General features: G+C 32.5%; 5 protein-coding genes across 6 annotated transcripts; 3 read left to right on the top strand and 2 right to left on the bottom strand.

Annotated features, from left to right (window-relative positions):
* Positions 1–7,754: 7,754 nt before the first annotated feature.
* On the top strand, positions 7,755–8,969 carry LOC108482313 (transcription factor ILI6-like). The gene is made up of 2 exons (XM_017785437.2): positions 7,755–8,197; positions 8,507–8,969. The coding sequence occupies exons 1-2, from the start codon at positions 8,072–8,074 to the stop codon at positions 8,654–8,656; spliced, it is 276 nt and encodes a 91-aa protein (XP_017640926.1). The 5' UTR covers positions 7,755–8,071; the 3' UTR covers positions 8,657–8,969.
* A 17,058-nt stretch (positions 8,970–26,027) lies between these two features.
* LOC108465929 (uncharacterized) lies at positions 26,028–28,479 on the bottom strand. The gene is made up of 2 exons (XM_017766307.2): positions 27,648–28,479; positions 26,028–26,853 (listed from the first exon to the last, which is right to left on the bottom strand). Exons 1-2 carry the CDS (start codon positions 28,394–28,396, stop codon positions 26,205–26,207), a joined length of 1,398 nt encoding a protein of 465 aa, XP_017621796.2. The 5' UTR covers positions 28,397–28,479; the 3' UTR covers positions 26,028–26,204.
* Positions 28,480–29,151: 672 nt separating this feature from the next.
* LOC108483494 (delta-1-pyrroline-5-carboxylate dehydrogenase 12A1, mitochondrial) lies at positions 29,152–34,323 on the top strand. Its single transcript, XM_017786934.2, has 16 exons — positions 29,152–29,563; positions 30,027–30,106; positions 30,225–30,328; positions 30,572–30,639; positions 30,711–30,768; positions 30,913–31,026; positions 31,199–31,282; positions 31,490–31,594; positions 31,700–31,813; positions 32,311–32,442; positions 32,539–32,628; positions 32,969–33,058; positions 33,197–33,406; positions 33,494–33,604; positions 33,683–33,762; positions 33,943–34,323. Exons 1-16 carry the CDS (start codon positions 29,478–29,480, stop codon positions 34,079–34,081), a joined length of 1,665 nt encoding a protein of 554 aa, XP_017642423.1. The 5' UTR covers positions 29,152–29,477; the 3' UTR covers positions 34,082–34,323.
* A 9,194-nt stretch (positions 34,324–43,517) lies between these two features.
* Positions 43,518–46,709, bottom strand: LOC108480945 (tRNase Z TRZ1). Of its 2 annotated transcripts, none has more exons than XM_017784094.2 (8): positions 46,338–46,709; positions 45,663–45,825; positions 45,492–45,562; positions 45,295–45,390; positions 44,750–44,863; positions 44,153–44,221; positions 43,956–44,030; positions 43,518–43,798 (listed from the first exon to the last, which is right to left on the bottom strand). In XM_017784094.2, exons 1-8 carry the CDS (start codon positions 46,575–46,577, stop codon positions 43,724–43,726), a joined length of 903 nt encoding a protein of 300 aa, XP_017639583.1. In that variant the 5' UTR covers positions 46,578–46,709; the 3' UTR covers positions 43,518–43,723. The 2 variants fall into 2 exon arrangements, with proteins under 2 accessions (XP_017639583.1, XP_052885871.1); XM_053029911.1 differs by having other exon boundaries at positions 44,153–44,235; positions 44,791–44,863.
* Positions 46,710–47,602: 893 nt separating this feature from the next.
* On the top strand, positions 47,603–48,046 carry LOC108481066 (protein MAIN-LIKE 2-like). Its single transcript, XM_017784241.1, has one exon. The coding sequence runs from the start codon at positions 47,603–47,605 to the stop codon at positions 48,044–48,046; it is 444 nt and encodes a 147-aa protein (XP_017639730.1).
* The last annotated feature ends 24,043 nt before the right edge of the window (positions 48,047–72,089 follow it).

The raw sequence follows: 72,089 nt of genomic DNA, 5'->3' as shown, positions 1-72,089 counted from the left end.
ATAAAGGAAAACACCCAAAAACCAATACTAAAAAAAAAAGTAAAAACGGCAGCAACAAGGGATTTTCGGCTGGGAAAGAAAAAGAAAGAAAAAAAATATAGAGAAAAGGGAAAAATTGCAGAGAAATTTCGGTAAATGGAAAAGACTAAAACCTTGATAACTTTACTATCCTAATCCTTTAATTTTCTCCATAAGCCTCTTCACTATCAGGCATTATAGTCCATCTTAAACTCCCACACGGCACAAACAACAAAATAAATCCCTTGCTCGGGCAGGGATTCAAACTCCAAACCTTCCTCCCTCCAACACACACCTTAACCACCAGACCAGCAGGCCCATTCTGATGTAGTCCTATTAGCATTTAAACTTAAGCCCACTGAACAAGAGTAAGGCTTTATTCACCAAAATACCAAAATTTGCCAAACCTAAGGCTTAAACTTGGGACTTCACACACACACCCAGAACCCATAACCACTGAAGCATATACAGATTTGTGTCATATTCAAGTAGAATCACAAACATAAATTTCAGGGCGTTACATCTTTCTTATCCTTCGTTGCCATTATTTTTCTGGTGGTTAGAAGTACCACTATTATGAACACCATGATAACGATTACTAGTATGTCCTCAACCACATCCCCCGTTATGTCCAGGACCATGACCACGACTACGAAAATGATCTCTATATTTTTCAGGACAATGACCATGGCCACATCCCCCGTTATGCAGAACCAGTAGGACAAATTCCATAGTTTTTCAAGAACAATTCATTATTTTGAATTCAACCACCAAAAGGCTTGAAATCAATTCAGAATACTTTTTAAAACATTTTTCATGGTATTGCTGTTGTATAAGCACATTAGTAGCATGAAAGATTGAAAAGGTTTTCTCTAACAAGTCCTAATCGGTTATGTTTTCTCCACATAATTTCAGTTGAGAACTAATTTTGAAAAGTTCTGAACTGTATTTACTTACAGTCTTTAATCTTACAACCGTAAATGCATCCAATCATAACGAGCTTTAGGGAGGATTACTGTTTTTTTATGGTCAAATCGTTCTTTTAGATTATTCTACAACTCAAGAGGGTCTTTCACAGTGAGATATTCTACTTTTAATCCTTCATGTAAATGATGACGGATGAAAATGATTGCTTTTGCCTTATCTTGGTTAGATGCTTCTTCATTTGCTAATATAATATTCCCTAGACCTTTATTATCTAGGTGAATTTTAGCATCTAACACCCCACATAATTTTTGCCTAAGATGTCTAGGGCCGCAAATTCAAGTTTGGCAAGATTTGACATTATAATCACTAAAAACCTAAAAAAACATTTGTAAAATAATAAACATTCTCATTAGTAAAACAATCCAATTATTTTTCAAATGTTTTAAATTATATATAGTTGCAATGACGTCGTTTTACAGGATTAAAATATATACATCATACTTTTATGAAAGAAACAACATGTATATATTACTATTTTAATTTCATCTAATACATAAATGCAAAATTAAGAAATCAATATGCATATACAAGAACATTTATAATGCAACAAAGAGAATATTAATATTAAGATAAATATATTACACCTTAACTAAATTAATAATTTAATCAAATGAATAAACAACTAAAATGTCTTTAAAATAATATTTGATAAACATAATTTTCCTAATGCATATTCTATAGAAACATAATTGTAATAATGTATTTAAGAATGAAAATAGGAAATAGTATAAAACAATTTGTGATATATAATCTAGGATTACGTTGAATCAAAAGAGAAAATAAAATTTGATTCTCACCAAGAACTTAAGTAAATCCTTGTTGATAACGTAGAATGAAACAAAGAGAATTATAGAATTAACAAGAAAGAAGAATAGAAAAATGAAAGGATGCTTCAACTTTCACTTGGGATGCAAATAAGCTTATGCATGCTTTCTATTTATAGGGCCTCAATCACCATAGGTTACAAACATATAATAAAGATAATTAAGGTACCTTATAAATTTTTAGGGATTACAAGAGTTACAAGAAAATGAATTGTTGGGGGTTATGGACATCCCTTTTTCAACAATTAGCTTAGTACCAATTAAAATAATAATTCATTTCTCCCCGGTGCCATTGTTGTTCGAATAAAATCCAATATACCCTTTTTGAAAAACAATTTCTTTAATACCCCATTTTTTATAAACAATTCTAACATACTAACACAAACACTCTCCAATTTTTATTGGTATCTTTTCTTAGATGTTATTTGTTCGAATAAAATCCAATATACCCTTTTTGAAAAACAATTTCTTTAATACCCCATTTTTTATAAACATTTCTAACATATTAACACAAACACTCTCCAATTTTTATTGGTATTTTTTCTTAGATGTTATTTGATTAAATATAGGGGTGTTCAAACTTCGGTTAAAATTAAATTAATAGACTTAATTGATCTAATTCGGTTTATCGGTCGGAGCTCAATTAATAATTTTTTAGAATTTTGGTTATCGATTAATTCAGTTTAAAATCGAGTAATTAATCAGACTTAATAATAATTATGATTATATGTTAATTATGTGCAAATTTCAAGATTTGCAGTGTTTTTAATTATGTAGTATTTTAAGACATAAAATTTCGGTTAATTCGGTTAACTTTCAAGACAAAAACATATATTTCAATTAATTTCAATGTATTTTTTTTAGATGTTTTATACTTGTTTTAACCAAAAGATGAAAACATATAAATTTCGGTTAACCGACCAAATTAATTGAAGTATTTCGGTTCGATTAACGGTTAAAGATTATATAGTTTGGTTCGGTTAATAACCAAATCAACCATTTGAACACCCCTAATCAAATATGTCTAACTATTGATGCTATTTACAAAGCTAAACTTAAATTTTAATTGGTATATAAATTTAATATTAATTAAATGATAATTAATATGCTTAAAATTTTATTCGTAATAACTTTATTTTACATAAATAAAATTAACCTAACTTTTTAACTAATAATTATAATTTAAAATTTAATTATAATTATTACTGTTTTTACTTGGAGTTCTAAAATAGTTCTATTTTAAATTTAGCAGAATTTTTTTATGTCATAATGTTTTGACTGATAATTGTAACTTCTATTTTACTTCAACTCTTTTACTAATAATTAATAATTCTAAACTAAATATTATAGTAACATAATTGAAAATAAAAGATATTCTCGTTGATTTAAAAGTTTTTCAAAGTCACGCTTTTACATATATTATAGATTATAGATGATTTAAAAATTAAATGAAGTTTTAGTTGAAATAGTAAATATATTGAAAACTACAGTGTATGAAGTTTGAACCACATCAAGTGTATTTTTTAGATTTCATATATTTAAAATGATAAAAAAATCTCCACAATAATATTTATTATAATTGACATGATAATAAATTTAACTCTCAATATTTACATTTTTGTCAATTTGGCTTCTATTTTTTAGCTAAATTTGACTATTAAATTTTTCAGAAAAAGTCAAATTAATTTTTAAAGAAAATGTTAATTAAAATATTAATTTCTTAATGATGTTGAGGTGACAACTTACGTGACAATTCAAGTATACTTCATGCTAATATGACAATATTTGTTTATATACTTATGGAAATATTCAAAAATAGTAAGAAGTACACGTGGATTGCCATACAGTTTGTCATGTTCAAAAATTTAACATTTTAATAAATATTTTCGTTAAATAAACAATTAGACTCTTTTAAAAGGTTGATGGTTGAATTTAATTTTTTAAAGGTTGAGAGTTAAATTTAACTCAAAAAAAATTAAATGTTTAAAAGAAAAAATAAACAATAAAAATTAAATTTATCATTATAGCTGGACTATTTTATTTTATTTTTTCAATAAATACTCAACTAAATTGAAATTCAATTGAAAATGAGTAATAAATATTAAGATATATATTAAGAGAGAAATAAAGAAATGAAGTGGCGTCGTGACAATGAGCACAGTCCTCACTTTGGATCAAGGTCATGTGCGCCGACTACAGATACCACCTCCTGCTATTTTTTATATTTAAAATTGTAATAAATGGATAGTTATTGAAGATGAAGGTTTGTATTTGGAAGTCACATCTTTATGTAAACTCATGGATTTTAATTCCTTGGAATAGATTCACCGCAAAATGCATGGAATTGGAACTTACATAATATAATTAAAACCAAAAGCCCCGGAACTGGGTCGGTGTAACTCTACCCTACGCCTTCCACTCGTGCCATGCTGCTTTCATTTCTTACACTTGACCAGTCAACAACCTTACCCCTTTTTTTCAATTCAATCTTCATCCCACTGTCTTTCATCCTCTTTTTCTAATTATATAATATAACCCTTACTATATGCTTTCACTTTTCTTTTAAAATTTTATAATTACAAATGAAACACAAATCCAAAATCTTAAAATTCCATCTACTCATTATGATTTATTTATGTATATATACATTATTACTAAAATACTAATGATTATTTTATTAAATAATTATTACTATTGTTTTGATGATTTTTTATCTTTTCATATTTTTATATTTTTTTTATCGAGATTGAACTTATGCTTGATGTATTTATAAACAATTTTTTTACCACTACATCAATAATAGATCTTGTAGTAATTTTTTTTTAAATTTATCTTTTAACATAAAATGTTTTCTTTCATCAAATTTGTGTACATACAGATTGATTTTATGTTACAAGTCAACTTAATGCTAATTCACAATTGATTATAATATCATGATAAATAATTTAATATTGTTAATTTGATGTATTTTTTGTTTAAATTATATTTTACTCACAATTTAATCTTTTTTATTTTAATATTATACTTATCTAATGTGTTATTATAATTAATTAATTTGAAATTATAAGTTTGATTATTTATTATATATTATTTTTAAAAATTCGAATTTTAGATAAAATTTCTAACATATATATGAAAAACAAATCCAAGAGGGTTTAACCTGATAGGTCTACTCTTAACTTCCTTCTTGGGATCCATGATCTTATATAATGTTATTAGCAAGTATTAAATGGAAATGGATACCCTATTTTATCCATCCATTGCACCTGCCTTCAAAACACTATAAAATAACATAAAATATTATTTTTTAAAATTACATAACCGTATTTAATGATTACTGTGACTAGCTTAATTATACACTTTTTGGAATTATATGATTATTTAAGTTTTTATTATATATTTTTATTTTTCAAGAGGTGACAAACGAAAATATATAGTAGTGAAAGTTTGAACAAAGAATACGACCACACTTATTTTTTTGATGGTAAGTCGCCACTCATGGATTTTTCCTTTTTTTTTAATTTTAGGATTAAGAAATTAAATTATTAGTAAGTTTATATTTTACTTATTAAACTTTAAAAATTATAAAGTGATTATTGAACTATATGAAAGTTTTCATTTAAGTCATTGAACTGTTAGAAAGTTTTTATTTAAGTTATTGGGTATTTAACTTTTTTAATAAAGTCCAGCCAGTGAGCTCTAAGTAACGATTCAACAATTGATACCATGGATTAATACCCATAAACAAGTAAAAAAAAAACTTAGATCTAAGTTGATTTGACGGTTAGTATCAGAGATTATAAAAGAAAGTTGTTTGGATTTTAGTTCAAAGATTCGTGACGTTCAAATTATTTTATGAAAAGAAAACTTAATTATAGAGGAGAAGGGGAAGAAAAGCTTTCGATTGGTATAGATGGTGTGAACAGAGAAGGCCATACATCAATTATTTTAATAGCCCGGTGACTTAGATGAAAACTTTTGAATAGTTTAATAACTATTTTGTAATTTTTTGAAGTCAAATGATGAAAACACGAACTTATTAATAATTTAGTAACCTTGTGTGTAGTTACCCTAAATCTTATGGTTTGTGTGTGAGTCATTTTAATTGTAAAGATACTTTCTTTCATCCACAACAATTTGCCTGTTAATAAGCTTTGTTTTTTTCTTTTAAACTGTAACAAGTACAAATACATGTTCGAATAATCACAAGTATTAAACTATTTCAAGTGGACAATCTAAGTAATCACAATGCAAAATCCAACCATTACATCATAAACAAATTAAGAAGTGATAAAATCCAAGCTAAAGTCAATTTACTAACTGGACTAAAACCCACCTATAGCAACCACATATGATGGGATTCGTAGACTTACACATTAAAATATATATTGACAATTTAAGTAGGATATTGGACATTTTCAAAGTATAGATATCACATTGGATATTTTATAAAAGTATAAGTACCAAATATTACATATTATCCCAAAATAAAATAAGAAAATATGCAAAATTTATGCCATTACTCATTAGATTAGTAAAATGAATAAGAATATAATAGAATGAAAAAATTGAAATTATTTTTGTAATTAGAATTTAATGAATGATAATAGAGAAGAAAATATACTAAATGCTAATTTGCTATCAAAATGATCAAGAAATTTTACAAATTTCGCCTCTAGAGTTTAAATTTGGAAATAAAGTTTAACCATATAAAATTTCTCTTTCAGATTTTAAGAATTTTAATTCTTGGTTTTCCAAACAATAGAAATTAAGTTTAGAATGTGAAAGTCTCCCAGCAAATAAAATTCATCCTTCAACTCCCTTATCTCAACATTAAGTTAATTTAACGGTGCTTTCTTATTTTATAATTCCAACGAAATTTGGTTGATGAGAATATAATTAAAAGAAAATTTATTTTATAACATTTAATATACATTAAAATATATTAATTAAAATAATCTGGAAGTTATATTTTCATGTTTGATTCATTAAATATTTTTGAAAATATAATACAAATTTATGAAATTATCATTCTTAAATAAAATATAATATTAATGTAATTTAATATTTTATAGTAATCTTTATTATTAACAAATATTTGCATTAAATATTTAATAATAATATTTTAATGGATAATTTTGAAATTACATTTTAATTAACAACAAAAATATTTCATATTTATTTTGCATGTAATATATAAATATATGTAAAAGCACTCACATATATACAATCAACATTTTATATAACAGTTTTATTTGTTTATAAAAATTTTAGATGTTATAAAGAGATAGTTGTTATACATCTATAACAATATCTAAAACACCTATAAAAACATTAATTAAAAAACTATAATTTATTAATAATATTGATAAGTGAGACTTAGATATCATCTTTAATAAAATTTACAAATGTAATTCTATTTATTAAATATTTTTTATTTAATAAAATATAAAATTTATATATTTTAATTAAAATTTATTATTTTAATTTCGCTTAGGAATAAAAACTAATTTCACTAAAATTTGATAATCATAAAAGAACTAACTTAATAAATGATGCACTTTATATAGATAAAAACATGATATAGAGGGTAGAAATAAAATATAAAACATAATGAAATGGTAGTTGTTATCTAGGGTTGATTGTATATATATATATATGTTTTCTGAATATAACCATGCATATAAAAACTTATATATATATATATTCTTAAAAATACTAAAATTTGTAAACGATGCATTTGATTTATTTATCAAAATTTTATAAAGGTAATTATGAATTGAAGTGTTAAATTCCAATTAATTAGTGTTGTGAAGTAAATTTAGTTGTAGTAAAAAGAAGACATGAAATTGCGTGTGGAGTCAGAGTCACTGTCAGAACACTGATTATAAGTTGAAGAGTTGAAGCAAATTGGGAAATAGACCCAAAGAAAGACAGTAAGGCGAATCCAAAGAGATTTAGATTCTTTTTTCCTTTCTTTGGGTTTTCTCTCTACAAAACCCTATTTAAAACAAGGCTGTCGCAATCTCCTTTCTCCCATGCAAATTGTCTCCCTCTCCACTACCTTTCACCTTTCTTGACTTTTTGAGTTTCGCTCTCTGTCTCTTCTTCCATAACTTGTCTCCTTCCCCACCATTTCTTTCTGTTCCTTAACATCTCTTCTTATTATTTATTCTTTTGCATTTGCAGTTGCACCCCCACTTTCATTTCATCACCCTTTCTAATATACTAATTAAGAAAACATGTCTAGCAGAAGGTCAAGATCAAGGCAATCAAGTGGTTCAAGAATAACTGATGATCAGATCTATGATCTTGTTTCCAAATTGCAGCAACTTCTCCCTGAGGTTCGAAACAGGCACTCTGATAAGGTATATATGTTTTACCCTATTTTCTTTTTTCTAAAATTCGGAGCTTCATTCACTTTCTTTGAAGAAGGTAATATTGAATTCAAATTTATAACCCTTTTTCTTGTACTCAAGCCTTAGGTTAGGACTTCTTTTGTATAAGAAAATTATTAAAATCGACATCTAATAAGTTTATTAAGATGAGTAAAAGAGAAAAAAACGTTGTTTTGGATTTAATTTATCGGTGCAGGAGATCGTTTATTTAAGAGCTAAAAGAAACATTATATAAAAAAACTTATATAATATTAACTGATATATAATGATTGTTGATAGGTATCAGCTGCAAAAGTGTTACAAGAGACTTGCAACTACATAAGAAGCTTGCATAGAGAAGTGGATGATATTAGTGAGAGATTATCGGAGTTACTAGCAACAACCGACAGTGCCCAAGCTGCCGTCATCCGTAGTTTGCTTATGCAATAGATGAGTTAAATTAGGGTTAATAGGGTGTTTTAAGTAATTTAATTTTTGTCTTATCCCTTCGCATTTCTGTCTAAGTTATCCTTTGTTTATTTTTAGAGTTGTTAAGTAGGTAGCTAAGAACCTAGTTGAAGTTCAATGACTACATAATCAAGGAATTAAATAATATATATTTGTAATAATAGATCACTGATCTTGATCCACTCATCAAGACTCTCTCAACGTGCAAACGTGATGAAGTCTCCCACTTCAAGGTATTATTAAACTCATTTTTACGACATATCCAAAGCATAATATATTTCTTAACATCACACTATACTCTTTTGGTCAATCCTTACAAGGACGAATTTGTTGAGAGAAACACTTTTACATTTTAAAAAATTTAGTTGATTTATTAGGGTGAACATTTAATTGAATCAAGTAAAAATAAATTTTTTTAGAATTGAGTTGAATCGAATTGGATGAAATTATTCGAGTTAAATTAAAAAGTTAAATATGTCAAATTAAAATCTTTTATAATATAACTAATTCTATGTTAGAACATATAAATTTGAAAGCTTTTAAAAAAATTTAGAAAGATAAACTTGAATCATTAATTAATGCCCAAAATTATTATTTTAAATTTTTAAAAAATTTAACTTTCATAAAATTCTCTAATTTTTATTTATAATTTTTTTAAAATATAAATTTTGAATGTTTATAAATATTTTAAATTTTGAAAATTATTTTAAATTATTGTGTAATTTTGTTAACAGAGACATCACTTTACTCGCTTTCAAAATTGACAAAGACTAAAGAATTTTTACACCAATCTATTATTTGAATTATAAAATTTCACTCAACTCAAATTTAAAACTTGAGTTAACTTAAATCAATTAACTTAAAATTTAATTTTTAAAATTTTTAAATTCAAATCGAAATTTGTTACATATTGACGTGGAAGTGTAATATTTATAAGGCACACTTTGAATTCCGTGATGAAAGTTAAAAGATTATGTAGAGCTATAAAAAAATAAGAGATGGCAAGATTGGTTTGGAGCAATGGTTAAGCTCATACATGATATTTAATTAACACAGATTCAAATCATTCTCCATTCTTTTCTGGCTCTCACAATATTTGTAAAATGTTTTCATCCCATTACACTTGTATATATAATAAAATCAATGGCGAATTTAACTGCTTAGCTCCCTTCCACTCTCAATAACCTTACTGAAAAGAAGATAACAAGCTTTTGGATCATTAAAAAATTATAATTAAATCATCCTTTTCAAAACTTGTTATCTCATAGTAGAAATTAAAAACCGATATCACGAGTTTAATATTTGATGCAACATCAATGTAATAATAAAATTAAACATTAAAATAAAATATATTAAAGGATTTGAAATAAATATTATTAAATATTAATTATAATTATTTTGTTTTTCTTTCTCGTTTTAGGTTTTAGGTTTCGGATTATGAATTTAGAGTTTTAGATTTTAGATTTTAGGTTTCAAATTACAGACTTGATGATTTAGATTTGAGTTTCAAATTTTATTTTTTGTATTTTTTATGTTTAATGATTATAAGTAATATTTTTAAAACCCTCAATATTTGTTGTTTTACATAAGTGACCATGTGCCATCTTACTATTAATTAATGATGTATGATATTTATACACCAACGATGCATTAAATATTCTCTTGATATCGATCTTTTACAAACAATTTATTGAAAATTTCGTTATAGGTGTTAAATTATTCTATATGGTTTCAACTTTTTGTAGGAGATATGGGCAAACATATATTTAAATGGTGTACTTTAAAGTTTAAAATACTCAAACTATGTGAAGTGAAGTCCCCCATATATAGAGTAGCATGCATATAGAAGTTGTTTGCAGAATGAGAAGCCAAAATGAATCCCAAAGGCATTTAAAAGTAAGATTTTAGTATAATCATATTTTAATGTTGGGGAGTATGGGTGCAATGTTTCTTGTTTTCATGGTATGTATGTATGGGTAGTCCCTGCCTTACGCACTCAAATTATGCACAAAAGCTGCATGGGGATAAACAGCTTTGACTCTTGTGTTTGTCCTCCACTCCCTTTTATATATATATATATATATTTAAACATAAACTATGATGGTGCATTCACTATTTAATATAAATGTATTCAACACTGAGCCCAGAATTTCTTATTTTCTCCACATAGGCTTTGCATAACCATAAACAACGTTTAGTATAACTTTGAGTTGTTGTATGGTCCTAAGAGACTACAATTTTGAGAATATGTTGCAAAACTTGGAAATGAAAAACCTGCGACAACTGAGAAGGAGAACAGCAAAGAGGCAGACAGACCTATAATTAATAATAATTATATTTTTAAAAATTAAAATATGATTCAATATATATAAATTAACTTGAATAAAATTTAATATTATTATATTAAAAATATTTATTTAATTTTTAATAAGAAATAGTTTATAGTAAAAAGATAAATATTTTAATTATATAAAATATGAGGATTTGTTTAAATCATGTTTAGTTTCATTTACCCTTTTAATTCTAACGTGTCATTATTCACTCTTGTATATGTAATATATATAATTTAAATTAAATTTTAATCAAACATAAATTCATTATTAAGTTTATATATGATATAACTTATTATAAAATAAATTTTGATTGTTCAATGAAAATATTATTATAATATTTTGTAATAAATTTATTTATGTTGTGTTTGTTTCACTAAAACAACTTTTAAAAAATAATTTCAAAAAATTTATTAAATAACGAAAAATATTTTAAACAAAATGATACAAACATAGAAAATTAATCTATTTTTCAAAAATTATTTTTAGTAAAATAAACACAACCTTATGAAGCAACCTGTTTATGTAAGTTATAATTGTTGTAAGTATTGTTGTTGTTTATGTAAGTTATAATTGTTGTAAGTATTGTTGTTGGAGTAAAATTAAGATTAAATGAGATGATTAGAGATTGGAAGAGAAAGTATGAGTAGATGTATTTTAATAAGGAAAATGTAGTTTGATAAATAATTATTGGATTAGGATGGTGGTGGATGAAATTAGTTTTTGATGATGTTGTTCATTATTTTTAATTAAAGTTGGTGCTTGTTTTTCTTTTCTTGTAGTTTCATGATGCGACAAGAATTTTTTTGTTTGTTCAAGATTATGGTAGTGGATATACTCGTAATACTTGACAATCAAAGTCCTAAAGCAATTAAATTTAATTTTTATTAAAAACCCAACCAAACCTACATAAAAACTACCTTAAAATGTTTCTTCTTTTCTATTAAAATAAAACTTCAATCTTTTATTAATAAATTGAAAGCAATTAAGTATTGATATTATTTAATTTAACCTTTCACATTTATTTTTTAATAGTTAAATTTAATCTTTAATATTTTAAAAGAGTTAAATTTTTTTAATGTAAATGCTGATTAAAACTTTAATTTTTTAACAATATTGGCATGATAATCAATATGATAGTCTATATATTCTTCATGTTGTCATGACACTTCATGACACTATTTTTTATATAACATATTGACAAATAAATTAAAAATTATAAAAATATTAAAAATATAAAAACAATTAAGATTTGATTAAGACCAAATTAATTAATTCCACATTGTTATACTATAATATTAATTAATATTATTTTATTATTATCACATAATAATACTAATAAATTATTATTATTATTATTGTAACATCCCTAACTCACCTAGACGTTATACCGAATTTGAGAGTTTACATTAGTTACCAGAATGACCCGATAAGCTATCGGAGTTTTTAAAACAATCATATTTAAACATTTGTTTGCTTTAGAAGAAAACTTAGTCTATTTTTTTTAAAAAAAAAATCCTAAGCTTATAAAAAACCGATTTAGATTAACTATCCTATGTAATGGTCACTACTTTTCTTTAAAAAAAAACTAGTTAATTTCTCATTTATTTATTTCTCAAAATTTAGTTATAACCTAGCAATGGAAAAGTGTTTAATCAATTTAGTTTTAATTAAGTTAAATTAGAATTATTTAATGGATAACCAAATCTAATTCCATGTTCATTATTTTAAATTCAAATTAAAAAAATGCATGCTAAATAAACCATTGAATTCCATGCCATAATATAAATAAAACATTACAATTCCAAAATAACAGGAATTATAAAAATAAACCTAATAATACTTTCATATAAATAAATCGTCTCTGAGCCCTCTGTATGTCGTGTCCACGTCCTAACCTGGTAAGTTATCTACAGAGATGGAAATAAAAGGGGAGTGAGTTATGAAGCTAAGCGTGAGTTCCATCTAAAAAAAAAAATCAGTGCAGAATCGTAAACCAATCATACATAATAACAATTTCTAGTACAATAACAATCATATAGTACAACAGAAATTGACAGTTCATTTGAGCATGCCTATGCTGATGATGCCAAGCAATTTCAGTTTAACAGAAAAATAATGTTTTACCTCACCGCTACACTCCATAGTAAGAATTCCCTAGATGTGACACCCCAAACCGGCCTAGACATTATGGCCGAATTTGGCGATGTCACATGATAGAGTGTTTAAGAAAACCGTATTGTCATGATGAAACCATTTTCACTTCGTTACTTCTCTTTATTTCGCATTAGCTCCCAAAACGTTTTTCTTATTTAATTGATTGTTTCAAAATGTTACTCGATGCAGAAGCTTTTTTTTAAAACAATTTAAGTAATCGTGGTTTAAGAGAAATTATTTGTTCATTTTGAAAACCGAACTTCCCTATTGCTAACAGTTATAATCTATAAAAATAAATTAAACCAAATTTAAGTAACTGTTAACTGTCCAAGAAGTCCAATTTACATAAAAAATAACCTAGAAAATAATTAAGAAATAGATACCAGATTTGAAAGTAAAAACAGTTTAAAATATGTATGGCCACTGTCGAGTCCTCCGCTACACTGATCCGTCAAGTCTAGGGATTACCTGTACACATTAAACAAAAGAGTGAGTTTACGTAAACTCAGTGTGTAATCCCACAGAAAACAAGCAATCAGTTTATAATCATACCCAGCCTGGGCCTTAGCCCTTTTTCAGTATCAATGGCAAATAGGCCTTAGCCCATCACAGTATTAGTACAGATATACACAAAACCCTACCCAACCAGCCTCTACACACCATCTCCGTCCAACCCTACACTCTATGTGGGGATTAAATCAATCCATCCATTCCTACACTCCAAATAGTACCGATTGCGACACAAAACAGTAATTTGCAGCTGAGCTGCTAATATGTTAGGCTTATGAGCCTTTCAGTACACTTCCTCCAAATATCATCATCCCAACCCGATGCAATGCAAACATATATTATGACATACTTTTGTGCAACCATCAGTCAATCATAAACATATATAAACCAGTAATATTGCATTATTATTCGTGCATCACATACATTCAGATCATACATTTAGGTGTCTAGATGACGCTTACTGACCCTACAGTGGGTTCACTATCGATTGGGCAACCAATGCAACCTTAGAAATCATTTCGATAAAATGAACTCACACACCAATGTAGCCTGCCCGTGCGTGCCCACACGCTCGTGTGGCCCACACGGCCCAATATGGCCTTGACCGTATGGATCACACGGCCTGGCCCAGAATCCCACACGCCCGTGTAGACTACCCGTGGGGGCTCACACGTCCGTGTGGCCCACATAGTCCAAATCAGTCTAGCCTGTGTGTTGCACACGGCCTACCTGGCTATCAGACGACCATGTCCTTAATGCACAACCTGGCCTCGTCGATTACAGGCCCATGTCAGGGTACATAGCCCATGAGCGACCATACGCTCGTGTGACGTCAACAATATACTTTTTTGCCTTTTCACCGAATCTCATTTTCTGCATTTCAGGTACACACCTGTTATCATTTTGATGCAAAAGCAATCCCGAGTCACCCAAAAACCTAAAAATAGAATACCCATCATGAAATTAGCCAACAATTCTCAACCCTTCAAAACTAAACTGAAAGATACGCACACACTTACCACCAACACATCCATTCACTCGCACCGATTCGACCATTGAATAGAAGCTGTTGTTTCACCCCATTTCCTATGCAAAAGATACAGAAAGACCAACCTTATGAAATCAAAAGACAACAGAATGCAACTGAACTCACTTACCGATTATACCAAAATCAAAGGTTCGAGGCACACACAAGCAAGGATTAAGGGCAAAAACCGAGAACGGAAGAAAATGATTTAATAATTTTGTCAGAGAGAAAAGAAGACAAAGATGAACAAAATTGGGGATTTTTGGTCTTGAAAGAGAAGCAAGAACGTCAGAAGCAGAGGGAATTTTAGGGAAGGAATAAAATTCAAAATTACAAATTAGATTTTCCCCAACTTCTCACTAAACCCTTAATCCCAACCATTTTAGAATTTAACTTTTACCGAAACTCTCTTAAACAACCGAACAAAAATATAAACATCCAAGCCTGCGCAAGGACTCGAACACAAGACCTCTAACATACCAACACTCCATTTAACCACTAGACCAGCTGACCCATTCTGATATGAAATTACAAATAATTAAACTTAAGCCTTTTAGGCCAGGTTAAGGCTTTACTTAGAAAAATACAAAATTTTCCCAAGACAAGGCTTGAACTTGAGACCTCTCACACACACCCAGAACACTTAATCACTGAAGCAGATACACACTTGTGCCAAATTTTAACAGAACATAATTATGCAATTTTTGGGGCATTACACTAGAACTCTTATATCTTGGACACTCTAGTTTGTGGATGAACCACCGGTGTTGCAGCTTAATATGTTGCTAGTAATTGTGAATACACAACGAGTTTGCAGTTAAAAGTTGCTAGTAAAATTATGGTTGAACGACTAGTGTTTGCAGGTTAATTGATATGTTGTAATTTGTTATGCTTGAACCATCAGTATTTGCAGGTTAATTGATCTTTCGTAATTTGATATGTCAAATTAGACTTTCTCGGTATACTTAAAGAGTTTATTCTCAAGCAAAGGAGAATCTTTTTTGTGTTTTTTGTAATTTATAGATTTTAAGTAATAAGTGTAAATGCCTCGTTTTTTTCTCATTTTGAGACCCAATTTGGCAAATGGTGCCATTGGGGACCCTAGCGTGTGGTTGAGTGGTGTAGAGACGTGTTGGAGGTTGAAAAAAAGTGAAAACGACACCAAATGAGAGGGTATTGTGATATCTTTGATGCGGGTATCGCGATATCCAAACCTTGGTGTAATGACCCTATATCATGGGTGTCGAAAAGTGCATTCCTAAGACTCTGTTCACATAAATTGGACTCGTAAATATTTATTAAAAATATTTATGAAGTTAGTTGAGTAGTTAATTAGATTTTGGTTAAGTGAATCTGCATAATTTATAAGTTGTTAAGGTGTAGGGATCAAATTGCATAAGTATTAGAAGTTGAATTATAAATTAAAAATTAATTAAAGGGACTAAAGAAACAATTATGCCCTTGTTCCATTAAGTGGATGAGATTAATGATGATTATATATATGTTAACTTATTATATATTATATGTTATATTATATAATAAGAAATATATATGTATATATGTTATAATATTAATAATAATAAAAGTAATAATAATAAAAGAAAGAATAAAGAAAAAGAAATAAAAAGGCATGCAAAAATATGAGAAAGAAAAGAAAGGGAGAAAGGAGAAAGAAACACACAACCAAGGGTTTTCTAAGTTTTCAAACTTCAATTGGTTAGTTAATTTAGTCTCTTTTCTTGTAATTTTTATATTTTTGGAATTCCAGTTTTTACTATTACTTGACCCATGTTGCAATTTTAGCATTGATTAAGATTTTAAATGTTGTTAATGTTGAATAGTTTTAGTATTAGGACTTAAATTGATAGATTTTTAATCTAGAAATGGAAATAGATTAAATTGTAGAACAAATTGTAATTTTTGAGTAATAGGGACTAAATTGTGAAAAATTCAAAATTTAGGGTTTAATTGAAAGTAGGGAGCTAAATTTAGCTTAAAGCGAAATTAATATAAAAATATAGGTTTAAATGTGAAGAATAAAAATTAGTTTCGGTTTAGAGACTAAATTGGAATTTAAGTAAATATTGAGTAAAAATTGAAATATTCAATGTGAAATTGAATTGTGTTGTATTGATGTATTTTAATTATTTTAATTTCATAGCTAACGTCATACTGAAATCCTCAACTAAAAAAGGAAAGGATAAAATTGACGTCAAATAGCTCAGAATCCACGGTTTTTATTTCTATAATCTGAACCTAGTTGTTAATTATTGTATTTTGGTTTAATGCATATGCTAAGCAGTTGAGGTGAGTATTTTGGCACTTTGATAGTGAATTGAAATTATAGTTGATTGAAATGAATTGAATTGGTATATACATTATGAATGTATTGATTATTTGAATTGAAATGAATAAATGTGTAAATGTGATAATATGCAAATATGATAATTGGATATTGGTTGTATTTGAAAAGTGAAATGAAACCCTATTAATTGTATCGAGCTGAGTCGGATATAGATGGCATGCCATAGGATAGAAAGAGTTCAAGAATTTCTTCGACTTCAAGTCGATGAGGCACTAGGTGCCAATTTGCTTCGGTTTAACCGATGAGACATTGGGTGTCAATTTATATAGCGTTGGGTGCAATTATTACTTCGAATTTATCTGATGAGGTACTAGGTGCCAAACTGGTGTGTTGGTTGGATCCGTGTATCCGTTTGAGTCTGAGTCGTGCTAATAGGGGTAAATAAATAATAAAGTTCTATAATTGATATTGAAATGGCATGGCATGTGAAATGGAAATGAGATAGTGGATAGAAAATAAAATGTGAAATATGTTGTGAACAAATGGAATACATGAGTTATGTACTCATGAGTTGAATATGGAATGGATAATGCCATTGTTTAAATGAAATGTGGATTGCTATGTGAAAAGTTATTTACATAGCAAGTGATGTGAATTGAGATATTTGTTAAACAAAACAAAAATGATAGCATGTGAAATTTGAGTATGGTATGAAAAGATATGGTAATATGCATGAATTTGAAACGATGGTATATGGTAATTGTAAGCTTAGACAATAGTATGTTTGTATAATTCAAATTACGCATTCTTGTACAATTATGACTTTAATTGCTCGGATTATAAAAATATCACTGAGTTTTACTCAGCGTACAATTTTATTTTCCATGCACAGGTTAGGTAGTTCTCTTTTGATCACCGATTCAGCATCCAGGAATGATCCCGATCTCAAATGTGATGATTTTTATCTTTTGTAATGGCATGTACCTAGGATGTGTTTAGTTTTTAATGAATTTGTAATATGTGATGTAATTGAGTTTGAGTATAATATTGGTTTGGTATTTATATATAAAAACATATGTTTGTGTTTGAAGCTATAATTTTGGCATATTGATTTGACCCTAGGATTGTTAGGTGTATGTGAAATTAATATTAAGGTTTAGGTGGTTATAAACTAAGCTAAATGGAGTGATTTTGGTATGTTTTAAACTTTGATTTGAATGATGCATTGATGATATGTTTTGATGATGTAAATGTGGTACCAATGAGGGTACATTGGTTAGGCACATAGGTTTTGGTATGTTTTGAGTGTGTTTAATCATGTTTTGAATAGGTTAAACAAATGGTCTTTGTGTTGCTTAATTTCAAGCAAGTAGGAAATGGTAAACTTGTTGTTTAAGGCACATTTTAGGTCCACATGGCCAGACATATGGGCATGTGACTTGGCTATGTGAGACACAATGCTAGCACACGGGCATATGAGGCCATTTCGAGAGTTTGTACTGCTTGACACATAGGCGTGTGGCTTGGCCGTATGACCCAAGTCAAAAAGTTACACGAGCAAGGACACAAGCTGGGACACGACTGTGTGTCCCTACTTCGAATGCCCACATGGCCGAAGACACGGGTTTGTGTCTCAGCCATGTGAACCCTGTAGTTGAATTTTTCTAACTTTTTCCTAAAATTTTCAAATGTTTCCAATTTAGTCCCAAAACACTTTTAAAGTGATTTTAAGGCCTCGAGGGCTCGAATAAGGGAAGATATGCTTGTATAATATTAGATTATGCTATGTTCATTGAAATGTTTTGAAAGGAATGATTTATGTTACGCTTATTTGGTAATGCTCCATAACTCTATTCTGACAATAGATACAAGTTAAGGGTGTTACACTTGGAATCCCAATAACTTCAACAGACTTGAAGATTGGAGACCACCTTTCAGTAGTATCATGATATCCACTTTGGGTATCGCAATATCCACCCTCCAAAAAGACCCTCAAGTTTGAAACTGACTGCGGTGTTGCAATATCATCTTCTTAGGTATCACGATATTGATTACAAGGCCCATGTAAGGGCAATTTTGGCAACAAAAATTCATCAGCCATCAACTTAAAACAACCAATTTTGGATGAGGAGAGAGATATACACACATTAGTTTAGTTTTAGCCTTAGTTTTTTTGCAACTTTTTCTAGGGTTTATATTTTTTATTCTCCTTTCTTCGTTTTCTTAGTTTTATAGTTTATTTTACTGCACTTTCTTCTTGTTCTTAGTGTTGTTATAGTTAGTTAAGTTAGTTATCACTGTAGTCTAGGTTTATTTACACTTTCGGTCCCTATATTTTGGTTGTAATGACGTTTCTAGCTTTAATTTGATGTATTTCAGTTTCTTTTACTTTAAATCTATTAAAGTTTATTCGTTTTATGTTTATTACTTTAGATTTTCTTGTTGAATGCTTTTCGTTTCATGTATTTTAAGCTTTCTTGCATAAAAATCTCATTTTTTATATTTTTCTTAAGCTTTATTTTAATAGCTTATTTGCTTTTCATTTCCATGGTTGTTAGTTGTATTTTCAGCATGAGTAGCTAAACCTTTAAGGGGGTTGGTTGATGAAGATATGGTGAGCTGATATTTGGAAGGGTCAAATCATAATAAATTGGATTAATTTGAATGAACCTAACAACTTAGGATTGACGACCCTAATGAAACATCTAGACAAGTGAGTCCGAAAGGTAATCTTGTTGTGCACCAATTCATTGGTCCTGAATTACCTAGTGAGATTGAGAGATAAATCAGACTAATTTGTTTAATTTGGTAAAATTGATATCGAGAGATAATTTCACTTTAGTAATTTAAGTTATTTAAGTCCCTCCTTTGAAGATCAGCGAACCACGTCGAAGTCAACAGACCACCATTAGTCATTTATTGGTTAATTTTGTAGTCTTGTACTCCAATTTGGTCCCTAGAGTAGCGTATTTAATTTCCTTGCAACATTTTCTTATTACGATTTACTTTACTATAAAGTCGTACTAGTAGCCGTTTATACTCTAAAGTGGATGTTGTTTATTACTCAATCGCCATCTCCTTTGGGTTCAACCCCACGGAGTAAAATCGCACTTGCAGTAAAATCACACTTTAAATTTGCTTTATAAAATTGTTTGTTTTTTACACACTAGTACAATTCGGTCATTAATACACTACCAATAGTTGTGAATGCACAATGAGTTTGCAAATAAAATTTGCTAGTAAGTTTGTGGATAAACCACTAGTGTTTGTAAATAAATTACCAGTACTTCCTCCATTCAAAGTGTTCTACCCCATGCAATGCAGTATGACATGCTAGCAACAGTAGACATGTTTATCATGTACAGTAGCAGTAGACATGTACTCAGTTTTATCGAAAACAGTAGTCAGGCTGACCATGCAATCGGAAACGCAGTGGTACGAGTTACAGTAATAGTATATTGGTAGACTAATGACAGTAAACATGTACCAATCATATATCATGCATATATAGTAACAATTTAGTCAATCAGATCATAGATTTTAACATTAATCATAATATCAAAGACTGAATTGAATGAGATAAAAAGCTAAAAATAGTTTGGGGACTATTTAGGGACTAAAATGAACAATTCACAAACTTTTGGGAAAAATGTAAAACAAGGGGTACATGGCTGTGTGACCGGGCCATGTGCGATGCCATAAGTTATGTAAAGGGGTTACATGGTCATGTGGCCAGGCCGTGTAACAAACTGTGGTCGTGTAGAAAATTACAATATTAAGTTACAGAGTGGACACGACCGTGTGGAAGGATTTTGGTGTCCTACACACCTCATAGTGTCGGTATGACACGTTGCAGTGTTTATAGTCTCACTGTCTGATCAAACGAACACTTTCTTCAATTCTTAACTTCCACCCCATGCAATTGCAGCATAGATAACAGACATATATATAATGCAATTGCAGATAAAATCACATATTTATAATATCACAAGGTGTCGATATCATTAATATCTAACTCATACCGATATCCAAAATAAACTAATATTTATGATAAACTAGCTCATACAATTTAGTTCAATTCATACTCATCCTACAGATGATTTACTTCCGCCTCGCACATCAACTGTAACACTAACAGAAATTCGACATCTGGCTCACACACCCATGTGGCTCTACACAGCCTGGCACACGCCTGTGTGCCTTGCCCGTGTGTCTCAAATCTGAAGTCAATGAGTTACACGGCCTAGACACATGCCCTTGTGTCTTACCCATATGACTCTAATCTAAAGTCAGAGAGTTACACGGCCTGGACACATGCTCGTGTGTCTTGCCAGTGTGACTCAAATCTGAAGTCAGTGAGTTACACGACCTGGACACATACCCGTTTGTCGGCTTGTGTGACCCCTACACCTCACTTCCCACACACGGTCTAACACATGCCCGTGTGACCCTAAATCCAAAGTCAGAGAGTTACACGCTTCACCATATGGCCTCCCACATACCCGTGTGGCTCACACAGCCTGCATACATGCCGGTGTGCCATTGATAATCCCATTTTAACAAAGAAAAACGTAGAAAAAGAAAGGGTTTCGATACTCACCTACTACACGACGCTGTAGAAACACCACAATGGTTAACACGTTACTCTTCCCTCTTACACACCCAAGCTCAAACCACACATTTCCCCATCCACTTTCCTTTTAATTTTGCCCAAAATTTAGGGAAATTACCCTTGTCCCCCCTAGGGTTTACAAACCTTAGTTATTGAGTAATTCATACTCATATTTGGATTAGAAAATATTCTTCTTCACAATTCTAGTAAAATTCCTCTTCATCCTCTATTTATTTTCTTCCTATTTTCTTTTCCTCATCTTTTCTCTCATAATAACAGCACATTTCCATCCTTAAACTATTAATTATTTTCTTTCTCGTATCAAATCAACTCTGTTTCTTGAATTCTTAACGGTGTTAGAATTATCATCAAGTAGCATCTTTAATTTTTGTCAAAAATCGATAAGTACATCTCAACCCCTATGGTTAAATATTGAAATTTTGTAGTACTTCTATTCGAGGCTAATTCTTCATTCAAGCTAATAAATCTTTTACGATCTTTTGTGATTCTTGCCAAATTTTTCCATTAATCTCGTTAAATCTTGAAAACAAGTGTTAATTCATGTGAATATGTCGTTTGAAGGACTTGCTTTAGATACGTTAGATTAGATTTGAACGCAAGAGAAGATGCTCAGGCTTTCGGTGAAAGGTATGTGTTCTTTTACAAGTGAATCGGGAAAAACTGTGCCTAGGATTAGGGCCACACGGTTTTCTACACAAGCATGTGGACCACACAACCCTCCACGTGGCCATGTGCCCTAGAAACCCTAGTGTAGTTCGTGAACCACATAGCCTGCCATACGGTTGTGTCTCCCCTGTACATTATGTTTGCATTTACCACACGGCCCTGTAACCCCTCCATACAATCTATAGCACCCCACACGACCTGGCTACATGACCATGTCCCCTTGTTTTTCATATTTTACAGTTTCGCTCAGAAACCTTATATGTTCAATTTAGTCATTGAATTGTTTTTGAACTATTTTTAGTATTTTATTTTATTCAATTAAGTCCCTGGTAATATGAATAATTTTGGAATCCATGATCTGATTAACTAAATTATTATTGAATATGTTTGATCTGAGAACATTACTTGTCTACTACCACTCTAATTCTGATGAACTGATAATGTTTTGCATACCATCGTTATTGATTGCATGAAATACATGCCTATTGCTACCGTTAAGTCAAATACACGTTAAGCAAGTTTATTGTTACTATTATGATATATTATAAGCATGATAATTGCTATTGTATATACTTGTTATAAGCATGTTAATGCTACTGTACTGGTCTGTTATAGCATGTTATGTTGCATTGCATAGGGTGGGACGATATGAACTGAGAAAATGTTACCAACTTGTTTGCAGCGTTTAATGGTTAATCCACATCGTATTAGCAACTTTTATCTGCATCGAATAGTGGTTTATCCACACTGAACTAGCCACTTTTATATGCAGTGATTAGTGATTTATTTACATCGTACTAGCATTTTATCTACAACGCTTAGTGGTTCATCCACATCGTGGTGCAAAGGTAGGGGAGTTTTGGAGAACTCCTACCATAGTGTGTAGTGGAGTTGGGAAAGACCTATTCTGATAAATTGAAATTGCATTGAATTCATAAGCATTTACATAGCTATAACACTAAGATATTATGTTGATGAATTGTTCTGCACTTCTGATATCCAATTGCGATTTATTCTATGAGTTGATATTCTGAATGCCTTGTCCACTGTTTGCATTGGTTTTCTTGTGATTGAATTCACATTGAGCTTCATAGGTCACTCTCTTATTTTATTTACATCTTTATAGATAACTCACCAGATTCGGACGCGAACACGGCATATGGAGGACTTGGCTCGAATTGACATTTTTTTACTATAAAAGTAGTTTAGATTGATTATTTGAAATTTTGTTAATTTGAGAACTGTATCGCTTTATTTGAATTGTGGCATGAGACATTTATTTTGAGTTTATTTAGCATGCATGCTATTTAATATGAATTTAGGATAACGAAACATGGATGTAGAGTTAATTTAGCTTAAAACTGTTCTGATTTTACTTATTTGAATCTAAGTCGAATATGTTGTTTCTGCTGCTAAACTATAATTAAAATTTCGAGTAATAAAAAAATTAGGAATTAGCTAAGTATTTAAAGGAAATCACCGCTACAAGAAAAATGTTAAACTTAATCAATTTTATTTAATTCATGAGTTTTTCTAAAAATAGACTATGTTTCTTCCAAAATAAACAAATGTTTTAAAAACTCCGATAGTTTATTGGGCCATCTTGATGGCCGGTGTAATCTCCCGAATTCGGGTCTAACTTTAAGCCGAGTTGAGGAAGTTAAAAAAATGTTTAATAGAAAATATGTAATTAATTGAATTTCTTCCTCACAAAAAAAAAAGTCCAATGAATATATTAATTAGATTTAGTGAACAATTATAATTAGCCTGAAATTAATTTTTATTTATAATTATTTAATCGTCAAGTGTCAAAAATTATATAGACAAATGATATTATTTTAAGTACGTGACAGAAGCAATATTTGCTTATTTGTGGAGAACATTAGACTTGTTTTTATGGTTACGTGCAACATATGTTTAGTATTTTTATTAGTTTTTAAATAATGTATTTTTAATTATTGTAATTAGTAGGGGTGAGCGTTCGATCGAATCGAATGAAAAAATTTCGAGTTAATCGAGTTGACGAATCATATTTATTCGAGTGAGATGGAATTCGAATCGAATCGAATCGAATCGAATATATTTTTTCGAGTTAAATTTTAAAGAATAATTTTGGGCCCTTGTAACTACTGTTACCTATCATAATAAAATTTGTCCACCTTAATCAATTTTTTTATTAACTTTCATCACCTCATAATTTATTTATTAATTTTTTATATACGGGTTAACTTCTTTGCTTGCTTAGTTGTTTTAATTATCTTGATTCTTGTCACTTTGTATTTTGGAATTAAAAAAATATTAAATGTAAAAATGTGATTTTTTAATAAAAGTTATTTTAAATATAAAATATGAAATTGATACCAATATAAAATTTTAGCACGAATATTTAATGGCATAATTAATAATTCAATTTTAATATAAATATTCAATATGACTAAACAATTCAATAATATAAATAATATAAAATGTGAAATTTAATTTAATAATATAAATAGTATATATAAATAAAATTATTACTATTTATGTTTAGTGATATTTTTAGATAATTTTGATTTTTTATTTGAGAGTAAAGGGTGAGAAGTAAAGTTTAGGAAGAAAATAAAAGTTTTGAGAAATAAAAGTTTGAGGGAAAGTAAATGGGGAGTAAAATTTTAGAGGAAAATAAAAATTTACTTCATATAAAGAGAAATAATATTATTTATATAAAGCATTTTTGTCATATTTATTATACTTCATATAAAGAGAAATAATATTTAAAATAATAACTAATTATTTTAATCATTAAAAATATATTGCTCATGAAATATTCCTATTTGTTATTAAATCATTTGTACAAACTATAAAAATTGATATAGTGTAAATTAAATTCTTCCTATTCTATTTTTTAATAATTAATAAATTAATCATAATAGTTCGTATAATTAATATAATTATAATATACTAAATTATATAAATGTATTATCTATAAAATTTTATATATAAAATATAAAGTTAAATAATTAAATTTGCTATTTAAAACTAAAAGTAATATATCTTCTTTTTACTTTATTGGTTGATGGAAACATAATAGCTCAATATGAAGTAATTTTTTATTTAATAAATATAAAATAATTTAATATAAAACTTAATTTTTTTATTGTTATACCAGATCATTTACTAAAAATATTTTAATAGAAAAAGGGTTCTTGTTTATAAGTGTCCTAAATTTTATTATAAAATTTATTAAATCAAATATGTTAATAAAATTAAAATTTTTATTTATAAATGTGATAAATCTCATACATAATAAAAAATATTTAAAATGATAATTACGATAATAAAGATTATATTTATTGGTATAAAAGTTTTCCAAACTCCTAAATTATAATTATTTTGGTTTAACAAGTAGATAAATAAATAATAGTATGAAATTTTGTTTGATCAACTTAAATTTGTGGTAGTCTCAACCAACGATGTCCTTGTAACTGTCACAAAAACATACGTATGGCTGGAGTTTTAGATTATATTCAATTGATCCTCACAGTCAAATATATGTTTGCCAAATAGTGCTTGAATTGCTCATATGTTTCCTGTTATTATGCTTGTATGCAATTCGTTTAGGGCTTGTGTCTGCCATGAATACAAGATATAGTCATAGCAAAGAGCAGTGTGACAAGTATCTGAGGCGCGGTAGAAAACCCATAACTTCCCGACCACAGGCCATTATATTAATCTTGGAAGGACAATTGAAAACGGAAGTTCATTTTTGTTATAATTAAAAAATTCATCCGGACATAAATCCTACAATTTCATTTACAGAAACTACCACGGGATTAAGACTCGGTATAGCATACAAATTCACTGTGAAACTACCAAATAATAGTTGCAGCAGCGCCATGGGATAACCAAAAGTCTAGGAACTATCAATCATGCATGGCATCGCCATCCCCACCATCAACAATTGATGCTTCATTGAACATGTATTCTTTTTGGTACTCCATCAAGTACTGCGTTGATCTCCTTACATCTAGAAATAGACTGTAAACACGAGTGATGTCCTGCACTTCCACAACCATCCCCTTTCGCTTCTGGCAATTCAATGCAGAAGCTGTGATCAGATGGATAGCATATCTCAAGGAGGTCTCGTGCCCAATTTTGGTCAACAGTTGTTTTGCATCTTCAGACATCTCTACATCTTCCTCTTGGCACCTGATGTCTAGAATCTTACGAATTTCATCCTCAGAATAAGGCTGAGTAGTGATGATTAGTAGTCTATCAAGAAGATCAATTGGAATTCCATGAGGGGATTTGTAATTTGTGCCACGGATTGAAGTTATTCCTCTATTTGTAGCAACGACTAATATCGGGGCCATCTCATTCTCAAGAGCACGGTTCAGGAAAGAAAAGCACTCGATATCAAGCATGTGCACCTCATCGATAAAGAGAACACCAGGCACGATTTCAGCCTTCCCTTCCTCCCTCCACTCTGCCACCTTCGTGTCAATTTGTTCTCTCACCTCAGCACGGATTTCACCAGTATCCCCAGTGAAAAGAGCTAGAAATCCCTGTGTTCTGAATTCAAACATAATGAAACATGAGATGATGACTAAAAATAGATGATTTTCTATTTTAAAACAACATAAAACATAAAACTTCTCTAAGTCTATTATCCCATAAGGCAGACTAACAAAGATACTACCTAAAGAAAAGTTGCACCGGATATACATACATTGAGCTCACAGTAATGTTTTCCAGGGATAAATTTTACGCTAGGGAGATAAATTTCAACAAGTTATGATGTTCATACCAGACAACTGCCATGCACAAATTCTTCCCTAATAATCACAAGCCAATGGTACCATCATATTTGCTTGAACAACATGACAAAAGATATATAGAGATGGTATAAAGGAACGCTACATACGTTTGAGTTCATAAGACATAAACGTTGGAAGAAGCTACCAGCAACCATTGTGAAGAATCAACTATTTACAAGCTAATTGTGTTTAAACCTTCTTCAACCCTACCCAGAGCTCTTAACATGCATCATCCAATTTCAGAATAGAATCATCACTAGATTGCTTTAAACATGTAAATCAAATCAACTAACTGGTTAATTCTTCCAAAATGTTACAGGTTTCTCCATCCAGGCATAGTTTTTGTTAACCTATTTATATTTTACTTCAGAAGCAAAACAGTTCATAACAGCTCTACGCTAATTTCAGAAGATAAACAATGGAAGAACCACTTCTTATTCTAGTTACAGAAAAAGTTAAAAAAAGACTAGAAATCATATTAAATTCAGCAACAAAGCCGCAAATCAGGAAAAGGGTACACATTTTTGCCAAAGATAAGCTCCAATTTACCTGCTGTTAATAACATCGATCTCATGAAGCGTAACAGAATGGACAACTTCTTTTCTTTTCTGCAACTCTCCGTCTGGACATTGCACGAACTTTGTTTGCGGACCCATAGCATCGTAATCCCTCGACCTTGAAAATGACCTTCCAAGCTTCGTTATTTTTCCTGAAGCTTTATCAATAGCTATCACATCTCCACTCTGCACTTTCTCTTTCGCTAATGCCTCGATCATCTTCGCCCCCAAATCGTAAACGGTCTCCATATCCGTCGTTTTAAGCGTTAATTTCCCAGTTTTTGAAGCCGCCCCTGAAACTGCCGGCCGATCAATCTGGATTTCAACGACTTCGCCTTCGATTATTTCAGTTTCTTCCTTGATTCTTACTCCGATGGACTTTCGAAACGCTTGCATTAAAGCTTCGGTTTTCGACATCTCAAGGGAGAAGATTTCGCTGCCAGAGAGCATAGAGAAAGGGGTTTCAAGGCCAAGAGATTTGGCCATGCCCATGGCAATGGCAGTTTTTCCAGTTCCAGGTTGTCCCGCTAATAAGATAGCACGGCCAGCAATTTTACCGTCTTTGATCATTTGGAGGATGACACCGGCGGCTTTACGAGCTTGTGCTTGGCCCACCATTCCTTCCGAGACGTCACGGGGCTCCAGAGAGGAGTCGAGGCCTAGGCCCCGTATGTGGGAATGAGCCCCAATGCGTTCGATTCGGGTCAGGTCTCGGCTCTCGGAGAGTTTCAGCTCCGTCATTGGATGATTGAGGAAGGGAAAGGCAGGGTTTAGGGTTTTGCGACTGCAGAGTTTTGAGAAAGACAAACGTAAGGTTTTATATTAGGGTTAATAGGCTGTTTTAAGGGCATTTCTGTCAAAGTAAATTTTATTTTTAGTGATAATTTATGTTCTTTATCTTTTTTATTTTCATATTATATATTTTTGAAATAATATTAAGTTGTATGACATGTTTAAAATTTTTCATATGAAATTATTAATTCAAAAATCAACCTTAAAAGCCATAATTACATAAGTTCATGAGCCGCAGGAAAATAGAAGGATTAAGTAAAATATAAGTTCAAAAATTAAATTTAGGTAAAAAGAATTTATTTAAAAATAAGTCAAATTTAGAGAAAGATTTTTTTGTCTGAACTCACTCTACACCAATATGCAAAAACAAAATGTTGTTTTTTATTTTTATTTTATTTTTTCACTATTTTATTTTATTATTAATTTTATTATTATTATAGAGAGATTTGTATTTATCTTAGTGTTATATATATTATTTTAATATTTTTGATGTATTATTTTTAAAAAATTATAAAATTAATATAAAAAATTAATACAAACATTCAAATTAAGTCAAAGTTAAATTTGAGTTTTAATATTTTTATTAGAGTGTAATTTAGGTAAAATTTTAGGTGAAAATTTCACAATTATGCTGATATGACTTGGATGCACGTGATAAGGTTTTGTCGTGTGTGAGATAGTTGATATTAGTGTTACTACTTTATGGGTTACTTACTGCATCAAAACTTTGTCAGGGTAGAGCATTCAACTTGTCCAACTTTGATTTGTCCAAATGGAAATTAGGAAACCAAAAAAAAACCTACACCTGCATCAATGTTGATGAAGGTTGATCACATCTTAAACCTATTTCGCTAAGACATCAAAATTAAATACTTAAAAAAGAAATCCTAAAGAATTGATTGCCATATATATATATATATGTAAAATTATGTTGAAAGCACAAATCTTAGGAAGTGAAGCACTGAAAGCCCTGAAAAGTTTCATAGCTTTTTCATCTCTCTAATAGCGTACGCGTTTGTGCCCATTCGCAATGCATAGAATTGTATTGCAAAGAGAAATCAGAAGCAGAGCTTCCCACAAGGCTCTTTCTTGGTTCAGTTCTTCTAATCTCTTTAGGTACGTCAATGTGTTATTTTTAATCCGTGGTTTTGATAATAGATGCTGGGGGGATTCTGGGTTTTGTTTATTTTTTCTTTTTGTGATCATTTTCAGGGAACTAAATCTTGTGGCAATAGAGTTTAGTTTTGGATTGTGATAATCTGATCTGTTTATACTTGAGGGCGTTTTGCTCTAAGAGTTAGTTTAATTTTATTCATAAAACACTTTGTAGATATATTGTTGTACATAATTGGATTGAAAATTTGACAATTTGACTCTTTTTTTGTTATTTCTCATGATGTGATGAAACTTCTTTGCCACTTTTGTTGAATGTGTTATTTGCTTCTTTTTCTTTTTTGCTGGGCATAAAGTTTGGATGTTTAAATTTCATGTTGTGTTTTTTCTTGAAGAAACTATGTTTTCTATGGAAAACTTCATGTGGATTGTTTTTCTTAATATTTCCCAATTTCCCCTATGCTAGGTCTGTTCATTCTTTACCTTTCGCAACTGTGGAAGCCGAAGGGATATCGGGTTCTCAACCTGCTGAAGTACAAAACTTGGGTATGTTTTTCCCCTGTGAATCGTGTTATGTTAGCATAGAGGTTAGGTGAAACAACTGTTTTGTAATGAAGTACGGAGACAAGCAATTTCTTGTAATATGAAATGTTTGTGTTTTTAGTGCAAGGTAAATGGACTGGATCTGCAGCTTGGAACACACTTGTGGATCCTCTGAATGGAGAACCGTTCATTAAAGTTGCAGAAGTTGATGGAAATGGAATTCAGGTTTGTCCATTGGATGTAAATGTGTTTGGTGCTTGTATTGCTTCATTTCAGACAAATCTCCGCTAGTTAAGTTCAGATTGTCTCGGCAAAAGCAGTGCATGATGTCTGGGTGTTCAGGGTCTTTGTACTTCAAAGACTGCCTTCCGTTTGGCCTCTTCTCTCTATCAGTTGTTTGCAAAAACAGTTTTTTTCATGCTTTTAAATGTATGAACTAAGTATCTTATAACTGTTTAATCAATGCAGCCATTTGTTGAGAGCTTGTCCAAGTGCCCAAAACATGGTTTACACAATCCATTCAAATCACCCGAGAGGTTTGTTTTACTTATCTTTCTGTTCCATATCTCTGCTTATTGCTCTCATATTTAATATATTTTTTCTACAGATACTTGTTATATGGAGATATATCTGCTAAGGCTGCAAACATGCTTGCCTTGCCAAAGGTAATGTGCTTCAAGGAAAACTATTTAGTTGTTTAGGACAGGTCTTCTAATAGATGCGGGGCAATGTGGTTTTGTGACACGTATTTGGTAGTATTGATATTGATATTTGGTATAAAATTGTTTTATTATTTTTATGACTTTCAGGTGTCCGATTTCTTCACTAGGTTAATACAAAGAGTTTCTCCTAAAAGTTATCAACAGGCCTTCGGTGAAGTTTATGTCACACAAAAGTTTCTTGAGAATTTCTCTGGCGATCAGGTATAAATATAGTATCCATTTCTTTGTAAAATTGCCTTCATGAATATGTAGTTTCTTCAATTAGAATAAGTATCAAGATTTCAAATATACCCGAAGTCCATACCTATGATAGAAATTCATCTGATTCGGTTATGGTTGTTAACCTTTGTCTTTTATTCTACATTTATGGTAGGTTCGTTTTCTAGCAAGGTCTTTTGCAGTACCTGGGAATCATATAGGACAGCAAAGCCATGGATACCGTTGGCCTTATGGTCCGGTAAGACATTCACTTCGCTCCTGGTTGATTCTCTTCATTTGAAAAGCATCTTCACGTCTTGTACTTGAAGTGAACAGTTTTTCACATTGCATCATATAATTCTGTCCCTAGGCCTCTCCATGTGACTTAGATATATTAGGATTTGACATTTTTTACGGTTGGTCATATTTCTCATAGTTTATGAATTTTAAAAATAATAATTTGCAGGTTGCTATTATTACTCCCTTCAATTTCCCGCTTGAGATTCCGGTACTTCAACTGATGGGAGCACTCTATATGGGCAACAAACCTGTTCTTAAAGTTGATAGCAAGGTCTACCACTAGAAGCTTAGTTTTGTTTTCCATTCATCGGTTTGATTGGTACTTTGATGGTCTATTACAAACAAGTTAGCAATATTTTGAAACCTCTTTCTGTAGGTAAGCATCGTGATGGAGCAAATGATGCGCCTGCTTCATTATTGTGGGTTACCAGCAGAAGATGTGGACTTCATAAATTCTGATGGAAAGACCATGAACAAAGTACTGATGGAGGTTTGTTAGTTCGAGCATAAATTCTCTCTTGAAACTAAATGAAGGTTTAGATATAGAATAGATTAAAATAAATAAATAAAAGCCCTTGAGAGTTTCACCATCTTTTATAGGTAAGCTCATATACATTATAGAATCCAAACAAGCCCCTAGTGATGATTGGCATTTGGCACCCAACTAAGCCCTTAACTTTTAATTTGTATCCAATTAAGTCTTTAACCTTTAATTTGTACCTAAATAAGACATAAACCAATCTATTGTTTGAAATAAGTACTTATTTGGGTACAAATCAAGAATAAGAGTTTAATTGCTTACAACAAAAGTATAAGGGTTTACTTAAGAGTAGTGAAATAGTTCACTAGTTTTTTAATAGTTTAGTTGATTGCTTCCTCTTTCTTTCAAAATCGAGTCTTAAGCTTCTGTGCTCTAGAGCAATTTAGTGAAAAGTTTGTCTCGTTCATTTATGCCATTCTCTATCTTATGATGTTTCCTTTAAGTAGGCAAATCCACGAATGACCCTGTTTACCGGAAGCTCAAGAATAGCAGAGAAATTGGCTGTTGACCTGAAGGGTCGTGTGAAACTTGAAGATGCAGGATTTGATTGGAAAATTCTTGGTCCTGATGTTGAAGAGGTTCCTTATAGACAAATTTGAAACTTGACTATTCAATTTCCTTCATCCAAGTTTTAAACAGGTGTTGGATATATATTTAAAATTTTCTAATGGCAGGTCGATTATGTTGCTTGGGTATGTGACCAGGATGCTTATGCATGCAGTGGTCAAAAATGCTCAGCTCAATCAATACTATTCATGCATGAGGTTTGCAACTTCCATTTGGAAATTTTTTGCCTTAGTTTAGGCTGGTATTACGTACATTACTCTGACTCAAGATGTCAGATATGGGTATGTCAACACGAGTATGTTCAATTTTATGTATCCGGAGGGTTATATCCCAATAGGCATGCCCAAATATGTGTCAGACTTGATTTTGTACTTTGAGTACTTCAAGAAGAATAGAGTTAGAGAAACATGGTTTATATAACAAATGAATATATAATCTAGAGAAAGAAGACAGCTTTTCCTTCTTATTTGTAACACAAATGTTCTGTTTCTGATTACTAACTTCTGAAGTTGTTCTATATATATGTAATATTTTCAGAATTGGTCAACGAGTTCACTCATATCTAAAATAAAAGATCTTGCTGAGAGAAGGAAGTTAGCAGATTTAACTGTCGGTCCTGTCCTTACTGTGAGTATACTTCATTCATTGTATTAATCTTGTTACATTGAATCAAATATTTTTTCTTCTAAAAGAAATAGTATTCTGACATCTTCATCAAAAATACTTATTTATATTTTCCCATTATATGTACAAATATCGATGTAGGTCACAACTGAAGCAATGTTGGAGCACAAAAAGAAATTACTTCAAATTTCAGGTTCGAAGTTACTTTTTGGCGGTGAACCCTTAGAAAATCACTCAATTCCAGCCATTTATGGTGCTATAAAGCCAACTGCCATATACATTCCTCTTGAAGAAATTTTAAAGCCGACTAACTATGAGCTTGTAACCAAAGAAATTTTCGGGCCATTTCAGGTATAACCATTTAAGGTATCATTCAAAGGATAGAATATTTTCTAAATAAAGAAGGCAAAAACTACTGAATACTATGTTTGCTTGTAGATTATAACGGATTATAAGAAGGATCAATTACCAATGGTATTGGATGCTTTGGAACGAATGCATGCACATCTAACCGCTGCTGTTGTCTCAAATGATCCCTTCTTCTTGCAAGTAAGACTTAGCACTTGGGACTTTATAAACCTTTATATCTTCAGCGCATTATAGTGTTCATCAAATGTAAATCCACAGGATGTGATCGGAAAAACGGTGAATGGGACAACCTATGCTGGATTGAGAGCAAGGACTACTGGAGCTCCACAAAACCATTGGTAAGTAAAATTGAAAATTAAAATTTGTTTCATGTATAATATATCATATTTGGTAGGAGATGAAAATGGAAGACTGTTCGGTACAACGAACGAAAATCTGAGAAAAAAAAGAAGAGATTGACGATAAAGTTATAAGCAAAGTTCAATTTAAATCTAAATTTGCAAGGGTTATTGGGCTAGGTTTGGACCGGCTGGAGATCCTAGAGGAGCAGGGATCGGAACACCAGAAGCCATAAAGCTTGTTTGGTCATGTCACAGGGAAATCATATATGATTTTGGTCCGGTGCCAAGGGGTTGGGAAATTCCACCCTCAACTTGAGGAGTGTATTCAAAATCATCCCTTGGGGTTTCATTGATGCTTTTGACAGGGCAGTTTGCAGCTTTATAAATAAAAATGTGAGGGCAATTTTTGTGGTTTTAGTCCTAGTTTTAGGGTAATGATACGAATCTAAGATATCAGTATGTGGCGGAGCTTTTTCGTATAATTAAAAGATCGTGCATGCACATAGTTGAATATGTGTAGGACACGAATACTTAATAAAATAAAAATTTTGAACTTTAGGATGTCTACCTTAGATGCTAATATGACTCCATGGAGTTCTAATTTTCAGTCTCTAGATTCAGGGTTGTTTACCTTCAAAACAGTAATCTAGGGCTAGCAAGTATGATTAGATGAGTTACTATTGCTAATAAAAATTTTGAACTTTAGGATGTCTACCTTAGATGCTTATATGACTCCATGGAGTTTCAATTTTCAGTCTCTAAATTCAGGGTTGTTTACCTTCAAAACAGTAATTTAGTATATTTGAAGCTTTACTTTTCTCTTTTATTTTCCCTTGTATGATTAGATGAGTTACTATTGCTTCTGTTACTGCTAAAAAGCTTTTTAACTTACATAAATATCACCAATTTGCTTTTTGTTCTTTAAAACTATCAATTTATTATAATTAGGAATATGCTAGTTTAGCTTTCAGAAAGTTGGTAGAAAATTTATTTTATACAATTAAGATTATAAGATGTATTTTGGCATTTTCATTATATTCTTTTTCAATTTGAAGATGATTTGCTGGGGGTTAAGGAGATATATCTTTTTTATGTTTTATACATACAACAATCATTTCATCTATTTTCATGTTATTTATTTAAATTAATTTTTTTTTAATTTCACAAAATTGTTCTACAACATAATGATAATTAATCATTCGCTAATTTTGAAACGTCTAATAAGAAATTTTTACTTGTAGTATCTTCGATTATGTATTTTATCTTCAATTTATCAATATTAATTCATTAATTGTTGTCTTGTTATGTAGGCATCGAATAAATCATTCAATACATGGTTTATACACATGTAATCAACATTGTTCTATTTTTGTCTTTTTCAAAATGTAGCAACAAATTTATTTTCATTCTTTTATGGTCTAGGAGTATCAAAAATAAAAGTAATTTTCAAAATTGATAATAAGAAGTGTATCTTTTTCAACTGTAAGTTGTCACCATCAAATTAATTAAGCTTGACAAAATTGAAGGCTAACTCCTTTAGCATTCTACTTTCATGTTTTTGTAGTAGTTATCGTAAAAATGAAAAAGGAGTTTAAAATTGTTGGTTCGAAACTTCTAAATTATTGGAGAGGCAATTATCAAACACATGGGCAAGACACAAACAAATAATTGAACAAAAAAAACTAAACAATAGGACAAGGCTTCGAGATGTAAAGGAACTGTACTAGTGGTTTGGATTGAAACGGGATGTGACACACTTCATAGCTAAGTGTCTAACGTGTCAGTAAGTGAAAGTTGAACACTGGTTCCCTTTAGGCCTTTTGCAACCAATTAAAATACTATAGTAGAAGTGGGAGCGAATAACAATGAACTTTGTTAGTGGGTTACTGTTAACACCCACTAAGAAAGATTCAATCTTGGTGATAGTAGACCGATTAACTAAGTCAACTGATTTCTTACATGTCTTCATGGACAACTCTTTATAAAACTAAGCTAATTTATATATTTTGAAGATTGTAAGGTTGCATGGAGTACCAGTATCAATTATTTCAGACTAAGATCTCCATTTTACATCTCGATTCTGGAAAAAGCTTCATCAAGTACTGGGTACTCATTTGGATTTTAGTGCTTCCTTCCATTCGCAAACTAACAGACAATTTGAACAAGTCATTCAAATATTGGAAGATATGCTAAGATGTTGCATCATAGAATTCTGAGGTAGTTGGGAGGAACATTTTTCTCTAATAGAATTTGCCTATAAGAATAGCTTCCAATCGAGTATACAAATGACACCTTACAAAACTTTGTATGGTCACAAGTGTCAAACACCACTGTGTTGGACCAAACTGGCTGAATGGAGAATTTTGGGTACAGGAGTCTAAAGGGAAGATAAGATTAATTCAGGATAGATTGAAAGAGGCTTCAGTTAAATAGAAGTCGTATGTGGACTTCAAGAGGAAAGACATTAAATACATTGTCGGAGATCAAGTCTTCCAGAAAGTGTCCCCATGGCGAAAAGTGTTGAGGTTCGGGCGAAAGGGCAAGCTAAGTCCTAGGTTCATTGAACCCTACAAAATCCTTAAGAGGGTCAGTCCAGTTGTATACCAATTAGAATTGCCTCTTGAACTGGACCGCATCTGTAACGCCCTCCACTAGATCCAATTTACCAAATCCGAATGTCGGACGTTACACCCTATTACAGATGTAACTTAACCTTTTGATTTATTTTCTTATGTAAAACTTCTATCAATGAGTATGAAAAGTTCAATTTTCTATTCGAGGTTCCTATGTGTGTATTGCAAATGATTATCAATACAATTCATAGTACTTAAAAATTTCAATAACATCTATATTTAAGTTTCAGCTTGACTAAGTACCTTTAAGCATCAATAAAGAGTATAAATATAGGTTCAATCTTGAATGCGCCTCTTAACACGTTCTGTATGCATAATAGCCCATCTTGCCACTTCCTTGGCGTAGCCCTAGCATCGTCCCTCAGTGCGTACTTCTTTACAACCTGAAACATGAAATAACTTTTTTAAGTTCATAAGAACCTAGTGAGGTAATACTTCATCACCTATTTCATTACACCTTAATGCTTTAGATGATTTGCATATCCTTCATGTATCATTTGATCTTTCTTTTCCTTTTGGCGGGTACTTACTAGGATTTTCCTCCTTTACTGTGATTATACTTTCTTAGCTGAGGTCATTTCCTTTCTCTTAATATCATTAAGGACTTACCTTCCATTCTAAATCATTAACCATTTCCTTGTCATTTTCCAATATACAACCCATAATCATGCAAACTGTTCCTTCTTATAAGCGTACTATAATACAACTTCCTCACTTTCCATGTCTCTTTAAGATCTTGTCTATACATAGACCTTTGTCATCTTGCTCGCTTTATCAATGCACTTATGACTTCATTTCATACTTATCGACTTTATCAAGTACATTTGGGGTGAGATAGACTACACCTATTTCTTAGTACAGAGTTTGCCACAGAATGTCTCTTAGGATTTTCCTTAGAGTTCACTGAGATTTCTATTTATTCCTGAGTCTCATTTCTTTTACTTATACCTTAAGTCTATGTAGGGTTCGCCATAAGTTTCCTTTAGAGGTCCTTCCTTTAAAGTTCTCTGTATACCTTATTCCTTCTGCTTGTCCCATACTTTGTTCCTTCTGAGTTCATTACATTTATTAGGCCTTCAAGGTACTATACTTATCATTCTTTCAGAAGACCTTACACATCGTTCCTTCCTTGTCTTTCGAAATTATTTTCCTTTCGTTCGTTATTCACCATAAGGGTGTTTCCTTAAATAGATGTCACAAGGGTCATTCCTTAAATTGCGCCACAAAGGCATTCATTTACATTCAGTACTCGCCACAAAAGCTTTCATGTCCAGAGTTTTGCTACAAAGGCATTCCTTTACATTTAATACTCTCTACAAAGGCTTTCTTGTCCAGAGTTTTGTTACAAAGGCGTTCCTTTACATTCAATATTCGCCACAAAGGCTTTCATTTCCTGGTGATTTAGGCGATAGGGATTTGCCTATACTCACACTTAGTGGGGTTTGCCCTTCATCGTCCTGTGACACACAGAAACCATATTAGGTAATAACCTTCTTTAATTTTTCTCATATGATGTCATAACCCACCAGTTACAATCTTACATGATATGATTTTTTTTCTATTTGATGTCATAACCCACCAGTTACTGTTTTACACGATATGGTCTTTTTTTTATATGATGTCATAACCCACCAATTACGGTCTTACACAATATGATTCTTCAAAGCCATGACCATGGAATTGTCTTTTCAGATATTTTTATTTTTAGTCCCGACGAACCCCTTTGACGACTTCGGAAACAGACATAGACTCTTCATACTTAGACTCATCTTTCATGAACTCATCATATGTTGACTTACTCATAACAAACACATTAACACATTTCCATTATCCAGACACAAGCATCCTTTAACCTCAAGATTCATGTTTCATACCTTGACCACGAAACTTCATGTTATCCATACATGCAAGTTCATAAATCCTTATTCATCATTCTTTAGGTCACTCAGCTTAGAAATATCTAGAATGCATGTAATACATGTAAGAGTCAGTTTAAGATCTCACTTTATAACCTCAAGGGGTAGCTTAGCCTTCAAATCCATCATTCAGCAAGATGCTACAACCTCATCTGCCTTGTAGTACATAAACATTTCGTTAGAACCCATCTGGGCAACCATTATCATCATTTTAAACTCAAACATCTCTCAAAGCCATATTTCTTCAATCATACTTACAGATCTATGTTTCCTTACAGACAGATCCACGAAAGGTACCTTTTAGTGAACAAAATCACTAAAACTATCTAGGATTCCAAACTCAATTCAAAGCAATGCTTTTATCTCTCTTTAGCCCTAAATCTTTTTTTATTTTTTAGAGGAAAAAAAAGGAAAGAAGATAACCTTTTTCTTAACCCAGGTTTCTATAGAAACTTGGTAAACGTCATATCAAAACTGAGTGGCCTTATCAAAATCTGTCACCTCTAAGAACTTACTCGATTACTCCTTTAACCCTTCTAATTCACGTTTGGTTAATTCCTAACCAACTTTCCTCACAATTTAGCTGTCACGGGACCATAATGGTTACAGGGTGTACTGTGTCACTAGCGTGAATTCACATCCTAAAAGTCATTTTACATAACCATAAGTCTTATTTCACTACTCATAGTAATCGGACATGAAATCCTTACTTACTTTATTCTCATATTGGAGTCTGCCTATTCTACACGCTAAAAGTGTATTTGGGCGAATACTATTTTGCCAATCATACTTCTTTATGACCATGTGCCATATCCATATATTCGTACATTTATACCATTATTCTTTGTTTGGCCATACCTTATCCCTTTCATGATTTCCCTTAACTATTCCTATTACAGATGCCTTTACAGACAGAAAACTTTTTGTTTGCCACATGCTCTGGTGCACTCTAACTTCTATGTTCTTATCTAGTTACTATGTGGGGTTAGCCATAACACTTCTTATGGAGTTTTTCTTTCAAGACTTGTCGAGCTAGGGTGTACAGGCATTTTCAAGGAGTTTCTTATGCTTAGCCAAATCCTTATGTCTTACTTGCTCCAATCTTACTTTTTGTGCCTTTCTCCCAATAATATCATTTGATCATTGGGACTTCACAAGGTGGAATGTTACAACATTCATAATGTATTCCATGTCTCCATGTTGAGGCAATATCGATCCGACCCTTTCCATATCGTTCCAATCTAGAAAATTGAGGTGAGACCGAATTTGTCTTTTGAAGAGGAACTCGTACAAATTCTAGATCATGAGATAAAGTCTTTGAGAAGGAAAGAAATCCTACTAGTTAAGGTTCTGTGGCGGAATTATGGCAAGCGAAAAAGATGTTTCACCAACAGTATCTTCATTTGTTCGAACCAAGTAAATTTCGAGGACCAAATTTCTTTAAAGATGGGAGAGTTGTCATGCCCCAAAATAGAGGGAGTTAATCGGAATAATTAACCAAGAAATGAATTAGGCTTGATGGTTAAGTAGTTAGTGCCCTCCCTAGAGGTCCTAGATTCAAGCTACTCCTCTTCTATTTCTTTTCATTTTATTTTAGCAAATTAGGATAAAAAACACACTAAAATAAGTACTATTTGAAGTAAAATTAAACAAGATATAGGCTTAGGTCTAATGGTTAAGAGCAAGATTACTTTCCCATTAACCCAGGTTTGAGCCACACTCTTCCCCTTTCATTTATTTTTTATTTTGGCCAAAATTGGTTAAATTTCCATGCCGCTTCTAGGGTTTTCAAAACCCTAGGTATTTAGCAGTCTTTCCCTAATTAGATTTGGCTTCTTATTTTATTTTCAATCCCTATTAAAATTTCTGTTCTCTCTCCCTATTCCTTTTTTCTTTTTTTTTTCCTTTTCTTTTAATATTATTTTCACTCCATTATTGTTAATTATTTTTGGTTGTCTCGAATCAAAACATTTTCTGTTTACTCGTGTTTTTATCTGTTGTCAAATTTGTCATCGTTAGCATCTGTAATTTTTCCAAAGTTCGGTAAGTGCATTTGTTTCAATTAGTAGAATCCATAAATACCACAATAGCACCGATCCATGTAAATCTTTCAATTCGATTACTCAATCTTTTTCGATTTTTACCGAATATTTTGATAATCTTTGACAAATCTTGAAATCAATCGTTAATTCATGTATAAATTTCATTTGAAAGACATGTTTTAGATGCATCGAATCAAATTTAACCATAAGGAACGTCGATCAGGCTCTCAGTGAAAGGTGTGTGTTCTTTTACAAGTGAATCGGGGCAACTGTGCCTAGGATTAGGGCCACATGGTCTCTCATATGGGCATGTAGACAACACAAGTAGACCACATGGCCCCCTACACGGCCATTTTCCCTGGAAACCTTAGGTTAGTTCGTGAACCACATGGCCAAAACCCTTCCACACGGCCTGCCACACGGTCGTGTCTCGCCTATAGGTTAATTTTTGCACTTGTCACACTGCCACAGTCTGTTACACGGTCTAGACACACGGTTGTGTAACCCCCTCACACAGTCGTGTGACCCCTATTTTACAATTTTGCCCAAAATTTTGTGAATCATCAGTTTAGTCATTGTATAATCCCCGAACTGTTTCTAAAAATTTTGTTCACTCGATTGAGTCCCTAATATTATGAACATGCTAAAATATGTTATTTGATGATTGAACTACTACTATTTAGTGATTATATGTGAATATTTCTTATCTATTGTCACTGTTTTTCTGATGAATTGATAGTGTTATTCTTGCCACTATGTTATTGGTTACATGTCTACTGCCACTATTGAACCGAATATATGTTAAACATGCCTACTGTTACTATTGAACTGAATACATATTAGCATGTCTACTGGTTCTGTATTGTACTGTTACTAGCATGTCACACTGAAATACATTGGGTGGGATGATTGAAAGGAGAAAGTGTTGATCTGCAAACACTGGTGGTTTATCCACGAATTTACTAGCAGCTTTTATCTACAAATACGTTGTGTATTCATAACCTACTAGCAGTTTATTTGCAAACACTGATGGTTTATCCACAAACTTATTGGCAGCTTTTATTTGCAAATATGTTGTGCATCCACAATCTACTGGCAGTTCATCTGCAAATACTGGTGCTTAATCTACAAATTGGAGTGTCGGGATAAAAGAGTTTTGCGAACTCTTACTGTGGAGTGTAGCGGTGGGGTAGGATCTTTTCTGATAAACTGAAATTGCATTACATTGACACTCATAAGCATGTTTGAATGAACTGTCAATTCCTGTTATACTATATGTATGCTATTGAACTGAAAAGTATTATTATTGGTTTATTTATCTACACTAGTTTACTTGTGATCTGACTCACATTGAGCTTCATAACTCACTCCCCTTTTAATTTCCATCCTTACAGATAACCCACCAAATTAGGACGCAGACATAACGTATAAAGGGCTCGGAATAGTTTTATTTATATAAAAGTATTATTAGGCTTATTTATATAATTCTTGTTATTTCGAAACTGCATTGTTTTATTTATATTGTGGCATAGGACTTATGTTTAGGGATTGTTTAACATGCATGATTATTAATTTGAATTTAGAACATGGAATTAGATTTGGTTATGCACTAAATAATTCTGATTTAACTTATTTAAAACTAAATTGAATATCACTTTTTCGCTAATGGGTAATAACTAAATTTTAAGTAATAAATAAATTAGGAATTAGCTAAGTTTTCGAAGGTAATCACCGTTACAAGAAAAATGTTAAACTTAATCAGTTTTTGGTTAACTCGTGGATTTTTTTGAAAATAGGATCAATTTTTTTCTAAGATAGACAAATGTTTTAAAATGACTATTTTATAAACACCGTTAGCTTACCGAGTCATTTTGGTGGATAATGTAGTCTTCCGAATTCGAGCCTAACGTGTAGGTCGGGCTGAGGAGGTTACAAGCTTTTCTTATGATAGATTAGGATTTTTATGCAACATTTAGTTTTAAATTTATTGAATGATTTTCGGATATTGATTTTGTATAAGATTCCTAAGATTGTAATTAGGTAATAGTTTTTAGAAGTTAATAAATACAAATCATTAAAGAAATTAGGATTGATTGTATTTATAATCTTTAATTTCTTGAATATTGATTAAAAACTTAGCATTTTTATTTAGAATTTGTTGTTGATAGTATGATTATTGTAAATCTTGTATTTGAAGATTGATATATTGCATTCTCGTGGCACCAAAAAACACTTAAATGATTTTTATTTTTGTCAGCAAAAATTACTAATTGTATGTGGACTTCATGAGCACCTTTATGTATTTAAGGCTTTGATTTTTTTGTTCTAAATATTCAACAATAGTAGAGTAGACGAAGAATACATTAGTTAAATGACTTTAATGAAAGTTTTAATTTTAAAAAATTTACCCTAACTGCGCCACCATTAACACATATCATAATATATGTTTTTAAATAACACCACGCAACAATAGAAATATTTAATAACTTATAATAATTATTAGTAATATTTAATAAAATTTAATTATTTATAAATTTTTGAACAATTATATTCAAATAATTCTAACTTTTATGTCACAAAGTGAAAATATTATTAATTTAAAGATTAAAAGATCTAATCTATTCAAATAATTAATTGATCAAAATTTCCAATAAATATTCTAGCTTGTAATGTATGCAAATATAATAGATGTTTATGATATATATAACATTCATCAAGAATATATTGACCAAAAATCTAAAATAAAGTGCACAAGTGAGAGTGTAGCTCTAGAGTCAGAATATTTTGTTCAAATTTTTAAAACATTTTATATTTTTAAATATATTTATATAATTTTAAAAAATATATAATATTTTTATATTTTTATAAAATATATTTTTCATAATTTTCTAATTTAAAAGTTTTTTAATTTTAAAAATTAGGACTAAATTGGTATAAAATTGAGAGATAAATTTATTTTTTTAATTAATACTCAATTGGTAAAATCTATAACATTGAAAAATTAAATTTATTATTATACCAATAAAATTACAAGGTCAGCATCCAGTTAATCAATTAACGAATGAGTGACAAAAAATAAATAAATGTCAATAACGTTAGTCACTGAATTTTGGAGTTGGATCATCAAAACAGAAAAAATACGGTAATATCTGGATGGCTGCTGGTATAATGTGTGTATATATATATATATATATTTAACAAAGAAAACCTTAGCGCAGGGTTAGAAGGAGTAGCAAATGTTGGGAGTTGAATCCCACATCTTTTCGACACTATCTCTAAAATCAAATAAACTAGGCTTCAAGTTTTGTTACAGAAAATTATGGATCACCTGAACAACAACACAAATCTTATCTTCAACCCCATTCCTTTAGAAACCTTCTGTAAGTGCAAAAACTCGGCCAGCCAGAGGTGAAGGCAGCGCCGCAATTGCTTCCTGGATAGTCTGACAGAACAGCAATGACAAATTAGCTTCTTAAGCCCACCAGGTAACACATACTAAGGTAGAATTTAAGACTATGATTTGAGTCCCTTCGAATTATTATCAAAGGTCGCAGATAAAATGAACCACATACACCAGAACTGGATCAGCCTGGACATACCTCTAATGCATACCGAGCTGAGAAGTGAATCAGAAGAATTGCTCTGTTTTTGAACTTGTCCGCGTAATTAATCATCTAAAGTCCAATCCGTTAAAAAGACAAGAAAAAAAAACACACGGTTAGGAATCGAAACCTGAACAGATACAGTTTTCATATGCATAAAATACAGGACAATTTCTAGAGTCGGGACGTTTTACCTCAGACAGATGAATGTGTCCATAATCTCTGGCGTGCTCAACCGATACTGAGTTATCTACAAATGTGCTCTGCAAAAGAAAACCTAATAATAATCATTCCCGAAATCTTTGAAACTAAATTACATCTCCTAGTTGGCTCAAAAGCTAAACTGCATTTTGTTTTGGACTTTCTATCTTTGAGCTAACGTGAAAATTTCAAGAGTCCAAGGCATTTAATGACTATATTGCGGTGGGGGAGGGGGTTAACTAACTCTCGAAAACTACTGCCAGGTTTGCTATCAATGCGAATCAGCACACCCGACAAAAGGGATGGAAATGATTGAAGTTATCACTATCCAAAAAGTCAAACTAAAAATCTAAAACCATTTAATACATGCAGGATTCTGAACAGGATATCATTGAAATAAGAATCATGAATTGCATAATTACGATAAACTTGCAGCCTATGCTTAACATTTATACAATTCAATGTTGCTTTTATGAAAGTGGTTTTCCAATAGAAATCTATGTTTGAGTACCCTATGGCTATCGAGGAGACTTCATAAGAATAAAGCAAACCAACATTTCTAACACAACAAAAGAATTTTAGTAACTCACCTCCACAACAAGAATCTTTGCCCTCAAAACATCTAAATTACCTTCATCAACTATGAAGTCAGACATTGTATCTCCAGTAAAGGCAACTTCTGGTGTCGTAGTAGTGTAAGTAATCTGCCAGTGCATGAAGTCAACCAAGTTACATACAAGCTTTATAAGAGAACTTTTGACTACAATAACGAGTAAAAACACTAGTTAAAACCCCTTTGAAAAAACCAGTTTGGTTACTTTACCCATTATTATCATATATAAAGTTCTGGAGAAGAAAACGTACTGCAAATCTTATAAAGAAAAATGAATAAAATTAACAGGTTTTTTTCTTCTTGAAAGCACATTCAACTTAATATGAAACCTACGGGAGATAATAAATTACTAAACTCTTCAGCAGGTTCTTATAAATACAGAGAAGAAAAAGGAAACAAGTTTTCGGTTAAGGAGAAAAAATATAAAAAGGAAAGCATCAGGTATAGCAGTAAAAGAAGCAAAAGGCCATCAACCAGCAGTGGAATTTTAAGAAGGTTGTACTCATGATAATCAAGACAGACCTCCACACCTGATGACTTCAAGTTCTTGATCTCATTTCCAGAAAGCCCCAAGTACTCGTCTTTAAGTTTTTGTTTTACAGAATAAACTACATAACCCTGCAACAGTTACACTATGCAAATGTCAAGCGTAAAGACAAGTCGGAAGCCAGGAAAAAGAATACGAAAACAAAAAAAATACTAGGGCCGCATTTATTCACCTGGCTGGGTATGACATGGTAAGTTCTAAAAGCTCTTACTTTTAGGTCCCTTCTCAATAAAAACTCTTCTCCTGCAAATACAAATGATATGCATTTGACAAGAAAATATATACAAAAGGAAGTGATTAAAAAGGATAAGCTCTTAAAAGTTAAATAAAAGTTGCACATTACCCACATCCAAGCCGATTAAATTATGCTTAAGCTCTGATTGATCCATCTTTCTATGCACCTCAAAGAGTTTCTCTACATCTTCTTTTATACAAGTAGGTACAACAATTGTTGGGGGCTTCATGCCATATAAACCCCGTGTTGCGACATACATTGGCAGGCCGCCCTGTCAAACAAATAGACAGTATATCGATTTTCTTCATACCAAAGCTTATCGGGTTAGGATCCCTGCAATTATTTTCATGTTCATTACTTTTCAAAACAACTTTAGTCACCCTTCATATGTATGAGTTTCACAATCGATAAGTGGTTCTCATAAATATAAGTGGTTGACGAATGTATTCAAAAGTAATACACAAAAATAAGGGGCGAGAGCGTAATATACAAGTATTTTAGGAATCAACATGAAGAAAATAGCACATTTAAAAAAAAAAAAAACGTAAGCATCTACACAATTTGAAGTACCTAAAAACAGAGATTCATAAGAAGAAACTTCCAATTCTACCTTCAAACAATAAATTCTTTAAGCAGAGTACATTTCTTCAGTAATCACCCCATTTTCTAATATTATTATCAATTCAGCATCCAATAAAAGAAAAAGAGGAAAACCAATAATTAGACTACCAAAAGCAAGAACAAGAACACAAGAAAGAGAAAGAGACAGAGGAAAAAACTAACAATATGATCCATATGTCCATGAGAAATAAAAAGGAAATCTTGAGAAAGGGCACGTTGTGGGCATCGACCGATATCAAATGCTAAGTTTAGAGTGGGAAAAATAATGCAAGTTTCATGCCCTCCTATTGACAACCCTTCCACTCGGTACCCTTCAATTTCCAATCCCTTTTTGCTCTTTTTCTCATAGTTTCCTTGGTTTCCTGGTTCTGGGTTCTTTGATTTTGGACCCCTTTTATCCATTTGAAAGTTCTAAGACGAAGAACAAACAAGAACTGGCTTGGCTTCAGTTGGGGAGAAACACAGAGTTGAATAAGCTTCTGGTTTTTTTTTTTTTTTAATGGTATTGAATAATTTTATATTGTTTTTCTGGAAAAGTGTAAAAAAAAATAGTAATGTGAAATTCTTTTAAATGGATTAAAATAGAAATTATATTTTTAAAATTATAGTTAAAAATGTTTTTATTATGAGTAAATTCGGGCCATTTTACCCAAAAAGGCATTTTAAAAAATATAATTACTTAAATGGGCCATTTATTGAGTTATTTATCAGATTAGGTCGTTTTCTACGAAAACGTTTTCATGTAAACTCGATTTAGTGTTACGAAAACGTTTCCATGTAAACTTGATTTAGTGTTTGCGTCAGCAAAACGCTTCCCTGGGACAGCGCTTTGTCCACGTCAGCAAAAAAGGTGTCCTTGAAGGCTCCCTAAATCATTTTTTCACACAAATCTCTCACAATTTCTATAATTCTTTCAAAATTCCTTTCCCTTCATTTATTTTTCACACAATTCTCTCATAATTCTCAACATTCTTTCAATATTTCCTTAAAAAATCTATCAAATTTCATTGAAATTTTCTCAAAATTCTATCAAATTTCTATCAAAATTCTATCAAATTTGTTTGTTTAAAATTTTTTTGAATTTAATTTTTTTAAATTAAAAAAACTGATGGTGTTAGCAATGGCCGGAGAATTAATTCGTCTCGATAATAAGCATATCTCCGTTGATCAAATGACAATGGTAAGTGATAGTTTTAAATTTTAAATACTATTCGATATTTTTTTAATTTATGCAAATTTAATTAAATTTGCAATATTGTTTGATATTTTATTCATTTATGCAATTATAATTACAATTTCAATCTTGTTTGATTTTTTTTTCATTTATGATGTTTGCATTAATTAATTTATACAATTTTAATTAATTTTTGTTTTATAAATTTTTATAATAGTCTGTAGATCGGGTGTTGCAATGCTACATCCGTAATATGTTTGGTCCTTCATCGCCGTTGATCGAGAATTACTTGAGGAAAGCGAGATTTTGGCACATGGCCACAATAGGCCGGGCGTGCAAGTTGGACCCGAAACTAATCAGCGCATTGATAGAGAGGTGGAGACATGAGACGCACACTTTTCATCTTCCATGCGGAGAGTGTACTATCACTCTGGAAGACGTGCATTTGCAATTGAGATTGCCGGTAGATGGGTACGCAGTTACCGAGTCCGCATCATCTACTGATTGGGGAGCTGTATGCTACGAGCTTTTGGGTGTTATACTGGATAATATTAACGGAGGTCAGATCGAGATGGGATGGTTACGAGACATATTCCCGAAGCCGGATAATGATTCGATTGAACTCGAAAGACTACGTTATGCTCGGGCATACATTCTTGAGATGATTGGAGGTTATCTGATGTCGGACTTGTCATGAAACCTTGTACATCTGAGATGGCTATTGAAACTCGTAGATTTTAGAGCAGTCGACGAATTGAGTTGGGGGTCTGCCGTGTTGGTAACATTGTACAAGGAAATGTGAGGGGCGACGCGACCGAACAAAGCCAAAACAGGAGGTTGCCTATCACTACTGCAATCATGGGCACGATTTCGTTTTCCATTTTTACGTCATCGAGTGGACCACCCATATACATTTCCACTCATAACGAGGTAAATTTTATATTAGATTTTACAATTATTACGTAGATTTAGAATATAATTGTATGCTAAAAATTTATTTAATTAGGTGGAACCATTCGACGAGTTTTGTCGGAATACCTACCTCTGTCGAAGATATACGGCTTCTATTAGACCAACAATCGGAAGCAGAAGTAAGTATTAAATAAAATATATATACATAATAAAATAATCGTTTCGTATTTAGTATTATGTATTATGTATATAAGTAATATTTTTATTATGTTCATATAGTTTTAATGGACACCATACGATGATCCGGCAATTCGAGCAGTAATTCCGGATGAATTCCTTCAAAATCCAAACGTTTGGCATGTGAAGGTTCTATTGGTGAACTATGTTACCGTGGAGATGCACAAGTCAGATAGAGTATTGCGGCAATTTAGATTCCGACAACTAATTCCCATGGCACCCGAGGTGTTTGATGATAAGCACAAAGTCGACTTACGGCAACTGTATACGGATTGACCGAGATTCTAGTCACACTATATCAAAATATGGGACAATCGGTATGATTATATACCTACTCGGGAATCGATCATCATTCCAGAGTTAGCGTACGTACCGGAATACATGTCATGGTTTAGGATCCATGGCAAACCATATTTATTGCCGGAAGAGGAGAGGCGACGACAAATTCGTGCCCAAAGGAAACGACGGGGCCCTTTAAATCTAAGAAGAAGGGACAAGACGCAAGCCCATCAACAGCGCCCACACAATCACTAGGTCCAACAGTTCAACCAATGACACCCACATCACAACCTTTTCAGATTATGTCAGGTGCGTATTCTAGCCCTTATATGCATCCTAACCTTTATATGTTTCCTTTTCCTAGTCCTATGGCAGGTTGGAATCCATGGCCCGGTTCATCTCCGTTCCCGATTACTCCGAGTCAACCTCCGATCTATAGGCCACCGTCGCATGAGGGATTGCATGAGGCGCTATCGGGGAGCTCGTTTTTCTACCAATCCCCATCACCTAACGGGATTCAAACACCTCCGTCATGGGTGATGCAAATACCGCCGCAATCATTATTCTATTAAGGTGGGTCACCCTTCCAACACCCACAACCAGATCCCCTGCTGGAAGAACCACAACCCTCGCCGGAAGGTGATCAAAGGATGAATCCAGCACGGACCCGTCGACAACCCCCATGTGGCACTGATTTCGACCGTCACGGACATTGATTTTTTTTAGTATATTTGTACAAACTTTTTTATATTGTTTTATTTAATAAAAATAAAAGTTCTTTTGAATAAGACAATTGTAATACAACATAGTTTCATTTAATAAAATATAAATAATACAACATAGTTTTTTACAACAACAATCAACTATTTCAATTTGGACATGATCTACTTGTATGGCCTGGGTTCCTACACCATCTGCACAACTTCTAATGATTGGTTGTATCTTAGATATCCATATTGGTACGTATTCTAGACGAGAAAGGTCGACCCTTTGGTTTGTGATGCAATTCTCTATTCGGTAACAGTTTAAACGGAGCAAGCGATACAGGCGGCCACTTACGTTCATCTGGGATAGGTGGGAATACATGTCTCCACACGTTGTACATGGTTTCTAGTTTGTATACTTCGTCGACGTAGCTCATGGGATCTAGACGGAGATTCTGACAAGCTGCAATTACATGAGCGTATAGATAACGAAGTGCGTCAAACCTTCCACAGTCATAAGTCCTATTTCTCAAGTGTACACGATATTGCCCGCCAATAATACCTTCGTACGGTCTGTCAAACTCCATTACACAAAACCATAGGTTGTCTCGATCGTGACAGACTGTGTGAATGGTGCTCGCCTGCGCCTTCGCCTTGTTAATTTCTTGCAATACCTTTGCGCACTATATACAGCCTCCTTGCATTTGGCCTTTATAACTCACTGTTTGTTTTGGAATAGTGCCACTAAACGAAAATATGTCTCTCGAACAACCAATGTTATCGGCAAATGACGTGTTCCTTTTAGAATAGAATTTATACATTCAGCCAAGTTTGAGGTTATATGACTATATCGTAGGCTGTCATCGTATGCTTGTGTCCACTGTTCGAAAGGTATGTTACAGAGATAGTCTGCGCCTTCTTCGTTAACTGAACGCAAAACCGCTAACATCTCATGAAAACAGTCCTTACTTATCTCATACCCTGCCAATATAAGTTGATAGCGAAAATTACATACCACTTTTCCATTTAAAATAAATTCAATATTACAAACGAAATTACATTAATAGATATTAAATACCCATGTTGGTCACTTGTCGTTTTTCACTTGTAAATCAAAATTTCCCGTAGTAGTTGGCCACAACGTGCCTTAAACAATACCTATGGTGTGTACGATGCCACAGACTTCCCTGTCGCTCAATTGCAGCTAGTATTCCGGTGCCCTGATTCGATATGACGCGGATATTAGGTTGGGGCAGACATGCCTCCTTAACCTAGAAAGAAAGAACTCCTAGTCATCAGCTGACTCCCCCGGTGTTATTGCAAACGCAATTGGAAGAATTCTCTCACTGCCATCCTCTGTCATAGTGTAACACCCCAAACCCGGCCCAGACGTTATGGCCGAATCTGACGTGTTACATTAAAGTGTTTTAGCAAAAACCGTGTTTTTATTAAAAACCTTTCTTAAACAAAAGAAACCTTAATTAACTTAACAATAAACACACCTTTCAGTTTTGAAAGCCTTATTTAAAATATTTGATTTAAGAAAACTTATCATTTAAAAATTAAGTTGCGGAAACATAGAAAACATACTATAATTTAGGAACCCATGTTCAACTTCTTGTAATTACCATGGAAATAATAATAATTCAAGTATTAATAACATAATGAAAACCTTATTACAAACTGATCTAAACACACTTAAAAAGAAATAAAAACTTAAATGCTTAAAAAAAAACCAAGTCCGAATTATCTTGCTAGCCGGCCACCCAGAGTCTCTTCAAACATCGAACCTTCTACTGAGCATCACCTGAAAATAAAATAAAAGATGGGGTGATTTTTTGCAAACTCAGTGTGTACAACCCTCGTCGAAAAACAAGCATTCGAAAAATCATCATACAACAGACATGCAATGCAATCCCATCCCAATAATCTATCCGTTACACACCAGTTCCGTCCCCCGTCACACCATGTGGGGATATAAATATCGACCCACCCAGCCCACACACCAATGGTAGCCCGGTTGCGGAACTACTTTCATTTACATATTAGGCTTTAAAAGCTGTCGGTAGATCCACGATTGTCAGGCAACCATGCGATCCTCATATACTTCCTCTGTTCCATAGTTTCCACCCCATATGCAACCTAAGTAGAACATCATATGTATGCATGTCACATCCATAAAACTTACATTCAACACCTAGGGGTATTTTGGTCATTTTCGCCCTTAAAAACATTTCGATAATTTTCCCTTAATTACGGTTTTCACTTACCTTGACCCGTTAATAAGTCCCGCAAGCTAAGATAAACGAATACTATGCACCAGACAGGATTCTAGAGAAGAAGACTGCTTAAGTACCAAGCTTTCCCTAGATCCAATCTTAGACATGCATATACCCGTGCCACACCTTAACCCTTTGACTTGACCACAGTCGCAATATACTAATTAAGTCTTATGTAGTTATCATATACTAGGCCCAAAACCCCTTACAAAGCCCAAACAAATTCACATACCTGTATCTGGCCCATTAAGCCCAATCATATTCATATGGCCCATTAGGCCCAAATCACCTGTATATGGCCCATTAGGCCCAAATCACATTTATATGGCCAGATAGGCCCAGTCACATTCATATTCATTCTCACATACAAATTCCTATCACATAGCATCAATATTCAGTTTTTGCCTATTATGGGCCCAACAGCCCATCGGGCTCATTTAGTCTATTTTGTCCCGTATGGCCAAATCATAACCCAAGTCCACGAAATCGCCCGTGGGTCTCAGGCAACCTATTGGTCTCCCCTTTACGAGTGTTTACACACTCGCAAGACTACAGTAGCTAAACTTTCAACTTTTCGGCATTTCGGCATTTCGGCATTTCGGTATTTTGACTTTTGCCGATTCATAGTGTGTGTGCAGTATATGTACACACCTGGTAAGCAAGCGTGCTACGATTCCCTTAGTCACCAACCTTGAACACCAATCCCTAATAGCTTTTCCTTGATCACGTACTCATTAGATCAAAGTCTCTCACATGAGGAGCAAATCGACAGAGATCCAAGGACTGTGATTTGTTACCTATTCCTACCCAAAACCGATTAGAAGAAGTGAGGGACTGTATACTCGATACTTAGCAAAAACCGATTATGAGAACAAAGCACTTACACTAGGCTTGACCGATTAGAAAAGGGTACTGGCATCACCAAAAGTATTCGGCCAAGAAAGTTTCTGCCCTTGCTATTTGTATGGTAAAAGAGAGTTATTCAGCTTCAAGAAAGAAGAAGTCGGCTAGACTAAAAAGAATGAATCAAAAACCTGAGTAGAAGAAGAATAGAAAATTGGCACAAGAAGAGAAAGAAAGAAGCAAGGGTTTTCAACTTTTTTGGATCTTGAAGAGAAAAGGGTTTCCGATAACAGGGTGACAAAGATTTCGGCATTAGTCTGGCAACCTTTCATTCGACACCTATTTATAGCCCCTATTTTTAAATTCCTCATAGCTAAATTCCCATTTTGGCTCCATTTGCTCCTCACTTCTTATCTTCTCGTTTTTCTCCCTGATAACCCCTTGATCCTTTCCTCAGATTTCTCTCCTGAACACTTACCTTGGAGTCCATTTCCACGCCACTTCCAACCTTCTAGAAGGCCAAAATTAAACTTTTAAAAACACTAAGCTAGGATTCAAACCTTGGACCTCCTTGCTAGCTATAACGTCACCTCCCTACACTCTAAGTGGCGTCACTTGGCCACTCCTCCACAAGGCTTTTTGATGCCATTTTCCCCTATCTTTATTTAAAAGCCCAACTACTCCAAACCCTGGTTCTTTTAATAATTAAATTAAAATTCCTCCACCATAAAACTCGAACCTAGAACTTCTCCAACATACCTAGACACTCCAAGTTCCTTAAACCCTTAAAGCCAACATGTCATTTGTCATTTTCTTGCTCACTTAAAAATTTTATGAAACCTAAAGCCCATTTCATCTAGGCCCAAAATTCAGGGCGTTACACATAGCTAGCAATAGTCGATGGATATATCTATCGTACGTAAAGGTACCGCCAATTTGTACCAATGGATTACAATATAGAAATGCATTTCAACATTGCTTAAAGCTCCAGAACAGACGCTTAAATACTTGGCATCCACGGAGCAATCGGTCGTTGTAGTACGCAAGTTCCGTTTCAAGGTTTGTTACGCAACCTGGGACATATCTCTTCAGCACCTGACACCACTGCCACACTTCATTATATGAAGTGCCCCACCCACCATGAATCTTTTCTAACGCCTTCTGCTTAGCTATCCAAGCCTTGGGATAAGAAGACGTGTATCTTAATTGGCTACGAATATTGACAATTAAGACCGGCACTGAAGTTCTGGGATCGGCCTTCACCGTTGGTAGTATTAAGGTAGCTAACATATCTGAATTCATCTTGGGATGATCTTTCGAAACACCTGTCAACGAAGTACATTAAAAAATGCAACAGTACGTAGTAACAGTACTATTAAAAAACTCCAAACAGTTAATGATATTGTACCGGCAACACATGTATGTGGACCTTTGTACTTTTTTATCTTCCACAAGCCTGTATTTTTCTTCAATGAGGCCATGATTTTCCATGAACATATACCCTCTTGCACTGCACACTTGGCCTCAAACTTATTGGAATTGAATTTAACCACATTGTAGTTAAGCCCGTTCATGATGTTATGTTGTTTTAATGCACCAAGAAGAATTTAACCACATTGTAGTTAAGCCCGTTCATGATGTTATGTTGTTTTAATGCACCAAGAAAACTATCTTTATTGGAAAACTCCTTACCAACTTCCAATTCACCTGAATCCAATGAGGAACTTGTACGGTTACACCTTTTGTGTGGTAGATCTGGAAACTCCAACGCATCATCTTGAGATAGATCGACATTATGCATGTGGGTTGGATGCGAGTACGCCTTGAATCATGAATCTTCTTCTTCATCATCTGAACCCCTTTCAACATCTTTAGGTATGATTGGAACAGGCTTTGGTTCAGAAAATAATGCAACTTCTACACCATCGAGGCCGGCCTCTCGAGATGGATCCGCATCGGACTCATTATCTAACCCATCATCATGTGCAACGTAGAAGGTCCCCTCGTCAGTGGACGTCGTAGGGAGTACATCATCCTTCCTTATAGACTTTTCACAATGTTTCCAATCAGATGTGGATTGCTAACCACTAGAAGTTGATGTCATTCCCTAGTATGTATTTCCAGCATCAAACATCGACCCACTGAGGTACATGTCACATCCACTAACAGAGTGTCGTGCAGGGGTTGGGTATTTCATACTACTACTAAACACGGGCGCTTCCATGTTTTGCCACCCATAACAGAGTGTAGAGCAGGGGTCGTGTATTTCTCTCGACCAGCAGTAAATGTTGAAGCTGCAAATGCATCATTTGGCGATGAAAATTGTACATATAACTCAAGATAGGATGATCCACCAGCAAGATGAGTCTGCACTATTGCCTCCAAGCTACGAGCGCCTTTGATGTCAAATGAGTCATATGTCACAGGATCAACTGAAGCACAAAATGTATATTTAATAGACAAAACTTTCATTGGCGTCGTTCCGAAGATTTTACGCCTAATTCTTTTATGAAGTTCTGTCAAATCTATGTTCTGGTTAAAAACTAGTCTCGCTGTATTCTCTGATAAAAAAACAACACCATTCTCGGTGTTATAGACCTCACCATCATAGTAAATAATTGCACTAATACGTTCACTCATCTTCAATTTCTTTTCTTCTTAGCCTCTCTAATTTTTTTGTTGTAAGTTATGCAACCTGAGAATAAAATTTGGCCCATTTATAGCCTCATTTTTCTACGAACTACTGTAGCAAAAGAGCATTCACGTGGGAGCTTTTTTTTTTTGAAATTTTGCTAACAGTGCATCCTACTTGAAGTGTTTTCGACACTATTTGTTCAGAAACGTCTACTCATAGTTATTTTTCTATGAACTACTATAGCAAAAGAGCATCCACATGGGAGCTTTTTTCTGAAATTTTATTGACAGTGCATCATGCTTGAAGCATTTTTGACACTATTTGTTCAGAAACGTCTACTCAGAATTATTTTTCTACGAACTATTGTAGCAAAAGTGCGTCCACGCGGGAGCTTTTTCTAGAAATTTTACTGATAGTGCATCATGCTTGAAACGTTTTTGACATTATATGTTCAGAAACGTCTATTCAGAATTATTTTTCTACGAACTACTGTAGCAAAAAAGCGTTCATGTGGGAGCTTTTTCCAAAAATTTTGCTGACAGTGCATCCTACTTGAAGCATTTTTCGACACTATTTGTTTAGAAACGTCTACTCAGAATTATTCTTGCAGAAACCCTAAACCCTAAACCCTAAGAATTTTTTGCTTATATGTTTTTTCTAATACCCTAAACACAAATTTATTTAAAAAAACTAAACTCTAATTTAATGAATTAACCCTAATACCCTAAACTCTAATTTAGTATTTAGTATTTAAAATTAATAGTTAATTTAATGAATTAACCCTAAAACCCTAAATTCTAATTCAATTATTTTTTTCTCGAAACACTAAACTTAGCATAGCGCCAATATGTATATATGCTGCAATCATGTTATCTTTGAGAATTTTTTTTCCGTGTATGTATATTGGAAATTAATAATTAAAAAAAATCAGAAAGCTTGTTACAAAGTAAAAGAAACTTAGCCGGTGGATCAAAAATAAAATGATCTAAGCCATTGATAAGGGAAAAAAACCCAAACACTGAAGTAATCGAATTACCAAGTTGTTGTTTACATGTTAAGAGTTATTTAAAGGTTTTTTTACTAAAATATTATAAGAAATAAAATATTAAAATAGTATGTTTAAACCATTATGTATCAATTAACCCTAAATTTAATCAATTAACCCTAAACCCTAAATTTATCCCTAATTTAATTATTAACCCTAATACCCTAAACTCTAATTTAATAAATTAATAGTTAATTTATACCTCAATTCAATCATTTTTTTAAAATCCCTAAACCCTAAAACCCTAAAAACCCTAATTTAAAAAACCTTTAACCTTAAATCCTAAAAAACCCTAACCCTAAATTAATTAAATAATAAAAAACCCTAGCCCTAAAAAAAGGGCAAAACGCTTTCCTGAGGGAGCGTTTTACTGACACGTACTCTGAAAACGCGTTTATGTGGACGCGTTTTCGTGGAAAACAGCTTAATCCGATAAGTAACCCAATAAACGACCCATTTCCGTAATTAAATTTTTTAAAGGGCCTTTTTAGGTAAAATGGCCATAAATTCAACCAATAATCCCTAATTTTATTTAAAATTATATTTCAAATCACTCAACTCTCAAATAACTATTTTATTAATTTTAAATATTATATTACTTAATTATTATTTTAGCTATTAAAATAATTTTTAAAAGTAATTTTCAATTTAATTTTATCTTCAATTTTTTAGAATTAAAATTAAATCAAATTTTAATACCAAAATTCAATCAAATAAAAGAAAAAATGTAAAATCAAATATATAGTTGAAGTGTAATAATAAATTTATCTTTAACTTAAAAGTATGGTGACAAATATCAATCAAAGTAAAATATATTGATAAATTTTAAATCATTTAAAGTATAATGACAAATTTACACATTATCCTTAATTACTTCTATCTCGGGTCTACAGTTAAAGTTATGTGTTATGTTAAATGAATGTGGTAAGTTTAAGAGAATTTATAAATTCTTTCATTGAAGATAACATTATTGAAAAAAGCAGTCCCCAACTAAAACAAAAATGGATAACTAAAATACCACTAGGATTGGGTGTCTTAGTTGGAGATTGTTGGGGGACTTGAGAGTTTCAAGAAATGTAGTATGTTGTTGATTTTCACTACTATGTAGTCGTACTTTTTGTAACACCCTCAACTTGTATCCCTCGCCGGAATCATGTTACGGAGCATTATTAGAGTTTACAGATCAAACAGACAGAAATTTCAAACATTTCATATTATCAAAAGAAGTCATCAAAGCATCATTTTAATCTAAATTACAACATATACCAAATCCAAATCAATTTGCCTAGTTTATGAGCACTTAAACATAGAATTAAATTCACTGCACCTATCTATATTTAGTTCAATTTATCATGCCATAATATGGCTTCAAAAACAAACACATATTTATATGTATAAAACTAACAAAAATTAAATTTATAACCTCATTTACAATCAAACCACAAAATAACTATTATTTAAACACCCTAGGTACATGCCGACACAAAGGATAAACATCACCACATTTGAGTTCAGGATCGTTTTTGGATGTTGAATCGGCAATCAAACCTGTGCATGTGAAACAAAACCGTACGTTGAGTATAAACTCAATGATATTTCTATAATCCGAATATTTAAAGATAAGAAATTACAAATATACAATTGAAATATAAACACATATTAATATTTAATTATTACAACAACCATATCATATTTCATTTGTTTCACAAATATCTCTGTAGTGGGCCAATTTAGCTCGGGCCCAAATTACAACAATAAACAAATTTAAACTAAAATAATAGTCCCTAAAGTCTAGTTACAAAAGAGGCCCAAATAGCCCAAAATAAATTAAAACCCTAGTAGTCCAAGTGGCTCAAAACTAAACTAATTTTCAACAAGAAAAAAGAAAGGAAGAAAACCTAGCCGCATGCCACGTTGACTTCCATCTGTGCATGCCTCTGCTACCGCTGCCATCAGCCACTCCACAATCACCTACAAAAAAAGGAGCAACACGCAACAGAATAGGCATACAAAGCAAGAAGGCAACGCTAAAAAAAAAAGGCAATAGCAAACAAAAGCAAAAAAACAAGGGATTAGTAATAGAGAGTTTTGTATTTCGGCTATAAAAAGGGCCATAACAATTACCTGTAATTTTTTAGGAACAAACGATATTGATAAAAAAACAGCACGAAAAGTTGAAAAAGGTGATTTTTTTATTTTGTTTTTTACGAATTTATTTTTAATAAGTACAAATATACAAAAAGCAAAAAGGAAAAGTTTTGAGAAAGCAAACCTCCACGTTCCGTGGCCGTGAACGGCCGAGGTAGTCACTTCCGATGAAAGGTGGTCGGAAACCGAATGGTTTTTAACATTCGGGTCATTTTTGTGAGGATTTTGAAAATTTTGGGCCGGAATTAGGTTTAGGAGGGTCAAAATAGCAAAATAGGGATTTTTTGGTTTTTTCGGCCGGCGTGGGGACAGAATGTCAGGCCCCTGATCGGAAATTAGAGGGGAGGAAGAGAGTTGAGAGAGTTTAGTTGTTTTTTTTAGGAAGAAGAGAGAAAATGAGTTTTAAAAAAAATTTATTTAAATAAAGATACAAAATGGTGCCGTTTTGAGCTAGGGATACAGACGCCAAAACGACACCGTTTAAGGCCAACTCGCACGCGACCCGACTTGCTCCATGGGGAATTCGCGTGTTTTCAATTTTTGGGCTATTTTTGCCCCTGGTCCTTCTGCATTTTTGGGTTGTTTTAATTTAGTCCTATTTTCATTCTTTTTTTTTAAAATTTGGCCACTGAACCTTTTGTGTGTTTCAATGTGGTCCTTAATTCGCTAATCTCCTAAAGAAAGGACGTATGTTCAGGGGAATTGGGTTATTTGTGTAACACCCTATACCTGTACCCTAGGCCGGGATAGGACACGAGGCATTGCGTAAATTTTCAGAATAATTTCAATTAATTTATATCATTTAGTATTCATTTTCATGTTTCATGTAACATCCTTTTCATATTATAATTCTCGTATCATATCAAATATTCTATCCGTTGAATCATTGGAGTTCTGATGGATTTTTCAACAGTATACTCAAAGCGTACATTTCCATATGACATCAATTTATATTCAGAAATAACCCTTAGGACGTTTAATCATCAAGCACTCTCTCGAGTCACATCTCATGTAACTGTAGTGAATTAGGATTACCTTTTTAGGTCAAATCCTACCCACCTTAAGTTATCATAAGGAATCATATATCATGTAACTGTAAGCGAATCAGGATTGCCTTTTCAGGTCAAATCCTATTCGCCTTAAGTTACCGTAGTGAATCAGGAATAAATCCTATTCACTTTAAGTTACCATAGTGAATCAATAACAAATCCTATCCATTTTGATGTATTATAGTGAATCAGGAACTAATCCTATCCACTTTATATTCTTGAGAAGGCTTTTGTCAGATTAACCATCTGGGTTATCTATTTCTGCAACACATACAGGAACTCTTTCATTTTGGAAATCACCTATATCCATCCGGAACCTAATATTCAAACAGATTTTATCCCTTTCAAGTAGTTTCAGAACATGTATTATTTCTTTCATTTCAACATCCATACATTTCATATATACAATTCAAACATCATATAAAATACAATACAATATTTAAATTGACATATTTATATGCTCATTCAAGTTATACGAACCTACCTGACTAAATTACATAAATACCAAGATTTAGGGGCATTTTGGTAATTTACAATTTTCCCAATTTTCACTTGATCTTAAATTAATAATTTCATTCAATTTGTTAATTTAGATAATAAAACAATTAATTCCTTCAATTTGGTCATTTTTGACATTTTTACAAAATTACCCCCTAAAGTTTTACTTTTATTCAATTTAGTCCTTGAGCCTAAAACATGCAAATTAACCATACTATCTGAATATTCATATATATTTTCCTCCTCCTCCTCTCTATTCCACATCCTTAATGTATATAACATGCTTATAAGTAACATTATCTATAATTTTACTATTTACTTATACGTATATTCAAAGCTATCCATCCGTATCATAGTCACTAAATTATTTTTATCTTAAGATACAGAACTCCAAATTAAGATCCACTAATTTTCCTTGAAACTAGATTCACATATATTCTTATCATAAAATTTTCAGAATTTTTTGTTTAGCCAATAAGTACATTTTATTCTTTAAAGTTACCCCTGTTCTGCTGTTTAACAGTTCCGACACTTCTTCACTAAGAATTAATTATCTCCTCGTACGAGATTCGGATGATGTTCCTGATTATTTATTTTTAAAATAGACTCATTAAATATTTTAAACATATAAATTTACCTTAATTATTTTTTTTCCAATTTTTAATAATTTTCCAAAGTCAGAACAGGGGAACCCAAAATCATTCTGACCTTGTCTCACAAAATTTATTATATCTCATAATTCACAATTCCATTGCTTACAATGTTTCTTCTATAAGAAACTAGACTCAATAAGCTTTAATTCCATATTTTTTTCATCTTATAATTTAATTTCCAAAATTTATGGTGATTTTTTAAGGTTAGCCTACTGCTGTTATTCAAAATTGTTTTAGTGCAAGATGTTTATTTACTATGTTTATAACACCTTTATTTTCTTTCTCTACACTATTTCTCATTACTTTCTCTTATTTTCTCTTCACTAACATATCAAGAACATAAAACCTTATATAAAAAATGCTACATTAACATCATTTCCATGTTTTTTCAATAGTATCAAACTTAAAAATATATTGAAATCTTGATGTTCTTACCTTGTTTCATTGATTTCAATCTTTAACTTGATTTTCTCTCTCCTTCAGCTTCTATTTCTTAAATCTAACTTGATATTCTAGCTCCTCGTAGTCTCCTTGTCATCTTTCTCTCTTGATAGCTAAGGAAATTCTTTTGATTTCTAAGTGAAAATGGTGAATTTTTGGTGGAAGGATCAAATTGTAAAGAAAAGAAAAATTTCTTTCTTCTCTTTTCTTCTAACGTGAATTGCATGGATGGAAAGATGATAGAAATTATTCATCTTTCCTTCCTTATATATTAAATAAATTAATAATAATATAATAATAAATAGTAAAATATCTCATTAAAATATTAAAATAATATTTATCTTAATTAAATAATTATAAAATATCATCAACATCATCATTACTTTCTAGATTTCTCTCTCTTCCAATTGGCCATTTTGCCCTTCATTATCTTTTAAAATTCCATCATTGAGTCATCATTTAATTTGGTAAAATTGCAATTTAGTCCCTCATAACTCTTCACCTATTTAATTTGGTCCTAATTCATCCATTTTACTTAGTTTCTAGATCATTCCACCCTTAAAATATTTACACTATTGGCCCTTCAATTTTTTCATATTTACACCTTAACCCCTCAAATTTTGAGTCTTTACTCTTAAGCAACAAAACTTTTCACACTTTTACAATTTAGCCCTCTCCTGAATCAAGATATCATAATTTACTTCCCAATGTTGTCATAACTCAAAACTTCCCTTTTTGTCACTTATTTCCTTATTTTTCTATATCAAGGATAATATCTTACTATAGAAATTTTCGGGGTATTATAATTTGCCCATTTGGTCCCTATTTGTTTTTGCGCTTTTCTAATTAGTCCTTTATTTTTTTTCTTTTCTTAATTTACCCTGTTGATTCAATTTGAGTTACATTTAAGCCCATTATTATTATTGTTTGTTTATTTATTTTACTTTATTTACCTTTTTATTTGTTCTTTATTTTGGTTTTATTTTCTTTTTCATTTGGCACCCATTTATCTATTCCGTTATTATTATTATTATTATTATTATTATTATTATTATTATTATTATTATTATTATTATTATTATTATCTATTGTGTATTTATTTACAAATTGCTCCCTTAACTTCATTTATATTTTAATTTTCTCTCTTTTTTAATATTTTATAAACTACTTTCTTCAATATCTGTTTGTGTATTTATTTATTTATTCCTTGTCCTTATTATATTTTAAAATTGGTTTTGTCTTGTTTGGTGCCTATTTTATTTTTATTATCATTGAAACTATTTGTTGTTTATTTTATTTTATCTTTCTTTGATTGATTGTATTGGTATTAAAGCTATATTATATGATTATTGCCATTATGAATAATGAATTGTTTATTAGTATATTAATATTGTTGTCATTCATTGGTATAATATTTTATTCATATACCATTTTTAAATATTGCATTAATTTTCACCCAAATTCAAAAAAGAAAACTTTTAAAAATAGACAATATTTCGAATTTTGGAGATTCGGGAAATTGTACCCTAACTTACGGGGTTTCGATTTTCTCGTTAAATCTAAATAGCCAAATATCCTTTTAAAATTAAAATACATAAAATTTAAATAAAAAATTTAAAGGCAAGCTTATTCTCGAGGGTTCAAAATGTCGTGTCCTAACTTATGGGTTGTGATATTTGTTATCTCAAGACGAGAGGGTCTTTGGCATTCGTTTCAATTCATTCAAGCGTTTTTTTAAAAAAATTAACAATAATAAAAAGAGGGATCGTATTGTAAATTCTTTCAAGTTTACAAAATTTTGACATTAAGACATTAATTAATCAATTAGGCACCAATTTTGGGTGTTAGAGGGTGCTAATCCTTCCTCGCACGTAACCGACTCCCGAACCTATTTTCTCGAATTTCGTAGACCAAAATCGTTGTTTTAGTAAATCAAAACATTTTATTAAAACAATTAAATTGAGGTAATCCGATTACACCTCATAAAAAAGGCTTGGTGGCGACTCCCATTTTCATTTTGGTGGCGACTCCCATTTTCATTTTAAAATAAAAAGTCGATTGTAAAAAAAAATGGTTTCGACAACTTGGCGACTCTACTGGGAAACAATAAGAGAGTCAAGCCGCAAATTGATTATTTTCTGTCTTTTTGTCAAAAATTGAAAATTCAATTTAAATTTAAGATTGTTCCATTGCATTTTACCTGTCATTTTTGTGGTTTTTTTTTATTATGATATGTTTGCTTTATTGGTTTAAGTCTTTTATATCTTCGCATATTGTATTGCATAAATCGGTCGATTTTACCCTTTTAAGTGGAAGTGAGAAACTATTCCTTCGTGAGATCTTCACCTCTGTATAGGATAGCAGATCACTTCCAGGATACATATGTACCTATGTCTTCGTGAGATTTTAATCTCCGTATAGCCATAGGGAAATGTATTCCCCTGAACCAAATCGCATATAATGAGCCCTAAGAGCCTACCCTAGGTAGAACCACACCAAACCCTAGTGGTTACCCGAATAGGTGCTTTATTTATTATTTCTCGTTTGCTTTGAATTCTAGCTTTGTGTATAATACTGACTTGCTTTGTTTTTCCTTGAATTTGATTGCATGGTATTTTCATCATAAAAAGGTGTTGATTCACATTCAATATCTAAATAGAGAGCTTATCATGGAAAAGGGGTTTCTTTATAAAATGGAGAATAATGCGGCTGTCCGAATTTGGCCCGAGAAATTGTAGCAAGAGAAGGGTGATAGTCTTACGAAGGGATATGTGTCAGAGTTGTGGGACTTCACTCGTATCAGCGTGACTCAGAATAATCTCCAAGAATTGAAAGAGATATGAGATCAATGGGATGATGAGATCAAGCAGCTTTTTTACTGTAACTATGGTGATCTGCCCTATCTACTCGATATGAAAGTGGACAAGTGCTTATTTTAAGCTCTCGCCCAGTATTAGAATCCTTCCTACAGCTGCTTCACTTTTGGGAAAGTTGATTTGGCACCCACCGTGGAAGAGTACATGACCTTACTTTGTTGCCCGAAAGTTCAAGCCGACAAAGCCTATTCGAGAGCTGCCAATGTCCCAACGTTCTTAAAGAAGCTAATGAGTATCACGGAGATGAGTGAAAATGGGTCGCGGCCCGGATCAAGCAAAAAGGAGATAGTAAATGCTTACCTTGGAAGAATTAGCGGGATTTGATCTTGGCACATCCGGATATGAAGAAAAGGGTTGATGTTTTCGCTTTAAGCATTTACAGTTTGGTCATCTTCCTTAAAGCACTAAGGCATATAGATGAAGTAGTTTTAGACTTATTTGATCGGCTTGACAATAGGGTCACGCCTATCCAGGCAATCCTAGCCGAAACCTTCAGATCTTTGAGTGCATACCGAAGAGCTTGTGAAGGAAGGTTCATCGGGTGTGCTCACCTTTTATTAACATGGTTTCATAGCCACTTTTGAAAGATAGAAAAAAGTTTCTTATCGAGAATTCTCTAAGAACTACTCTCCTTTGAAGGAATTAGTGGCTACAGCGAGGCGAGACGGCATTTCAGAAGAAAAGTGGATGGTGATTCTCTAAAGTTTCTAAGACGAGGACATTGAATGGAGAGCCCCTTGGTGATCCCCGATGAGATTTTGTATCGGTGTGGAGACTTTGACTGAGTTCCTCTACTTCGGATTTGGGCAGCTATTGGATATGCTTCTTTGCTCGTATTGAGGCAGTATATATTAAGGCAGTTCACACTAGTGACGCAAGGGTTAGCTCAGTGTAAGTTTTCGTATAAGGGTGATAATTACAATAAGAAGATTCGTGAAATATCAGACGCTTGAAACCAAACCCACAGAATGAAAATATTTGTTGCAAATCCGATGACAATCCCCGAATATAGTTGGTGGTGGGGTGAAAGGGTCAACAACAACATCCCTATACCAAGTCAAGAGAACACTCGGCCGGTAGAAGAACACCTACAAGTAATAACATGACTTTGAAATGAGTTCAGAATTAGGAAATAAGATAGAACAGTTAGAGGGGGAAAAGATGTGGCTAGGATTAGACGTCGACATCTATAAGATAGAGGCCGAGAAATTGAGGAAGGGAAAGAACAAGGCCGAAGAAGATTTGGATAATCTAAAAACATATTACAAGAAGGTACGTTTGTCGATAAGAACTGCCGGTTTGGGTAAAACATCAGAGCAATGACGACAAGAAATCAAAGAAGAAAAGATTATAGTGGATCAGTGGGAAAAGAAATTCTAAGATGCTCGAGCTCGAGAAGATGCATTAGTAAGGAGTTTGTTAGAAAGTCGAAATGAGAATATGGAATTAAGAGCTCGGGTAGCAGAACTAGAAAATTCACTTCATTAGTATTTTAGTTAGAACTCCGCAATCAAGTTGAGAGCAAGCCTAAGTAAGATCGAAGAGTTGAAAGGAAAAATAGGGGAGCTCGAGGCCGCATCACAAAATTTTGAACTTCAAGTTAAGTTTCCTGAAAAGAATAATGAATAATGGAAAGAGCAGCTCCAACGCTCTAAAGGTCAGGTTAGAGATAGAAACTACATCATAGATGAAGCTGTGGCTCAAGTACGGGAAGTGGCCGATCATCTACAAACCCTAGCAGTTCAAGCCGACATACTAAGCTTAAAATATGAATCAGAATCGGATCGAGGTTGAGAATTAGCTTGGCTTCTTAGGAAATTTAAGCCTTTGAATATTAGGGCAAAACCGTATATGTAATCCGTTTTATGTAAAGAAATTTGTTTTCCAGTAAAGTTGTTTTAATGAAATTGAATCAAAATCAACGCCTCTTTTTGCATTCATTTCATTCATCTGCATTACATTTCATCATATGTATTAAGTTTCATAAAAAATACCCTAATTAATTAAAATTATGATAGTTACCTTGGAAACCAACGAGAGTTTACCAACTAAATATCGCTATAGTACTCGTCGCAAAACCAAGGAAAAGGATTAAAGATTGGAAAGATTAGAAGAAATGCAAAGAGATATGCAAGATCAGTTGCAAGCACAGATGCAAGAACAATTAGACAAAACTCAACAAGACATGATGGATCAAATGCAAGAATCCCAAAGAAGTAGCCAATTGACGCAATTGCTGAGTAGAGGACTTGAAAAAGGGAAAAGTACAACGATTAACTCAGGGGATGATAATGAGAACCCTACCTATCCCCTAGGTTTTACCCCGATAAATGTCCAAACTCAACCAGAGGCGTGCCCACGAAGGGTACCCGTTACTATCAAACCCCAACAATACCAAATCGGTATCTCGGTACCAACGAACTACCCAATAGGTTTGGGCTCCAATCCGGAGGATAATCTAACCAATCTCGTTGTTCCTGATCTAGATGATGTGGCAAAAATGGAAAAGGCAATAGTGGAACTGCCAAAGCAACTTGAAGATCGTTGCAGATGGTTAGAAGAAAAATTCAGAGCAATGGAAAATGTTGATTATCATTGCGGAATTGATGCTAAGGAATTAAGTCTGGTCCCAGATCTAGTGTTCCCTCCTAAGTTTAAAACTCTAGAGTTTGAAAAGTATAATGGGACTAGCTGTCCTGAAGCTTACATTACGATGTTCTGTCAAAGGATGACAGGATATGTTAATAATGACCAATTATTAATCCATTGCTTCCAAGACAGTCTGATCGGGTTTGCAGCCAAATGGTACAACCAACTGAACCGTGCCAAAATAAATACATGGAAGGATTTTGCACAGGCTTTTATAAAACAGTATAGTCATGTGACAGACATGACACTCGATAGAATCACACTACAAAATATGGAAAAAAAGCCAAGTGGAAGCTTCAGGCAGTATGCCCAAAGATGGAGTGAGGTAGCAACGCAAGTTCAACCACCTCTTCAAAAGAAGGAAACAACCATGCTTTTCATTAATACTTTGAAAGCTTCGTTCACTAACCATATGTTAGGAAGTACTATTATGAGCTTCACAGATATAGTAATGTCTGGAGAGATGATAGAAAATGCAATAAGGTGCAGGAAGATAGACGTAGGGGAAAGCGTCAAAAGATTAGCCCCGAGGAAGAAAGAAAATGAGGTGAATAACGTGAGTATGTATAACAAGGGTTATTCAAATCCAATCACTGTAAGCCAACCAAGAATGGTAACTACTAGCCATCAGGGCCCCCCAAGGCAAGAATCTAATCCAAGGCCGAACGCAGAAAGACTCCAGTTCACGCCTATCCCGATGACATATAGGGAGTTGTATCAAAATTTGTTCGATGTACATGTGGTATCCCCTTTCTACTTAAAACCTATGCAACGCAAATGCTCAATGCGAGTACCACGTGGGAATCACAGGACACTCAATCGAGAACTGCACTGCTTTTAAAAATTTAATTGAAAGGTTCATCAAGATGGGCATTGTGAAGTTTGATGATCCATCGAGACCTAATATGGCACGAAATTCGTTACCCAGTCATTCTGATAAAAGGGGTAAATGCGATAATTGAGAGTGGAAAGGAGATAACCAAGATGGATGTAGCAGAAGTGAAAACCCCACTGAGATAAGTTTAGAAGAAAATCGTAGAGGGAGGATTAATCACACAGGATTTAGGGGAGAGACCCAGAGAAGCAAGGGACTAATGTGATTTACATGTCATGAGATCCAAGAGTGCACTAAATTCAGAGCCCTAATACAGGGTTTGATGGATAATAAGGAGTTAGAATTCTTTGAATATACCAAAGGCCCAGAAGGAAAACATGTGTGCGCCTCAGAAGAAGGATTGACAAAGGTCTATAGGGTCAATCACCCGATGGTAAGGGTCAATGAAGTCGGAACACAAATTGCACCAAGGGTCATAATCCAAAAACCCGTAGCTTCTCCCTATAAGGACAGTAAAAGGGTTCCCTGGAATTATGACTACAATGTGACGATCCTAAAACCCTATTAGCACTTCAGAAGAAGGTCAAGATGTGAGTTTCTACACACGCAGTGGAAGGCACTATGATTCCCCGAATACAAAAGTCAAACCTGTTAAAGGAAAATCCTTAGTGGTTAAATAAAAGAAAGAGAAGCCGGCCAAACTTGAATCACCTGTTAATGAAAAGGTAACTGAGAAAGAGGCTAAGGAATTCTTAAAATTCCTAAAGCACAATGAGTATAGCATTGTAGAACGATTGCACAAGCAGTCAGCTCACATATTGTTACTGGCTTTACTCTTAAGGCCAGAGACACATTGTAGTGTATTGGTGAAGTGTTGAACGAATGTAACGCCCCCACGCCCGAAACCGTCACCGAAGTCAAGCTTGAGGTGTTACTAAACTTATTTTACCTTTTAAACAACTCTAAACCACTTATTTTAATTTTAAGAATAAACTATTTTTTTGCATCATGGTTGCTTAAAAATTCATTTCTCGAGTTTCAAAACTCAATATTAAGATCTGTAAATTTTTCCTCAAACTATCCTCATATATCTATCTACTAATTTTTTTCTAGAATTTTTTACTTATCCAATTAGTACAGTTTATTAGTTAAAGTTACCCCTGTTTCAGAATTTGACTGCACTAGCCTCTACTTACTATGAACCACTTTTCTCTCTATACAAAAATCATATGACTATATCGTTTGTTTCTATTAAAAATAGATTCAATAAGGATTCTAAAAATATAAAGTAAACTACCTAATTATTTTTGTAAAATTTATGGTGAATTTCTAAAGTTGGAACAGGGGATCCAGAAATCGCTCTGGCCCTATTTCACAAAAACTCAGATACCTTATAAAGTACAAAACGTTTACCTGTTTTGCTTATTCCATATGAAAATAGACACAACGAGCTTTAATTTCATATATTATTCACCATCAAACCATGTCTATAAAATTTCTTGTGATTTTTCAAATTCACGTTATTTCTGATACTTGAATCTATTTTTAAGTTACTTTCACATTTTTCTTAGTTTTCATGTGATAGTTACTACTTAATCATACATACTATTAAACATGTATATCATCAGTCATTCTATTAGTTAATCACTAGCAATTATTTACACATCATTCATTGATCATATCATATCAAAAGAAACCAAGTTCCTATACATGCCATACACAAAATGAAACGTCTAACTATACCAATGTGATTTCTTAGATAGTGTGATCGGTTTCCGACGTTTCCTTCAATCCCCGAGTGGCTTGATAAAAACTATAAAAAAAAGAAAATAAAGAGAGTAAGCACTAGGCTTAGTAAGCTTACAAGCAAATAAATTACAACATTCAACATAATGAATAAATATACATAATGTCACCTAGCCTCATAAACTTTCTTTACATTCTCATTTTCTACCTTCTTCTTTACTCACTTACCTTCTTTCTTACCTGACCTTTCACTATTCATAAATATAATCTACCTTCCCTTTTTACTGATAATTCACTATAATTTAACGTGTACAATGACCCATTGAACCACTCGGAATACTAAGGATACTAGGGTCGTCTCGCTCACCAATATCTTGCCAATGCCATGTCTTCGACATGGACTTCCATGAATTATTCCTGTCTCCAATGCCATATATATATCTAATATGGGCTTACATGGCTCATTCTTGTCTCCAATGCCATATATCTGATATGGACTTACATGGCTCATTTCTGTCCTGTCAACCCCAATATCCTAACATTCCTAAGGTTCAAACGGGGCTTCCTAATGCTTTTTCTCTGTCACTTCGCCTTTAATTCGACTTTAAATATTCAAAGAAAATAAGTATATAAATTCTGGAAATTGAAAATAATAATGTAAAATAAAAGAATATTGCATTTATTTACTGTAAACTTACCTCGATACAAAATGTGACTAAACTTTACAATTTAGTCCTTAACTTTTTCTTTTCCCCGATCTACTCCCGAATTTCGTTCTTCTTGATCTACAATAGAAAATTTAACTTATTTAATATTCACATTTATCAAAACAGTCCTTTACTCAAACTTTTCAAAAATTACATTTTTGCCCCTAAACTTTTGCATATTTACACTTTTGCCCCTAGGCTCGGGAATTAAACTTTATCCCTTATTCTTATGTTTTATGACATTCTGATCATTTTTCCCTTTTATGGCAGCATCAAATTCACACTCTAACATGCACTTATGACTATTAGGTATTTTTACCGATTAAACCCTTTTACTCGTTTTTACCTAAAACCGAGTAGCACAAGTTGTCTAACATAATCTAAGACCTCATATTCTATCATAAAACATCAAAATAAACACTTTTCACCTATGGGTATTTTTCCAAATATGAACCCTAACTTAAATTATTGCTAGCATAAGCTTTATCGAACTACTGAGACTCCGAAAGCGTAAAGAACATTAAAAACGGGGCTTGGAATCACTTACTATGGAGCTTGAAAATTGAAGAAACCCTAGCTATGGAGAGAGAAAAAATTTGGCAGCAACTAAAGAAGATGATAACAAATTTTGTGTTATTTTTCCCTTTTTAATTCATTTAATATCCAAATGACCAAATTGCCCCTCCTTACTAAACTTTAAAAAAATTTCCTTCCATGTCCTAATTTTTTTCCATGAACTTAAAATTGGTCAAATTTTTATTTAAACCCTCCTAATTAATATTCTAAAGCAATTTCATACTAAAAACATCTAGAATGCAAGTTTTGCAAATTATTCGATTTAGTCCCTAACTTCAACTTAAGCACTTTATGCATAGAATTTCATCACGAAATTTTCACACAATTATGCAGTCATATCATAAACCTCAAAATAATAATAAAATAAATTTTTCTACCTCTGATTTTTGGTTTCGCAACCACTGTTCTTTTTAGGCCCTATTTCGGGATGTTACATTTCTACCCCCTTTAGGGATTTTCGTCCCCGAAAAATTTACCTGTGAAGAGATTTGGGTACTGTTTTTGCATAGCCTCTTCGAGTTCCCATGTAGCCTCGTCTACCCCATGTCTATTCCATAGTACTTTCACAAGTGCAATACTTTTGTTCCTTAATTGCTTTATCTCTCGAGCTAGAATCTTTACCGGTTCTTCACCGTAAGTCATGTCTGGTTGAATCTCAACCTCTGTTTGAGAAATCACATGTGACGAATCTGAACGATAACGACGTAGCATAGACACATGAAATACATTATGAATCTTCTCTAACTTAATCGGCAAAGCTAATCGATATGCTAATGGTCCGACTCTCTCAATCATTTCAAACGGTCCAATAAAACGTGGACTTAATTTGCCTTTCTTGCCAAATCTGAGAACTTTCTTCCATGGGGATACTTTCAAAAAAAATTTGTCACCAACTTGATACTCAATCTCTTTTCTCTTCAAATCTGCATACGACTTTTGTCCATCGAGGCTACTTTCAAGCAATCTCGATGATTTTTACTTTCTCTTGCTTCCTTAACTAGATCAACCCAGAATCGATTTTCCTTAAGCTCATCCAATACAAAGGTGTGCGACATTTACGTCCATACAAAGCTTCATAAGGTGCCATCTTTAAACTCGACTGATAACTATTATTGTAGGCAAACTCTACTAATGGTAAATATTTTTCCCAACTGCCTTGAAATTCCAAAGACACAACATCTAAGCATATCTTCAAGTACCTGAATAACTCTCTCGATCGACCGTCGGTTTGAGGATGGAAAGCTGTACTAAAACTCAACTTTGTGCCCAAAGCCTTTTGCAATTTCTTCCAAAATCGTGAAGTAAATCTTGGATCTCTGTCTGAAATGATCGATAATGGTACCCCATGTAGTCTGACTATCTCTGAAATATACAACTCGGCCAACTTGTCAAGTGAATAATTCATACGAACTGGGATAAAATGAGCCGACTTCGTTAACTTATCAATCACAACCCAAACTGCATCTTTCTTTCTCGGTGTCAACGGTAATCCTGTCACAAAATCTATAGTAACTCGATCCCATTTCCACTCAGGGACTAGCACAGGCTGCAATAAACCTGAAGGTACCCGATGTTCAGCCTTTACCTACTGACAGATCAAGCATCTAAAAACAAACTCTGAAATATCC

The sequence above is a fragment of the Gossypium arboreum genome, chromosome 1 (assembly GCF_025698485.1).
Source record: "Gossypium arboreum isolate Shixiya-1 chromosome 1, ASM2569848v2, whole genome shotgun sequence".
NCBI classification, from domain to species: Eukaryota; Viridiplantae; Streptophyta; class Magnoliopsida; order Malvales; family Malvaceae; genus Gossypium; species Gossypium arboreum.
The sequence above is the reverse complement of the archived record's forward strand: the minus strand, read 5'-3'. Positions and strand labels throughout refer to the sequence as shown.

Bases quoted from the DNA above. Each gene is read 5' to 3' on its own strand.
- LOC108482313 (XM_017785437.2), top strand. From the start codon at position 8,072: ATGTCTAGCAGAAGGTCAAGATCAAGGCAATCAAGTGGTTCAAGAATA. The intron at 8,198-8,506 runs GTATATATGTTT...GATTGTTGATAG, and splicing joins GAAACAGGCACTCTGATAAG to GTATCAGCTGCAAAAGTGTT.
- LOC108465929 (XM_017766307.2), bottom strand. From the start codon at position 28,396: ATGACGGAGCTGAAACTCTCCGAGAGCCGAGACCTGACCCGAATCGAA. The intron at 26,854-27,647 runs GTAAATTGGAGC...GTTTGAATTCAG, and splicing joins ATCGATGTTATTAACAGCAG to AACACAGGGATTTCTAGCTC.
- LOC108483494 (XM_017786934.2), top strand. From the start codon at position 29,478: ATGCATAGAATTGTATTGCAAAGAGAAATCAGAAGCAGAGCTTCCCAC. The intron at 29,564-30,026 runs GTACGTCAATGT...CCCCTATGCTAG, and splicing joins AGTTCTTCTAATCTCTTTAG to GTCTGTTCATTCTTTACCTT. The intron at 31,283-31,489 runs GTAAGACATTCA...AATAATTTGCAG, and splicing joins ACCGTTGGCCTTATGGTCCG to GTTGCTATTATTACTCCCTT.
- LOC108480945 (XM_017784094.2), bottom strand. From the start codon at position 46,577: ATGGATAAAAGGGGTCCAAAATCAAAGAACCCAGAACCAGGAAACCAA. The intron at 45,391-45,491 runs GTGAATAAATGC...TAACTGTTGCAG, and splicing joins ACCATGTCATACCCAGCCAG to GGTTATGTAGTTTATTCTGT. The intron at 44,222-44,749 runs GTGAGTTACTAA...TTTCTTTTGCAG, and splicing joins CAAAGATTCTTGTTGTGGAG to AGCACATTTGTAGATAACTC.
- LOC108481066 (XM_017784241.1), top strand. From the start codon at position 47,603: ATGTTTGGTCCTTCATCGCCGTTGATCGAGAATTACTTGAGGAAAGCG.